This window comes from Orussus abietinus, unplaced genomic scaffold (assembly GCF_000612105.2).
Source record: "Orussus abietinus isolate OABI.00-Male unplaced genomic scaffold, Oabi_2.0 scaffold292, whole genome shotgun sequence".
Taxonomy (NCBI): Eukaryota; Metazoa; Arthropoda; class Insecta; order Hymenoptera; family Orussidae; genus Orussus; species Orussus abietinus.
In genome coordinates, this window is record NW_019394441.1 from 1 (window position 1) to 72,089 (window position 72,089).

Genomic DNA, 72,089 nt, shown 5'->3' on the forward strand with positions numbered 1-72,089 from the left:
TATAAAAAAATGAAATATCGGGAGTTTCAGGACCTACCTTAGGGTCTCCATATTCACATTTTAAAGTATGAAACGATTTGGGACACCCAGTTCGTACAAATGTTTTATGAACGATTGAACTTTCGAATGCCACTTTCACATCCCCTTAAGTCATCCTGGGCAGCTGAACGAAACAGAGCTTCCTGGACATGTTGGTGAAAGATGTTGAAGTAAGTTATAGGATTTTTTTATATCAGAGAGATGTGTTGGGAGATTGCTCACGAGCATGGTCGCGGCTTCTTGTAATTACCACCTATTACCATCCAGTACAAAACCCAATTGCGCGATTTAGCTCTCCATCAGCTCTCCCAACTGATCTCTGTGAGCATCAGAAATATTTTTTGTGTCCCTATATATGCGGCAAAATTATTTCTTTTATGGCTTGATGTTCATGGATGAAATGGCAAGACATGTGCCATCGGCACTTCCATGTTCTCGGAATTGAAAGAACCATTTCATTGAAGTGTCCCACCAGCTTGCAATTTACGGCCACCGCTGATGCGGATCGTTATCGGATTCAATATTTCTAGAAGAAGTGCATATATTAATGGAAATGATCGTTCATTTCCTGGTAGCTGAATGTAGTCGTTACACGCGAACTTCTTTTTAACCTCATGCTTCCAATTATCGCATCGAAGTGCAACTATCTGGTCCCATGAGTTCTTGTATTCGTTGATTTCGCCGATTTTCTTGGTTTAATGCATCCCACCACCCGTTAAGAGGATATGAAAGGCGCTAGGAATTTTCAATTTTAATATTTTATATATATTGAATGACTCTTTCATTTCTGCCCATTGCATCTATGAGCAACCATCATCTTTGCCCATTGCGTCTATGAGCAACCATCATCTCTGCCCATTGCGGGTGTAAGCAACCATCATCTTTGCCCATTGCGTCTATGAGCAACCATCATCTCTGCCCATTGCGTGTATGAGCAACCATCATATCTGCCCGTTGCGTGTATGAGCAACCATCATCTTTGCCCATTGCGTCTATGAGCAACTATCATCTCTGCCCACTACGCGTATGGCAACCATCATATCTGCCCATTGCATGTATGAGCAACCATCATCTCTGCCCATTGCGCGTATGAGCAACCATCATCTTTGCCCATTGCGTCTATGAGCAACCCTATCTTCCCATCATTCGTGGTCACACCCCGACACACAAATGTCGGTAACAGTTTTAGCTGATGCATCAGTTAGAAGGATCATTTCTCCCAACCTCGATTCAATGCCCACGCCTTTACACACCTCAAAGTTAGCACCGCTCATGCGTCGATTTAATCCACGTCTTCGCCATTCCGCAAATTTCCCATTTTATAACTGCGGCCTGCAATGCAGATGCACTTTTTCTTTTTCGGGTGGGAGTTTCATGCAGTCGCACACTGCAGAAGTACGCTCTTCCATATAATCGAGTCACGTGACTGTGGTTTAATGCAACTAGGGATAGGTGCAGGGTGCATTAAAACGAGCCAGCCTAAGCCCTGACCTAGGTTAAAAGGTGAACTAGCACGCGATGGAATTAACTCCGCAGGCCGGCATGAGACGCGGCAGCTGCCGCTTTCCCACGTGAGCCCACGCGTTCCCACGTGGGGTGTCTTCGTGTGTGTGTGGTGTCCCACAACCGGGCACGCATTGCGTGCTACGGAAATTGGAAAACCAGCGGGATTTTCCCGTTTAGTGCCCCTCCTCGTTTGCGGTGCACAAAGTGCACGGTTTTTCTAGCGAATCGGCGTACCGCTTTGCGGTTTACGGGAAAACTCCCGAAAGGCCAGCATTTTTTATCCCTCGGAGAATTAACTGTCAGCCCTTTTGCGGGGGTGGTGTAAAGTTAAACGGCATACATTTGCGCTGGGGCCCACACTTTGCGATTCTCTGTGCTAGTTTTATTGCTGGTGGGAATTGTTCCGGGGCTTTTCTTTTTTTCTTAGCGGGGAATTGCGAACGTTCGGAATGGCTAAGTGAGAAATGGGAAATGAAAAACGGCTGATTTTCGGTGGCCATGAATTTTTATTTTGTCATGTCGAAGGCTTTATGGGGAACTCTAGGAGGAAACTTGGATGAATTTTATTTTTGTTTACTTATGCTACTTGTCAGTAGAATCGACGAACCCTGTTAAAAAATGTAGTTTTAGAATATACTTTGAAATTAAATATCTAATGTATTATATATTCGATGAGAAGCTTTAATAGTTTTCACGGTTTTAAAAATATATTGAGGAAGTTTAAAAAATAAAAGGAAAACGTGGAAACTTTATATGAAAGTTCAGCACTCGCCCGTGAAGTTTCGAGCGCAGCAACTTTGTTGAAAAAAAAAGAAAACAGTGAAAAACTTTGATAATAATTAAATTCGAGTTTAACTATGTTATTCGGGCTTGAAAATGCGACCTTGCGGAAAAGTTCATCATTTTTCGCCCTGCTTTGTGAATTTTTAAACGTAATCCTGCGCGGCGACCACGTCGGGAGTAATGAGAGCTCGTGTTGTTCTAAAAAATTCATGAATCGGGTTACCGAAGTAGCAAAGTTTGGCGTGGCAACTCATTTCGAAATTTTGAGTTTGCCATTTTATACTGCTGGGGTTCCTGGTCTTACCAACAAGTTTTTTTTGTTATAAGTCAAGTCACACAATTAACCATTTTAGTGCCGAATGACAATATATCGTCATTTTACAAGCCCTTAACACTAAAAGGGTTAAGTAGACATTCGCCTGAAAGAAAGTGTTTCACCTCAGTACAAATCGTGCAATTAGGCTAGATGTATACTTGCTCCTCCCTAGATTCCCTTAGAACTGATACTTTCCAAAAGTCGGAGGGCAACAATTGCTGTTGAGAACATCCCTAGTCTGACTTTTGGCAGGGGTGAGTTCCATGCACCTATCGCCCCTCAATTGCAGCCGGTAATTGTATCCGAAGGCGATTTACTCGCCTTAGGCCTTGCACCCAACAAGGTGAGCTAATTTAAGACTGGTGACTAAGCCACTCGACACATTCCGGGGTACGGTGCATTACAATGCAGCTGCAACAGCGACAGGGCCTCGGCCCTCCTGGGTCCCTATTTCCCCCAGTTCTCCCTCTCTCTCGACTTTAATAATCCGGGATAAAGCCCTCTGAAAACAAGCCCACAATGGAACCGCTCGACTCCGCGAATGCGCCAACTCCGGCGCTCAATGCGCCATCATGGTCCCTGCTAACGACGGCCTTGCGTCGCTCTAAAAAGCTCAAAACGTTACCAACACCTGAGTTGAGCTCTCGAGTCGATAACATATGACGAAGGGGAACATTTTTCATCATCTAACTTGGTGTGATGATCGATCCTATGCATTGAATCGGTCCAACAGATCTTGGTGCTGATCTGAGTCGTCTGGTCTGATAGTAATTGGTTTGCTTTGGTTTTGCATTGGTTTGCTTTGGAGTTTAAATACTATTTCATGCCTGGTAGCACCTGCTAATATCAAAAATTGTAAAAACGAAGCCAATGTACTTTGGAGAAAGTGATGATGATCTGGTGTGATTGATTCCTTCTCACAAGTTTGATTGAACATGTTCTGGACCGAAGTTGGACCCTTTCATCGATTGTAAAACTGGTTGAGGTGCTTTGATTTTAGAATATCGTTTCTATGTTTAACAACAGTGTCTAAGGATAGCTAATATTAATATTTCCCATAACGTTCTACATCTAGTCCAAGAACAAGAACGTTTTGGGCTGGTTGAAGGGTGTCATGAGCGACATTAATAACTGAGGCCAAGTAGCTCGGAAATAAATAGACAAATAGAACTCTATTCCGAAAATGTCAATTATGACGCAGAGAATTGTGGCCTCATTAGATAGTCTGCTAAGTTCAGAATATATCTGACATTTGAGTATCACTCGGGATGCAAATCGATGAGGTGGAGCCGAACTTCTCCTCGCCTGGAAATTTCAAAACTCCGTCTCCAAGAATATTAACGTCCTAATTGAAATTATCCAACCTTCACCTCGGTAATATCCATTCTCCAGGATTTCAGAAAATTAGAGAAGTGGTGGGTCAACAATGATTACAACTGCTAATTTCCATACATTTATTATACAAACGATGAAGCACCTAGTTGGGGTACACAGTGTCCAGCCATTACAGTTCTATTATCATCCATCAACGGGAAAAACGCAGCAGGATGATGGTAGCAGTGCCAGAACAATGACTCAGAGCAGTCTCTCTACAATTACCCGCGTTCGCGATCATCTCGCAAACCTCTCCCTCGGACAGAAATATTTCCGCGAGGTGATTCTCCCCGAAGATGCACGCATTTAACGCGGCATTATCTCGGCCTCCTCTCCGCAGCAGCACTTAAGCATAATTTTGGGGAAATTAGGCTAAAATCCATTTTCCCGGCAATTATCGGGGGGAGTCTCCCGTGATCCGAGAGAGTGCGAGATGTAGGTACGATTAATCGTAGTTACCGCCAGGGGAGGCTTATAACGACTATTTGCAGCACCTCTCAGGTGCACTTCCGGGCACCGGCTCCTCCTGTCTTTCCCAACCCATTTCTCCGAGCCCCTTTCTCTCTGGACAGACAATAGACTCGCCAAGTAAGCCGCCTCCCGTGTTCCGGGAAGCGTGCTGAAGATGCCGCGGCATGGGGACGCCTCTTGCGTTATATCTGGCGATTATATCGAGAGATGCTGATAGCGAGAAAATGAAAGCCCGGCGTCAGCACCAGACACCCTGTCCTTCTACCCCAGGGCGTCGCACCAGCTCCTACCGTCCTGTACCATTTGGTACCACCTCTAGCCCTCGTTTCCTCCTCGCCTCTTCACGCGCTGACGAACAATGTCGAGAGCCAGAGCCCCGAAGAGTTGCCCTGTCGACCGATTCCTGAAAGCCCTACCATCAGGGTGCTCGGTAAAATCGGAGGGAGATGGAATTCAAGGCGTATATTACGAATAAAGAGCTGATGGTGCCTATCTAGGACTTGGCTACAACATTCTTGTCTGAAGTCCCCAGCCGTAGCCAAGATGGGTCCTAGGCAGGACTTGCATAGAAAATAATGTTTACCGGTCAACGTCAAGCGAAGACCTAGCTAGGATTGCAGTTGAAAGATGTAATTATGCATCCAACACAATTAGGCTGGAGTTCTCCTTTGAGCCAACTTAGGCTCTCCTTGGGTTATACGCAGAAAGGGTGGCTTGCGAATGTCAGCCCTGCATTGATAGATTAGAATACTAGCTGCGTTCCACATAGTGCCCTTGCAGAATTTCTTTACATGGGTCATTTTGTTCTTCCTAACACGAACTACAGACCAAAGTATCTGTCTCATCAATCTTTCAATCCATTATAGTCTAAATCAATCCAGGGAAACTATCCAAAACCTCCCACAGGCCTTTCTACCAATTTCAGTTGATCATCTCTATTTAGGACACCTCTATTTAGGACTGTGAAAGAGAGGTTCAGTTTTGAACGAGACCTTTGAGAGAGCGAATCGTATAGCCAAAGTAAAGTGGTGCATCAAATTAAATTAGAGTGCAACATATCACTGAACATCCCACCTTCATTTACCAATCGGAATCACACCGAAAAGGGTTCCCGGTGTGATGATACACCCAGGAAGTCACCGCTTAAAGCCGCGTCGATACACCTGTTCTCATAAGGTCACCGAAGTTAGGGGACGTTGGGTGGTGGTCGCTCCTTGGATGGGTGACCATCGCGTAGTGTTGGCGAAAAAGAAATGGTGCTTGGCCCTTTGTAAATACGGCCGGATCCAAACAACACACAACATCCACACGGGAGTCCTGATGGTCGTCCATTGAAGGGTCCTCTTCCACGCGATCTGTCTCGACCGACATAAGAAACGACAATGTCGTCGTCAAGCGTTAAGTGTAACCGAGTTATTCCCGGGTTGTCGTTTGCCTGACGTCGTCTCGAGGCTTTCCAGGTTATTGTTTTACATCCGTTCAGGGACGTCAAAGGTAACGGCCATGTCGTAGACTACCTTCCAGGTTCTCCTCCTGAGCACCCACTCTAACTCCCGTCGCTCCGTTGGGCTTGCTTGCAGATTGCTGACGTTTTGCTACCTCGCCGCCCTGAATTGCTGGCTGTTGCTGTGTCCTGCCACCCTGTCACACGACTGGCAGATGGGCTCCGTACCTCTGGTGGCGTCCCTCGCTGACACCAGGAACCTGGCGACCTGCCTCTTCTTCGGCGGCTGCCTTGTACTCACCTACAAGGCGTTCACAGACTTCGAGGTGAGTCACGAATGGATACATGTTCATTTTATCTTAGTGATACATGTTCATATTAAATGTATTGGGTTGGCTGGAAAATGATTATAAAGTTGCAAAGTCACACATATCTGAGGTGCATGCAACGTTTCGATTAAAAAAAAAATTAATATTAATCATAAACTGAGAATCTGGGGTCACACACCTACGAGCTGCACGCAACGTTTCGATTTAGAAAATTAATATTAATAGTAAACTGAAAATCTGGGGTAATTAATACTCACCCGGTTTATCAGGAAAGTAGGGATTTAATTTTCAGTCACAATCTGCCACCCTCGTTCGTTCCATACATTTTTCTCCGATATTTATTAGCAACAGTTAACGAATTAAATTATCCCTCCCCCATACCCAAGTAGCACAATCATTTCTAAATATTTTCTTCAACCTAGCTAGCTCAGTTAATATTATACAAATATTATGAAAATAACATTCTCAGATAAATATGTCAAATGTCTGCTAAACATTTACAGGATGTACGGTATTCGTTAAATATATATAAAATATAAGACGAATACTTTGTGCTACTAGGGTGAGAGCATACAGTCGTAAATCCATTCGGATTTGCCGGAGGGTGGAAGTTTTATTTAATTTACCTCCCTCCACGTAAGTGAATCATTTTGGAATCGGAAGGGGTAATGTAATGATAATAGCAAATATTTTCATTCCATTCGCCTCTCTTTACTTGTTCGGCGGGATTCATTCTTCCATCTACGTCTGTTCTCCCTCGAAACGATTAATGGGAGAGCACGAAGTGGTCTCTTCCGGAAATAGTTCTCATGATAGCCGTAAACCCCATGGATTTAGTGTGGGAGTGCAAACGTGATTTCATTTCACCCTCCCTCGGCTCCTCTGTTTCTCCCTACATAAGTGTAAATCCATGTAGAAGCATTGCGAACTTCTCTCAGGGGTACTGACTCTTTTACGTCTGTCTGCGGTACCGAAAAACTGTATTTTGTCGGTTAGGTTAGGTTAGGTTGGGTTAGGTTGGATTAGGTTTGCGCCTAAAATTAGATAAACGCTCATTGTGAGCTGAATATCCATAATATTTGCATGGGAATAATTGTATTTTGTCGGTTAGGTTAGGTTAGGTTGGGTTAGGTTGGATTAGGTTTGCGCCTGAAATTAGATAGACGCTCATTGTGAATATCAATATCTATTCTGAATATCAATAATATTTGCATGGGAATAATTAAAAACAGGGAGAAGGAAGTCAGAACAATTGAAAATTGTAAAAAGTTCTGAAAGGATTGACAATTGTTACTAAAAGAGCGCCCTAATGTTTATCATTTCTACGAACAATATTAGTGTTAGATAGATCTGAAGATTGTTGTTGTGTCTGTGGCTTGATTTTTGGATTATTATACCTTTATCTTCATTTTTCTATCAAAATTGCACTTATTTCATATGTTATATCCATTGCTCGACTGAGGGCATTGTTACACAATATAGTTACACAGTATAAATTACGGTTTAGCAAGGGTATATCGGATTATATTGCTAAATGGGATTCTTAGCGATGTTTATGTAATAATTATAGAAGTCTGTCGGATAATACATTTCTCCTTGGATGTTTGATCGCATGGACGATTATCAGGAGAGTACCGAGCGATGTCTCTTCTCGAAATAGTGCTCGTGACAGTCGTAAACCCGCCCCGATTTACCGAGAGGGTGCTAACTTGATTCCATCCCTCACAGCTCGTGCAGGGATGTGCACGGGTGTAAATTCCTGTACACACGTAAACACATACACTCACATGCATACATGTGTACACATCCATTCGTGTCCGAGCATCTTGTCGACCCCCTACAGTCCATACACCGCAATTGCATCTCTAGTTGCCGGAATTACCCCTAAAGGTTGCAAAACTCCATCGATCCATCGGGATGATAAGGATAGTTCTAGGAGGAATTAACTAATCAGAGATTTCATTAACTAGGAAATGCAGGGTATGTGTAGCCGAAGATATTTCATCCGAGCATCTTGTGCGTCAATTGCAGTCCATGCACCGCAATTGCAACTCTGGTTGCTGGAATTACTCCTAAAGGTTGCAAACCTGCGGCATCGATACGTCAGGATGACATGGGCTTAAGACCTTCATTAAACAGATATTAATTAACCTCTGATAATGGGATATTTCCAGTGCATTATGCATTCTTCCATGGCAAGCACAATTGTCGGTTCCTGTACTCCTGAATCTCCGCAGCGCCACTTCCTCGCGGAAACCCGGAGTACTACTTTGACTTCCTTCAACGCCTGGGGCGATTCTGGCAGCTTTAAAAAAGTTCCCGAACGAGCTCGTCTCGGCACAGCTTCCGATCCTTGGTCCATGGCCATCCTCGGGCAGGCACTCTTAGTTAGTGCTCTTCAGGTTCCTTGAGGTGCCTCTTATCTGTGCGGACATTGGCCAAGGGACGACTTCTTGTCCTAGAACGACCGACTTTACGCGACAACCCTCGCCACCCTCGTTTCCTTTGACGGAAGACGCTTCCGCCATGTTCCCTCTTTCGTCCCGAAAAGAGTTAAATGATCGATAACAAGGGATCATACCTCCGCAGAAGGCTGACATGGATACCTAAAATGATTCTTCAGTTTTCTCCGATTGGTCGACTTTCGAAAAATCCCTTTTCAGCAAGCATCTATGTTACAAAACGAACAAACCGCCCAAATTTCACGCTTCTATGTCCAGCGATTTGGGCTGGACTATGATGAGTTAATCAGTGAGTGTTGTGTGGTGTGTGGGGTGCGTGGGTGTATTTCGCTTTTATGTATACATTATATGATATATAACATCCTCCCATCACTTCATCAAATTCCCCGAGGCCTAGTGTCGAAGGAGGGTTAAATTGAGCCCTACAGCAAGTACTTTGGTAGACTCCCAGCAGGCCTAATTACGCATGGGATATTTCATCGGGATTCGGGAGCCCAAGTCCATTGTCTTGTATCGGGTCAGGGGTCATCGTGCAAGGAGCACTGAGGGATGTCCCGAGGATATCCGAGCCTATTCAATCGGAGATTCCCGGTATCAGGACACTATTCTGGTCCCACGACTGCAATAGTCGGTCGCGTTATGCATGGTAAGGCTCCGTAACTATAACCCCATAACCCCATAACCCGGGATGGAACCGCTTAACGGCGTCGCTAGGGCCGAAGGGTAATGATCCAAACCATGGCACGTCGTAACCGTATCACGGCTCCCCCGGAAATGCAGGACTTTCCAGCGAGCTCCTCGACCTGGTCCTCCGGGTTGATACCTAGGACACCTACCCTAATCCCATCCTGGACGTCATTGCGCCTTCCCGAGCTATTGTTAGCCCTGCTCCGAAAGATGGAATACGAGCGGCATTAAGGTGGGCACATGCTGGGAATGAAAGTCCTTCAAGTCCTGCTTGGACCCGATTCCCACTTCTTCATCTTCCACGGGAAGGAGGCTCAAGTGCTCCCCACGTCCCGGCTGTATCGCTCTTCCTAATGCCCGGAAGATTTCATACTCGGGAGAAATTCTGTCTGGTGTGGTCGTTTTTTCACTCTTAGCTGCTTGAAAGCCACGCCAGACCTGGGACGGAGGTTTTAGGTTAGTGGCACGGTGCATTTGGGTTTAAATCTTTTAACAGTCGGTGTGAAGTGCACATCGGTGGACATGGATTCCTTCACTTCTTGGGATTTATTCCCTGGCTGCATTATGTCTAAGTCTATCAGTGTACATCGAATGGATGAATATCCTTTCTGTTCTTTTTAAAGCTTATTAATCTGTAATGATGTATTCGTTGTCTGATGATGGTTTGCATTAGGCAGAAGAGAAGTTAGGCGCTATTACCTTAATATCATGAAATATTGCCAGCCCATTACACATTATCGCGTAATTACAAACACCCTGGCATATTTCAGGAACATCGCGGACAACAAATAAGAACCCTGGAATTTATTCGTTAATTTAATTTCCGCAGTAGATGGAATCGCTGCACTGCGGTTTCCTCGATCCGAATCTGCTTCCGGTTGGCAGAGACGTTAAATGCATAAACGCGAGCGGATAATTAGAGAAATCGAGGAAGTGTGGTCGATAGGGAGGATCTCGAGATAGGAAAGGAGAGATGGAAGGCTCCCGTAAAAGCACCGGCTTATTTTTAGTAATGCATTACACGTAATGGCATGAAGTATCGATACCCATCGGGCGCTGATGCTGCCGAGTGTGCGGGATTACGGGATACTTCCGATAATTGGGTGCCAACTTGTTCTCTCTCGTGACATTCGTGATCGACGTATTTCCGAAATCCTATTTCACGTACTCAATCCCTTCTCGACTGCTCTCTTCCCCTCACTCTGGATCTCTTCCCGAAGGATTAGACTTCTTCGATAATCCCCAGCGCAAGTGTGTAAGGGAAGCTGCGCTGACGGGGATTCGGGTGCAACTTCGCCACGTCTATTCGAGTATTTGCCATGCAATCGGTATGGATATTTAGTACGTAAAGCCGATTTGCGTTTGATCAGGACATTTGGCACTTTCCCAGTGCGCCCAGACATATTACACTTAAGGTCCTTGGCGGGTACAAATCTGACAAGGGCCTGCTCAGCTTCCTTGATGTTGGTGCTATGAGATATTGATCAGCTCCTAAATGGTATATGATAGATGGTGAACCTAGATTCGTCTTGCTCTTTTCATGTAAAAGAGATTAATTGTAATTTGTAGTCGATGATATCTACCAAGTCATCTATTCAACTACATCTACTTAACACTGCAACTATCAGCGGATTTTTTTGTTGGTGCGGTGGGCCATCTGAAACTGGTCATTTTGGTTAGATTTGATTAGATTTGAAGGGCCTGCTCAGCTTCGTTGATATTGGTGCTGTGAGATATTGATCAGCTCCTAAATGGAGTATGATTCGTCTTGCTCTTTTCATCTGAAAGAGATTAATAGTAATTTGTAGTCGATGATATCTACCAAGTCATCTATTCAACTACATCTACTTAACACTGCAACTATCAGCGGATTTTTTTGTTGGTGTGGTGGGCCATCTGAAACTGGTCATTTTGATTAGGTTTGGTAGTTCCAGTGTTAAACATAATTATTTATTATTATTTATATTCAGTTGTACCCTAACAGCGATGTTAAGGTTGGTGGGAAAAATTGCAATTTCCTGAGAGAATCGCTCTCCCGATTGCAGGGAATACTTTCCACTCTGAATTAAATGGTCAGAAAGAAAATATTTGTTCCCCCGATTGGAATGACGGATTGTTTAACCGCGTGTTTTAATTTCTCCCCGAAGAATATGCGTTTCCGCGTTTCCTATCGGAGGAAATAATTCCGCTAACGAGCCGAAAACCTCTGGGATTAAAATCGTACAGACGGAGCATTTCGAAGGGCTTTGAAATTGAAAAACTTCGCCGGAGATTTCATTTCCAAGCCGCGGGGAACACGAAGGGAAATTATTCACCACGTATTGGAGAAACGAATGGACTATTAATCGATAGATCTTTAACCCTTATCACTCCAACCAGCAGTAATACTGCCAATTTCTACTCTTCTAATATTCTTGGAGTGATAAGGGTTAACCTGATTCCTCCAAAGGGGCATTTCCGAAATCCATGGGGTTTTTGTTACTCTAACACATTGCATGTCCATCGGAAAAAGACGCCATTCCCATGAAATGCAAAGGAAGATAATTATTCCGCTGATGAACTGGAAATATTTCGGATTGATATGGGAACGATGAAGTCTCGGATGCGCAAATTGAAATGCAAGGAATTCACTTTGATCTCTGCATTTTTTTTTAACCTGACTACACTGATGTCAAAGAGAACGATTTTGAACATCAATTGATAGAAATACGTACAGGACGTAATTATTAAAGGCTAGTTAAAACTCTTGAAATTCCTTTCGGCAGCGCATTGAAGTCTCCCGAAATAAAATCTGCCTTTTAATAGATTTTCCCTAGGTGACCAATTAATCCCAATTTAGCAGTATAACGTTTAGAGTTCGTTAGCAAAAGTTAGGTTCAAATATGTTGATAATGTTGATTTGGTAAATTTCCGTAAGATGGAATTATTGAATACTTTCAGAATGATCGCAGAAATGGTCCTAAATTGGTGTCAGGGTAGTCTCAGTTTGAGGTATTCTGTAATGCATTAGGGTCATCGGGGATCAGCACGAAATGGCATTCCGAATCCGAGATCCACAACACCCTCGGGATTTAGTTAGTAATTAGAACAAAGCAGCAAGTGTAGTCCGAGGAGATTCTAGCGTCTTCAGGAATGCAGAGCAATGTGTTCACGGGGCCGAAATTTGCGAGCAATAATCCTGCAACTGGCGAGCATTGTCACTTAAACATACGAGCTTGCTCGAGGACCACGATAAAGATATACGTGTACATTGGCACGCGAGATTGGCGATGGTGTAACGAAACATTTACTGTACACACGCAGAGAAGGTATGCCACCTTATTATCCTGATTCAGACCAGTGGCTGTGCCAGGTTGTACGGCCAAAGTCGAGCGATTCATGGCTTGGAGAAATTCCATTCATCAGGAGAATCCTGCTGGGGTGCGGAATGCACCCTAACGCATCTGAAGTGCAGGCATGCATATAACCTGGGAATTAATTACAAGGGAACGACCATCAATCAAAGATCCATAAGAAATGGCTTGATGTGTACTCAGCTGCTTCCAAGATTTGATTTATGTTCTATGGACTGCTATGGACAAAGCAGCTAGACTTTGTTGGACAACTCCCTTGTGTTGGACACTTGACTCGTAAATACAGTGGTTGGTTCACTTTAAAGAGGTAATGCCCAACACTTTTGGCAAGCCTCCCCAGCAGCAACTCTTGGACCACAATCTAAAACCGCCAATGACAATTTGGTATGCTCCTAAATGTGCGTAAGAAGTGCAATGCCACGGCTCTTAACACCAGGAATGACGTCGAGCCTTGCACCAGAGTCCCAGGCAAGCAATGTCCACAAATTGTGGATTCGAGGCCGGCAACGACGTCGGAAATGTGGCAACGAATTAGGACGGGCTCTTCCGGAATTCCAATTGCATCGCGATTCCAGGGGCCAAGTGCAGTCCGGGGCATTCCGACGTCTTCCATGGCGTCTACCTATGGTGTTGCACCTGCACGCGCTATTTCGGCAATATGCCGACAACATGCGAGCATCATACTGGAAACATGCTGGCCACACACGTGAATGGCCCGGACCCACAATGGAGCCATACAACACATATCCACAACAAATGCCCATGCACATGCCCCACGTGTGCAAGGTATGCGGAAGCCACTCGTGCGTCATTAGTAGGCCTTATTATCCTGATTCGGGTTGGCGCTAATGCCAGCTTGTACCGCCAGCGATGTATCTCGCTGCGGAAACTCGCCAGATTCGAAACGCACAATCGATGGGGATATTCTGGTGAATGTAGGGTGCGTAGGGTGCCTGGGTACACACACACACCACCAGCCCACCTGCGAATACCCTGTGATGAGCCCTTGTTATGGGAAACGGGCTTTTGCGAAAAACCACCAGTTCCCCCTAGTAGGCGCAAGATGAGGCCCATTGTTGTATCGAATCATCGCAAAAGGAGATCCGTTCTATCGTGATGGTAACTTGAAGCGCACTCGGGGAGGGTATTGTCTTCGTCACTGTGTCCTCTACATACGAATCGGATCGCATTGAAAGGGTCCATCAGAATGGCGTGGGTTATATTTGTCAGTTGGTTAAGTGTTGATCTTGTATGGACTGTTAGCGATGCATTGTGCGGCAAAAACTTGTTGGGTTCGAAGTGGACAACTGATTTGGATTATGATGGATGTGATGTTGTGTTGGGTGCTAGTAAACCCGCGGAAATAATTCTGAAATAGAACCTAACGATGTCTGATGATCAATGAGTGTCGGATCAGCGAATTACAGTGGTCTGTTAGGCAATGAACTTATTAGAGATACAATACTTCAGCACGTAATTACGAAGGTCCTAAGGAAGAACATGACGCTCGTGAAATTTCATCTTCATCAGGACCAGGATCACATTTTTTTTTGTGCGAAGGGAAGTTTCACGAGTTTTGCGTTCTTCCTTGCGCGTCAGCGTTTCAAATGATTCGGTACATCCAGTTTGGGGAGAAGTTGCATTAATATTTTGAGGTTTCATTTATTTGGAATGACCCTTTCATATCGCCTCAAATTCTTGGCTACCTCTTGCGTCAAGTCGCGACACCCACTCGTGACGTGAGTTTGGCAAAGTGCCAATAGAAACTTGGTGGTCATGGGCGAAACAAGCTGACAGTGTGACATGTTTGGGACACGATGCCATGCTTTCACCCGTCAAAAACGACGGCAAAGTGGAAGAAACTTGGCGCCAGGTCATGTCATCTCGACGCGACATCCGGATCATTTGATGCCGCCCAGTCAGGTGTAAAGCACGTCAATACAAAGTCCCGTGTCAGTATGTTCTAGTTTGACGCCTTTCAGGGCACACCCTGATACGTATAAAGTTTCAGTTCCCATCAATATTAATACCTTTAACATTAACAATCAACCTCCCATTGCAAAAATGACCCCTCATTGTATTTTTCAATTATTTGAACTTCGGCTCGAATGTTGCTCGTAATTTTTTATACACTCTCTTTCATGACAATGTCAAGTATGTTACAAAGGCCTTTATAAGGTGTCAATTAACAAATGGCTGGGGAGAGGGTGCAGAAAATTGCAGAATATCTGCCCTCGCGGTGTACATAGGGTTGTTCTAAGTACCAGGGAAAATAGGTAGACTCAGGGGTGATGTACCCCAGAAATAAACAACCCGGTACAACGATGCACATCACCGAGGTGTAAGTTATAAGACTTTCTTCTCGGGAGAGCTCCTAGGGCGGGAATTTTGAATTTCGACACCGACGGAACAATTAACTCTAATGAAAGCGGTGGTAGTGCCATCTAGTGGGCCCGGGGGGAGCCGCGAACTGTGCCTCGCAGAACATGGGCTCGCATTCGGCGCTGGTGAGAGTCGGCCGTGCTTAGCTACGTGTATTCTATTAAAATATGCAAATATCCCGGGGTACACGGCGTCGTTTTCGTCCTTGTCCTCTCATATCGCGGCCCCATTGAAATACAACGCACGGACTGGACACGAACTACTGACCCGAAACGTATCTGTTCCGCGTGCGTCCCTAGGTCGTTGGGCAGCGCCGCCGCCAGAGTGCGCCCCTGTAGCCCTCGTGTTAGCCATGATAAAGGGCTGTAATTCAGACGCACAAAAGCGCGTCCACTTGGTACCACGGAATTCTAATTACAAGCGCACGCAACCCATAACCTTGTTCTGTCGGCGTTAAAACGAACTGCTCCGCAAATGCTGGCGGGGATGTTTGAACTGCGAAACGCGCCAGTCGATTTTCTAAGCGAGGATTTGGGGTATCTGTGAAATGCCGAATGCGTAACAGCGTTGGTGGCTGATAAGGATGCAATGCATTGGTCGATTTTCTAAGCGTGGCTTTGGATGGACGGGGAATCTGTGAAACACCAAATGCGTAGCAGTGTCAGTAGATGATCAGAATGCAATTGTGATACACGTGACTGATAATATGGTCACCGAATGGATATCGAAGACAGAAAAATTGGTTGATGAGGCCGAGAACTGATGTGTTCGTTTTTGTCTTTTCAGCAACAAAGGCATCCGCCCTTAGTCCTTGGTTGGATGTTCCTGGTGCTGCCGTTCCTTCCCGCGTCCAATCTTTTCGTGACGGTGGGATTCGTTGTAGCTGAGAGAGTCCTCTACATCCCCAGGTGAAAACTTTACCTTTAAAATTACCTTACCTTTAAAATTAAAATTAACTCCTCTTCCTAACAAGGTGATGTGAAAGTGTCTAATTATTTATAACATTTTTCTCCGAACTGGGTGTACCTAATAGTTTCAAAATTTACCACTTGGATATAGGAGTCCAACATTTCGGAAATAGCATTATTGTCGAAAATTAAGACTGGAGATTGTTTGATCTGACAGATTTAAGCTGATGAGTCAGAAGAACGCTTAGACCGACGCCGATGAAATTTTTCGACGCCTTCCGCATCGCCTTAAGTATCCTCCAGCAGTTTTCAAGTAATTGTTCAGATTTCCATTACCAAGTCTTCTCGAGTGCGTCTCTAAACATCGCAAGGAATCGCAGAAGCTCTCCTCTCCTTATCCTCGATGGAGACTGCAGCGAGCGGGAAACTAATTACCTTCGAAAGTTTAATGCACTGCCTTCTCTCCCGCATTATTGGTTGTTTTAAGCAGGCCGCTTTCGGAAGGCCGGGAATTCAATTTAAAATAACGAGCTTTGCCACTTTGTTCTGCGGAGTTTGAAGCGTTCACCACTCCGTATCCCTAAGGGTTGACATTGGGTTTAAAGCTCGGAGTTGGCATCGTCAAAGGCTCGGGAGGGTGCCCTACCCTGGGACAGCTTCTTTACGAAACACCCACACATCTGCCATTTCTGTGTATACGGAACTGTTTGCAGCGTTGGTTGGACCCTGCTGGTGGTTTACGGGGCTCAGGTGACCTGGACTGCGGTTCCACGGCGGAGAAGCTTGATCACCACCGGTGTGGTCACTCTCCTGATCCTGGGATGCTGCCGAACCGTCCTGCGCAATCGGGATTGGACGTCCCGAGAAACGTTATTGAGGTGAGCCACGTCGACACCCACACCCACCCTAACTCCACACACAACACCTCGGGACTAGGACGCCGGAATACCCATCCTAACTCCACACACAACACCTCAGAACCAGGACGCTAGAACGAACTACGGTGACCGAACGACCACGTATCGAAAAAGTGAGGGAACAGGTGTATGGCGTGACGGTCGTGTGTTACGACCTGGGCAAAGAGAAAATCCGATGAGCCAAGGAGCTGAAGAACCGGAGTCGGGGTCCGTGAGCTGAGAAGTGATTGTTTTGTTGTGTCCGGAGCTGGACGCAAGTGGCTTCTTCTTTATTGCTACGGACTAAAAAGTGGATCAACCTGAGATTATTCTCCGGTTGTTCCCGGGACTACGAAGGTTCTTCCGGGGAGACCTGGAAAAGAACTTGATGAGATTCTTCTAAGGGGAGATTCGATGCATCCCCTGGTGGAAGAGGATACGACGATTCCCGGATATTCTTTGTGCAGGGTGGAATTTATTATTGAGGGGTAATTTCATCTGTCGGGTTCTATTGCTGTTCAATGCGTCATCGAGGTATGTCGTGATCCAGAGTCGAACACTTTTACCTCGTGCAAGCCCATAAATGGAGTAGAATGCGAGAATGTTTGTTTGTAGGGAGTAGTATAGTCCGATGATGCTATCGGATCAGATGATGAACCGAATGATCAAAAGATCAGAAGATGAAACTTGTAGGCAGGTTGCAGCTCGGGTGTTACAAAGCGAAGCCGATATCTCGATAACTCTGGAATTTTCCGACAAATTTTCCTCGTTGCCGCTGCACCAGACGTAACTTCAAGACCCATTAACAATCCTCGCAGTTTGGGTACTTTTCGTTCATTTTCAGCCGGGATGCTGCGGTTGGTCTCTCCGGAACTTTGGCTGGTGTGTGCCCAGGTCCCAACCCTATCCTCTTGAACAAGTAGAAGTTGGCAGTCGACCAGAGACGTAGATTCATCCGTGCATATCCCGTGTATGTGTGTAACTTGCAGTTAGTGTTAGCCGAGTCACGTAGCGATTGGTCTGCCGGGACAAAACGTAACTAAGGCAGAGACGAGATGACGAGGTGGTCCCTTCGAGGTCTAAGGTGGATCCGTTTTGACCCCGGGGGTTCTCTCGTTTCAGAGCGGGCCTGAGTTCGCTGCCACACAATGCCAAGATGCACTACAACTTCGCCAACTTCCTCAGAGATACCTCCCAGCCAAACCGGGCGGTCCTCCATTACCAGCTTGCCCTTTGGTGAGTAGTATCCCATTACTAGTCCTCGGTGACTTTGGAACAATTAAGCCAGCGTTAATTTTAGTGTCGATCGAAGGATCGAACCCTGACCCCTTCGCCCTAATTCCCATTAAGTTGAGTGGGCACCCAGACGTTACTTCGCGTTGATACGTCCAGGAATTATACATAACGGCGAGATGCCATCAGTCCAAGCTGGTGGAGGTCAACATTTCAGCGCTTGAAGTATCAGTTTGGGAAATAAGTTCCCGCCGTTTTCGACGTAACATAACGCTATTAAAACGGCGCGAACTTATTCCTCGACCTAAGAGATGTGGAGTTTAGTCGCCTTTCAGATTAAATCGTTACCTCCGCTCGTGGATAATGAGTCTAGCAATGAATCAGTTTTGGGAACAACGGCCCATCAGCAATCGATCCACCGCTGATGTGTGGCGTGGTGCGGCATTTCAGAGGGTCCAAACCCGCGTGGAAAAAAGTGGGCAGCAGTGCCAATCGAGGGTAAAAAATTTGAAAGCCATTTGCCGGTCGTATATACGCGATCGGTTCAGTGGGCCGGATCTTCGGATGCGACAGAGAATCAGCAGCCCTCTTCTTCCAACCCACAACGGTCGAGCGTCCTACGCGGTGGAGGTTCCACCGGCAACAAAGTAATTATTTACGATCCTTTGAAAGCACACCGAGGGCGCACGCGTATTGCATACAGGTTTTCAATTTTTCCAGTCAAAAGCACGCGGCCATATTGCCGATATATGGAGGCCCCGCAGCTTTCTGCAGCTTTCTGCACCCTCCGTGGTCTTCATGCCCATGGCTACCCATTTTTATTTCCGCTGTGCCCAGACTTGAATGGGGGGCACCCTGGAAAGCCGATTTCGATCCCGATTGTTGAATCCCGCAGAAAAGGGGTAACTTATACCCGGACGGCTCGAAAAGTCCTGGACTCCGAAATATTAATCCAGTTTGTCTTCATAACCGCGACTGCTCTCTCGTTCCTGTCCATTATGTCGACTGGGTGCGCTGCCGCTTTACTGCTCATTCCATGATAACTACCCCTTGTATATATTTATAGGCGTCATTTATTCAGGGCATTCTGCGTACCTAGATGGATTATATAAGGTATTATCGCGAAGCGCGTAATTAGGGATTAAATGCCACTTCGCAGTCTATCGACCCCGAGCAGAGGTACCGCACATGTGTGTGGTTCGTTTGTTTTTATGAAGAATCTTGAGAATGTCTCAAAAGGAATTAAAAGAAGAGGAATTCATACTTCATCAGGGCCTTATTCGAAGCATCCACGTTCACGGTGGAGGGCTTGAATGGATTCTATCCACCCAGTCGGTGGGGGGTTTCATAAATTCTCTTTGACGCCACTTTCATATCACCTTAAGACAAGTTAATTCACACCCGCTGCGAGTTTACCGGTAATGGGTGGTATTAAATGCGGAATCTGAAATTGTTCCGAGGGTGCGAGTATAGGGTGGAGGGAGGAGAAGGTGGGGAGGAAGAAAGAAGACACGAGGTGGTTCCGAGCATGCATTTCCCCTCGGCGCATTTACGGGGAATGGATTCCGTTTGAAGTCCTGTTCGACTCTTTACTTCCCTCTCGTGCCTTCGTTCTAAGAGCCGCCTAAACGAGCTTAACTATTTTTCCTAGGGCACCTTTGCCCACGGACTCGCTCAGGGCATTCAGTAACTTCGACCCTGGAGAGACGTTATCCGCGGTTCTCCAAAGACGCGACATTTTTTTTTTTTCTTTCCCTACGGCAATCGCCCTGCGAAAGGGTTGTGGTATCAAATCGGATTGTCGCGTCTAAAAAAAGGATCCTGCGCGATGTAAAGGTGTAAAGGAACTTAAGTGAAAGGTGGCTGCTGTAGAAAAGGGCCAGAAGGGTTGCAGGGAGAAATAAAAGTGGATATTTAGATGTTCAGAAATAGATGGTCTCATTTTATTTCACGTTTATTTCATATTAATTGTTTCGTTCTGATATTATCGTTTTGATCGTTTTGATATTAATTCGTTTCAGACTTTACTACTTGAATGTGGAGGTTATGAAGAAAGTACCGACGCTCTGAAATTTAAATTTCTTAAAAGTTTGCTCATAGACATTTCATAAATTTTATATTAAATTTGACATTTCATGGGTGAGATCTTATAGACTCCATACTCGTGTACTAAAGTGCGAAACAATTCGGTATTAAAAATTCAAAATAATTGTTGAACCCATCCTGACGAAAAGTGTAATAAGTATTTTAACTTTTTGGACTCTTTCGTATCACCTTAAGGTGATAAAGAGACGAGTTAACAATCCATGAACGAGGGTGTAGAAAAATTGAGGAATATTTCGGGGAATTAACAGCGATCCTATAATCCTTGGGAAATAAAAGCGAAGCAATCAATAGGTATTTGTGTGACGGTACTCGATCGTTCATTACCACGAGTGCCATTACCCGGGTGGACAAATATACGGATCAATTAAACGCCGATGAATTCTTAATATTTACGTCCTCCGCGTAATCATTCACAGCGGATTATAAAACCCCGAATGGCCATACGGGGGTAGGAAATGAAATGGCAGAGCAGACATTTCCTTCCCGACAATACGGCGATTCGGGCGGGGGTGCGTTTTATCGATATTTGCGCAAGCGCCAAAAGCCAGGAATAATTATTTCGTCGAAGGGGGCGGCAGGGTAAGCGTTAACTCGTTCGTTATATTTAATCCATTATATCCGTAGTGCGAGGAAGAATTAATTCGACCGTACTGCAGAGCGCTTGCAGTCGCACTAAAACGCAGGATCCAATTAAATAATTCAAGTACGAGCGCGCAGCCCCCGATTTGGCTGGTGGGTATGGTTAGGGGTGAAACGGCCCTGGAGTAAAACGGGCCTGCGAGTTGCCACCCTTATACGCACCCGGCGCATTCCAATCCGCAATGAGGCATTCGTCTGCCTCCAAATCCTTGCGTGATTATGCACGCGTGAAATCGAGGGCATGGGCTGAAAAACAGGGAATTATATGCCTGGTCGCTGCTGGGACCTCAGAAAGTGGGTAGCGGTGATCATGAGTTCATTTGGATGACGTATTGGGTGATGGTGACTAGTGTTGTGTGGTAGCTGGTGTTGGGATGATGCCTAGTTTTGCGGTGGTGACTGATTTTGGGATGGTGGGTGGTTTTGAGGTAATGGTGACTGATTTTGAGGTAATGGGTGGTTTTGAGGTGATGGTGGCTGGTTTTCGGGTGATGGTGACTAGTGTTGTGTGGTAGCTGGTGTTGGGATGATGGCTAGTTTTGCGGTGGTAACTGATTTTGAGGTAATGGGTGGTTTTGAGGTGATGGTGGTTGATTTTGGGGTGGTGGCTGGTGTTAGGATGATGGCTGGCTTTGGGGGCATGGTGTCTGGTGACTGATTTTGGGATGGTGGGTGGTTTTGAAGAAATAGTGACTGATTTTGAGGTAATGGCTGGTTTTGGGGTGATGGTGACTAGTGTTGGAGTGGTGGGTGGTGTTGAGATGATGGCTAGTTTCAGGGTGGTGGCTGATTTTGAGACGGTTGGTGGTTTTGAGGTGACGGTGGCTGGTATTGGGATGGTGGCTGGTTTTGGCGTAGTGGCTGATTTTGGGATGGCGGATGGACTCTGACCAGCGACGAATCGTTCCACCGGGGAGAAAATTCAGCGTTTTCGGAAAATCGGCGGCCTCGTTTGGCACTCCGCCTCGACTAATGGACGATGGGGGAGGAAAAGCGGGTGAAAATGAAGGCGTTGTCTCGTGGTGAGAGCTCTGGACGATCGAACACCTCGTTTTCGAATCCACAAAGGCAACGCCGAACGCAATTGACTGATTCATGAATACTCCCCTTTGTCTCGTCGTCTCGTCGGATCGACGTTTTCCTACGAACGAGTGTATCTACGTCTGCACCAAAGCGTATGCACGGATACAGATGTAGCTGCATATGCATTGATGCAGCTGTACGTGCATCGATGCATCTGCATCAGCACCATACATGTTTCCGAATCGAATCAGTGCTTCTGCGACGAGAAGGGGGGCGACGATGAAAATGTCCGATTTTTTGCGAAAGAGGGAACCCATTACCGGTGAAACGATCCAGACTATCAAATCTTCGATTTGGAAAAACGGAAATGTCGGAGGTTTTTCACTTCAGATTCATTTCTTTGCAGAATTTCGTGTCCCTTAATATTTAGAACTGATCGGAAGAACTTCTTCGCGCAATATTCGAAACTTCACCTACCCTATATTTCGCGCGGACTTTTATGAACTTCCCCGCACTGCATCTCAGGTAGAGCCGATGCATTGTAAGTACGATATTGCAATATAGTGCTCAGGTAGCAGTAGAACGTAATATCAAGCATAACGGGGAAAGGGAAGGGCAGCTTCCATTCCGAGAACGATCGGACGAGAAGGCGATATCATTGAACCCTTGCATACAGAGACCGGGCCTTTGCACATTTGCATCCCTTCCGGAAGGACTGCTTCTGACGAGCGTTGTTTCTGGGTCACTTCCGGTCTGCAGCTCGGAACAATGGGTGCGTTTCTACCGACAGAAGCTTCCTACAGGCAAATGCCTGTTTCGCAAAATCAAACTACAGCATTTTTGCGACCTAATTGCATGGGAACGGTCCTTATTGTGTGGTAAGTGCATCTCTTCCGAAAGAGCTGCTGGATCGTTTCTGGGTCATTTCTGATCTAAAATCCAGAATGATGGGTTCACTTCTGCCAATAGTAGATTCCAAAAGAGAGAGTAGAGAAGCGGCCGCCTTAAAGTGGTCTGCCAAACTTCGTAATCCGGTGCAGCCACCCACCTCATGGACGGGTTGGTGAAAAGTGGGCGGAGGGGAGTAGAAGCGAGTGGAAGCGGGGTAGGTCCCTGGTAAACCAACAAAACTGCATTAATTAACTCGGAACGCTGCGCTAAGGGGCGAGACCCAAGAGGTGCTTGTTCACCACTGCGAATGTACTTCGTCTTCCCCTAAAGTAGCCGCATGCACGGCCATTGTGGAGCCCTGCAGTTGGGGGGTGCACTTGGTCCCACGAATGTGTTCCTGGTTCCTCCGAGGGCACTCTGGTCCCTTCGATAGATTCCGTGTTGTATTTTCAGCTACGCTTTGGTCCAATGACTTCCATCATTAGTTGGGTGACGCATGCTTGAGACCCTTCATCTACCACCAAATCTTCTGCAGAGTGTTTTGTGTGGTATCAGGTAGACGATCAAGTTCCCGACCTTTAAATTACATTACGCTACTTTAAAATCGTTTGGAACTTGTTCCTCCACCTAATCCATTACTCGGACTCCGAGAATGAACGTTGGGTAGCCGTAAACGTATAGATCAGCACGATGACGGGTAATTGTGTGGCACCGCCATACACTTGGAGTGTCGCCACAGGATATCGTCGGGTCTCCCAGGGTCCCCAAAACGTATCGGGGTTCCGACACCAAAATGGAGTGCTCAATGAACGCCGGCGACCCAGCCACAGCAGCAACCCACACAGCGATAGATCTCCTCCACCTTCGGGTGGGACCCCATCTAATTCCCCGAAGGATTTCTTTCCTGCGGCTGGCTCAAACCCGCGTCCGTCAAGGATGAATATTTCAAGGCCAATTTACGATCGGGATCCGAATTCGCTAGCGACTTCGCCGATCGACTCCCATCCTGGCAGCCAGACTGGTCGGATTCGGGCGGGAACAAACGACGGAAATTGCCAGTTAGTCAAAGGTTCAATTTTTCAGAGGCAATAGGGGGTGCACGTCAGCCTAGGAAATGAGATCTACAAGTGAGGCAGGACCGGGGAGTACCGATGAAATGCAATTTTCAGCCGTTGCACCTACTACCAACGCAGTCGTCGAGGCGGCAGCTGCAGCTGCAGCAATTTTTTTTTTAACCCGCCCTGGCGACGTGTTTGCCCGGCTGATTGCATTTTCACGGACAAATATTGCGATATTATGACAAAGCTGATTGGCAGGAGCTGTCTCGGCGCCACTCCACCGGCCCAAGCGTTCTGATTGCACCTGCGTTAATTGCATCTGTGCGGATAATGCGTTTAACTCCCTGAATATCGCGAAAGGCCGTTCGGCTGGAACTAACTGCGTTATTGGCCTTCGTCGGGCCCATCGCGCACATCTCAAGCGTCCATAGCTCTTTTTAAGGTGGTATGAAAGTGCGATGTATACCTACGTACCAAAAAGCCAACATGTTTATACTACTTTTCTCCAGAGTGGATGCACCGAATTATCTGAAACTTTAACACGTGATTGTGGAGGCTCTAGGGAAATGCGCGCTGCTATTGAAATTTGATTTTTCAAGAAAAATCTTGCGTTTAATTTCTCTAACGCTTTTCTTCAGCGGAATTACTTGGTCTCAGGGATACAGGTTATGTAACTTTGATCCGCGACTTTCCGAGTTTATTACAACATTCGACATTACACCGGGTAGAGCGGAATTGCGGCAATAACTTTTACACGTGTCGTTGTTCGTCTTCCTTTATGTTTTTTGCCCTCCTTCGTACTTGAAGACGTATTAAGGGAAAAGACAGAGAGCCGTAAAGGAAAGCTCAATGGATAAAAAGTGAGGAGGAGCTTCGTCTTCAGGAGGGAAGTCTCCGTTTGCTTTTCGTTTCCTCCTCGGCTAGTTGCACTCTTTCTCCAATTGCACCGGAGAACTCGTTTCCACGTTTCTAGGGTTTTTTAGAGGACCCTTTTCAACGAAACCTTCGAGTGACCCTGCATTTCCGTTGCATCTATCATCGAGCTGCCTCGAGCGCTCGGCTTTTCTTCTTCCCCGGAACGATAAATAAAGAGAAACAAGACATGATGAGTTAAATCGTACTCAGAGGGAATAAGGACATTATGCAGGGCACTAAGTATGGTATAAAAATATTTCTAAGACAATCCATACCACGCAAACGTCTTTTTTCTTCAGACGCAATTTCTGGAACCGTCTGAAGACTTGTTCAAATTTGATTAGAAACATTAATTACATTTTTCAAATGATGTCTTCTTGATGAGGTCTTCTATTGTTGTGTTCTCATACGTCAGGTTAGTCAAATTGTAACTTTTGAAGCCTTCATTTTTTAAAATTCAAATTTTAGTTACAGAGCTTTGTTGATGCAGAGCCCATCTCGTCTGAGATGATGTCTTCTATTGTTGTGTTCTTCTACGTTAGGTTAGCCAAATCTTAATTTTTTTAATAAAACCTTGTCGATGAAGAGTCCATCTCGTCACGGGATCTGATTCTTCATTTCGCTTTTCCTTCGGATATTATTTTTCGAGCCGCATTAAGACTTGTTCAAATTTGATAAGAAGCAGCGTTTCGAGATGCCGGGAGTCTTCTCGTGTATTTACTTAGGAGATTTATGCTCCTTGGCTGACGTTGCAATCTCGCAAGCGTAATAGCGAGGTTACGAGAGCTCGTAACTCGTCGATTTCAAAGCTCGTGAGAAGGTTCAACTTGAATTCCGATTGGGAAATTCAATAGTGATGCGGAACGAGGAATTCAATGGGGAACTTTGCCCAGGATGACAACTTTCCAGGGATCTAAAATTGATAGACAATCGGAGCCTGGAAATGGAACTACACCAATTCTCAGTAGAACTACAAACTCCCATAACAAGTTACAAAATAATTCCAAGTTAATATACATATCGGCTCTATCTACAAATTTTAAGGAAAATGAAAAGCAATTTAATTGTTCTCTACTCCTCTTCAACAATGTCTCGTCGAGGAATTTTGGGTATTGACCACCTCCTATAAAAATGATATTTGACAAATATAGTTGGATAAAAAATGGTTAAAAACATTCAATTAATCAACCGAAGTGATATGGGTGCTGTCCACCTTCTATAAAGAAACGAAATTTCCGGGATATGATTTTAAAAGAATAACGTAAAAAGTCGCGCTTTGCTATGAACGGTTCGCGAGCCCTAACCTCACTTTTCAAAAATTCCGCCAGCGACGCACGTTTCCTTTTTCCCAGCAAGCTCCCAAGTAATCGAGCCTGAAAGCGGTAGATTTTGCAAAACGTCGGTAGATGAAGGACAGGCAAGGCAGATTGGTCATGAATATCAGAGCGGATCATAACTGGTAATAACAACCACGGGGTGGGGGTTTGCGGTTCTTGAAGAGCGGTCGCGGTAAGCCTAGATAAGATAACCTATCAAAATTTACGCGTCCCGATATACGTTATATTTACGATAATGCATTATTTGATTGCACTTTTACGACGACGCGCTCCTGCCTATTATTCCTCGGGCTGGGAGCATAAAACTGCAGAGCGTATACGCAGACGCACCGGCGGAGCCGGCTGGATAGTAGCAGTAAATCAACCGAGAGGAAATCCTTCGAATACGCTCCTCAACAATAAAAAACCTAAGGGCAATCGTCCTACTAGATGATCAGCGAGGAGGATGCGCCGTCATCCGCGTTGCTATCAATCGCGACCTGTGGGCATTGATAGGACAAACGTGGGATGGATCAGCGTGTATGTACAGCCTGGGACTTGGGATTTGGGCTGTTGAACGTTTAGAGTACTGTATGGTTGTTCTAACTAGTGATACTGGTATCCTACCATGGTTCTCTTCACTACTTTTCCATGATTAAGAACCTTTGATACGAGAAACGTGGGATGGATCAGCGTGTATGTGCAGCCTGGGACTTGGGATTTGGGTGGTTGAACGTTTAGAGTACTGTACGGTTGTTCTATCTGGTAATACTGGTACTACTGGTACTACTATCACTACTGGAACTACAATGGCTATCAATCGCGACCTGTGGGCATTGATAGGACAAACGTGGGATGGATCAGCGTGTATGTACAGCCTGGGACTTGGGACTTGGGACTGGGACGGTTGATTGTTTGGTGTACAGTTGTTCTATCTAGTAACCGCGGTATCCTACTATGGTACTACTTCTCCACAATAAGAACATCAGGGGAATGGTCCTACTAGATGATCAACTCAGAAGATGAGAGGTCATCCGCGTTGCTACCAATCGCGACCTGTGGGCACTGATACGACAAACGTGGGATGGATCAGCTTGTCTGTGCAGCCTGGGGCTTGGGATTTGGACGGTTGGACATTTAGAGTACTGCACGGTTGTTCTATCTGGTAATACTGGTACTACTATCACTACTGGCACTACAATGGCTACCAATCGCGATCTGTGGGCACTGATACGACAGATGTAGGATGGATCAGCTTGTACCCTGGTGGACCTGAGTGCCTTCATTGCGAATATGGTGCCGTCCATGCATGATGTGAAGGCAGTCATGAAGTCATGTCCGTAATTGCACAGCCTGGGACTTGGGACTTGGACGGTCGAATCTTTGGAGTAGGCACAGAGTTGTATGGAGACTTTTTCTCTTCCAGCCTCTTGATTGATGATCCTAGAGGAAGTTCCAGCTCTGTACGTGTACAGGGGTGCGTTGGTGGTTCAATTAATTTCCCAGGGCGTTCTTTGGATCCGAGTGGGACGTTCTACGTTCCGAATTCTCGTCGTACTTCCACGGAGTCGTTTTGTGATAAGTATCGGGTGGAATTGGCGCGAGTTGTCCAGCTCCAATCGCTCGGCGTTCGTTAGAACCGAGGTGGCTCGTTTTTTGTCGGGGAATTTTCATTAATTTCCCTAAGCGCGTTCTCGCAGGGGCTCGGTGGCATGTCGGATCGATTATTTAGGGAAAAAAGCGCGAGGAGGTGCCAGGGGAGAAAAAACATGTCCGCCGCGGGGTGGGCGGACAATTTATCCGCTAACGCTTCCGATCCCTGGACAATGGTCAGTTGTGGCCGGGGCTGGGTTTTAGGGGCGGCATTGCGGCCTTTGTAGTTGGCTAACCTGCCTCGTCATTGTACGCCGGATACAGTGATATTTATTTGAAACGCTTCGGCATAGGAAGTCGGTACGTTAGTTTCCGATTGTGCCGACTGACGGCCCCTACCGCCCACCACCCACCGCCACCCACCACCCACCCCTAGCTTTACGCCCTCATAAGCCGCCACCGACGCAAGGCTATAAACCTGGCCTACCGAAAATTACGGTTCTGTCTGCCACAAGAACCAACCCCATACTGCAACCCCTTTCATCCCCTGCTTCGCCCTCTGTTTACTTCCCGTTTCGGCCACGGTGGGGCGCAACTATCGGCCGGGATGAAAGTTCCATACTTTTTATGAAAACGGGCTGCTCTTTATGAACAGGGGAAACTTCTCCCCAAACTTCGTATTTTACAATTTGCGGATATTTCTCTCTTAGCGTAAGAATCCCCGTTTTTTACACCTTTCCCGTTTTCTATTATCAACAATTTTTCCCTTATTGTTGTACTATGTTCAGAAGTACAACAGGGTGGATTATGTTAACTGAGCTTTTAAATAACGTGGATAAATTTTTGTCTCTTTATTTCCCGGCATCTCAGCCCCTTTAAAAGTACGGATATAAATCAACCCCCAGTTCTCGAGGGATGAAGTGGCACTTCGTCGTGACTAAAAATTGTATAATGTAAGCGATTGCAGTTTAAATCATACTAATAGCTTGACATTACTCAAATAATACAGTTAAGACCAGTTCTTCATCCCCCAATTGCGCCCCATTTTCTCGGGGATCATTTTGGGAATATGCAAGTTTATGAATACGGAATTTTTCTTTCGCTGGGTACCATTTTTTAAATATGCTGCACTTAATCTTCACCTTTTATAAATGAAACGGGTTATTTATTATCCAATAAAGAGACACTTCAGGCCCTCGAAGGGGATGCTCTCCAGGGTGGCTTGCTTGACGTGTAAATATCGAGTTTCCCTCTCTTCGGGGAAGCCGCGATGTCTCGTTAAATCTTCTCCCTTTCTGTCAGGAAAATGGACGAGGATCCTTCTTTCCTACGATTTCCTCGGGGCTGATTGTTGCGATAATTTCAGGTTTTCTCGTTTCTCTTCTTCCCCCAGCTGGATCTTCCTATAGATTTCCTGGGGATGATTTCCCTGACAGCTCGGAACGTCCGGAACAAGAAAGCACTGCATTTCGTGCTTTCCGGACAGTAAAGTGGAGCTTCAACAGTGTCAGTTTTAATAAAGTTCTCCCTCGCAGATCGACGGTCTGAAAATAACCCCCGGAAATTAGTTTCAGACATCAAAGTCTTGTCTGAAACTAATTTCTGTTATCAATGTGTCAGGACAATTCTTAGATGATCACGAGTCATTTGTCAGAATTTCGAAAAATCTTTTCTTTGTACTTCTGGACTTCCAACCTCATCCTTTGTGTCGCAAATCTTTTGCGCTACAAATTATTAATAATCGAATTCCGGGATAAATATCAAGTCTCATCATACAGTGCCCTGCTCCTACAAGTGCCCCATAACGACGGGGGCGATTCGGGGCAAGGCTGCTGCGTCCAACTTTATACATTTACTCCCTCAATATTCTAAACGTTGATATTGTATATGTACGACTAACCCGCCTAGTTGAACTGTTAAAGATTAATCACGTTAGGAATGATTAATAATCGAATTACTCCTCATACAGCGCCCTGGTCCTACAAGACGTGCCCCATAATGGCGGCGGGGGCGATTCAGGGCAAGGCTGCTGCAGGCGCTTCCAAACTGCGCCGTCTGCGCGGCCCTGCAGCCCAGGGAAGTTTAAATAAGTTTCGAAACTGCGGGCTGATTGATTTACTTTTAACTCGAGTCGCGAGTTTTCAGCGGGTCGTGCGCCGCATCGAGAAAGTCCCAAGGGACGCATCTACGGAGACAACCCCAAAAGACAGGTTCCATCCCTGCCGTGGACGTCGAATATTCCCTTCAACGCGAAAAGTATTGCGCAAAGTTTGCAAGAGCTAAACGCCAGGATGGGCAAAGAGCTGATGCCATTTCGGGTCTGACTCGAAAGGGAACGATATAAGTCTTTTGTTTTTGAGTTTGGATTGGATTAGGTTGGATTAGGTTGGCTTAGGTTGGTTTAGGTTGGCTTAGGTTGGCTTAGGTTGGCTTAGGTTGGCTTAGGTTGGCTTAGGTTGGCTTAGGTTGGCTTAGGTTGGCTTAGGTTGGATTAGGTTGGGTCATATAAGGTATGACAGGTACCCGGGAAGTTTTGGGCACGATCGGATAATAGCGGACATTAATGCCCTTCCATTAAACACCGGTGGTACCATATTCATACAGGAGGCATTCCTTTTCCTCGTACGCTTCAGGTAATCAGTTGAGTAATTTTGCTTTCTCTGTACCCTTTCTTTAATTATATCTCTCCGATCCCTCTCCCCCAGCTCTCTTCCCGACCACCCTGAGGAGATATGCAGATCACTTTCCACGACCTGTACTTCCCTTAGGGGTGCATTTCGCCCTAATTGATCCCGTAAGGGTGCCTTTTAAACAACTCCGATTTCACGGACCGACGACCATCCCTTTCTCCATGTTCTCCTCGCCCACGCAATGCTCGATATTTCCTGGACGCTTTTCAAGAAACTTCTCCGAAAGTACGAGGGAAAAGGGACGTTTCACGGCAATTGTTTAGAGATACTCGAGAACCAGCGAGATTGAGTTCAGTCTTTCGAGTACTTCCACTTTTGTACCGAGGACATGTCGATGGGGCACCCAGATAGTGGACAATAAAAACTCCATGCCAAGGAAAACAGATCCATTTACATGTATTGACTTTGTTGCAAGTATTGAAAATCTAGATAAACCTTTTTAAGTCATGGAGTATTTTATTTTAATGCTTCTTCATGAAGATGAAGAGCCCTTTCTAAAGGACCAGGGAGGTTCTAGAAGTCTACTTTTGGCAGTGTAGCTCGGCAAACAAACGCTAGGGGAATCTGCGGCTCGGTTCTTCATCTAGGAATCTCCTAGATGAAGATCCTTTTCTAAAGGACCACGGAGGTTTTAGGATCAACTCAAGTTCATATCAAGTTATGGCGTACCTTTAACGAATAGGGGACAGAAATGGCTCTAGGTCAGCGAACGAGCGCTAGGCGAATCTGTGGCTTCGTTCTTCATCTAGGAATCTCCTGGGGGTAGTCTGGGGGAGGCGAGGGGTTGCAGATATTGATGGAAAAGAGGATTCCTCGATGAATGCCGCGCGAGGGAGAAGTCGCATTCCGGAAAATGCTTCGACGAGTCTCGTCGCCCGTTTCCCCCACGGAAACGTCGGACCATTGTCGTAATGGTCCGTGACCGTACGTACCGATTTCGAAGGGATCTCGGAAATATCGCATCTTGCGGATGGTCTCGCCAAAGGAAAAGCGAGGCTAGGGGGAGTGGGCGATTCGGGGGGGTCTTAAGGAGCCCTCGAGATGATGAAAATCCTGCCGCAGGGGTGCCGGCTAAGAGCTGCCTCGTTTTGGCCCGATTTTCCGAAAACGCCCCGGCGATTACCCCAAATGACACCCCATTTTCCTCCCACTTTTACGACCTACGACCTCCTGGAGTTGGCTAAATGCCGGAGTGCCTCGGTACAATGTCACGACTTTTTACTCGCGTTCTTAAGGTGGTACGAAAGTGTGATACATACGTATCAAAAAGTGAAAATGTTGATGAAACTTTTCTCCAAACTGGAGGCACTGAATCATCTGACACTCTAACACGTGATTATGGAGGCTCTAGTAGAAGAGAAAAGGTGAAACAAAGCGGAAGGAAAATAGTTTCCTCCTCGCCTACCCGGGAAACAGTTCTGCAGGTGGAGGGAAATTATCAGAAATAAGAGGAGAAGGAAAAAAAAGGGGAAGAAATAAAAGCATCCGAGAACTCGAAGGAAGTCGGGGGTCTTCCAGGGATGTATATAGTCCTCGGCAGGAGACGGGGTCGGCAAGATAAGATCCTGGAAACAAAGGTTATCGCGGAGTCCTCCAAAGGAAAGAAGCCAGGGAGGAAAGTCGAAGGAAAGGGGTGGAAGGAGAGGACGTCCGAAGGAAGAGGTCCTGGTATCTCGAAATCGATAATCACTGGCTTGGCCGCCATTCCACGGAAATAGTATCGCCTCTAAAGGGGCATTAGGAGAAGATAAAGGACATGGGGAAGAGGGAGACAGAAACTAGGCTCGGTCACATGTGTTCGATTTAATAAAAAAAAAAAATAAATAAAGATTTGGACCTGGGGCCGGGGTTCAAATGAAATCTCATGCGACCTTTAAGGTGAAATGAAACGTCGAGAGATTTCATCGACGTCGGTAAAAGAGATCCTTCTAAATACCTACGTTGCCGACGTTTGAATTAATATCGTCAGCACGACGTGTAATTCTCGGAAATCCAGCTACAAAATTCCAGGAATCGGAAAATAAGTCAGCGGCGTTTAAAATGCTCAGTTGTATCGCCATTTTGAAAAATGATCACCGTTTTCCGAATTTTACTCAGCAAACAATACATCGATATCCATGTTGAACGACAGCACGACATGTAATTCCCGGAAATCCAGCTGCAAAATTCCAGGAATCGGAAAATAAGTCAGCGGCGTTTAAAATGTTCAGTTGCATCGCCATTTTCAAGAATGATCATCGTTTTTAGGATTCTAATCAACGAAGGTCCTTCAAAAGTTCCTAAATCAAATTGAAGGAACGAGATTTCCAATCAATTTCTTACGATTCGAATTCCACCTTTACAGCGATATCCGGAGAATTTTGAATCCGCGTGTAGGTTCTGTGCTTGGAGTTTCCATTTCGAAGGAAGAACCATGCTCGGAGGAAAATCGATTGCGTCCCCAGGGCGCCACAAATTCCAGTTGTCCTTTAATTGCTAAGGTAGATCTGGGAACGCCGAAGCAGGGATGCAAGGCTCCATTATGTAGAGTACAATCCGAGGGTGGTTTATATTCTGTAAGATGAACTACCGGTGTCCATAGGGTCCCGTTTTAATATTCCACTCGTTTCCCTTCGGAGTTTTCCCTCCCCTTGGAAAATATTCCGGTTTAATGCCGGTGAAGTAGGGACCTACGGATGACCCGAGGGTGACCACCCTTATTGGTTCTTCCGCATACCCCTCTAGGTGCTTTTGTATGCCCGGGGGTCGTATCCAGTGACATCCGGATGTCACCTCGGAATCTGCTCTTCTAGGGTCCTGAGTTAGCACTTTTACGTCCTGGAAATACTAAATAACTCCCTGTATGAACATCCATTTTCTTCCTTTATGATGTTTTCCCCCAGTATAAGTAACGTCAAAGAGGTTTATGAAACTTTTCATCGAACTGAGTGTGTCCAAGCGTTTCAAACTTGAAAATATGAACATGGAAGCTATAAAGAAGGTATTGACACTCATGAACTTGCACTTTTACCCCCTGGAAATACTAAATAACTCCCTGTATGAACATCCAATTTCTTCCTCTATAATGTTCTCTCCCAGGTATGTGCGAAAGTGACGTCAAAGAGTTGTTTTATGAAACTTTTCATCGAACTGAGTGTACCGAAGCGTTTCAAACTTGAAAATATGAACATTGAAGCTATAAGGAAAGTTTTGACACTCATGAACACGCACTTTTACGCCCTGGAAATACTAAATAACTCCCTGTATGAACATCCAATTTCTTCCTTTATGATGTTTTCCCCCAGGTATGTGCGAAAGCGACGTCAAAGAGTTGTTTTATGAAACTTTTCATCGAACTGAGTGTACCGAAGCGTTTCAAACTTGAAAATATGAACATGGAAGCTATAAGGAAGGTCTTGACACTCATGAACTTGCACTATTACGTCCTGGAAATACTGAATGAATTTCAGAATTTGAGAGTTTCATGAAATTGAATGTAAAGAATTAAGTGAAGCTACGCTGAAGAAGTTGTGCAGATATCGCCCGTAGTTTCTGTGTTAAAGGTGCGTGCTTTATTGCGTGGAGTGGATCCCTGGAGCGGTTTACATTCCGCAAGGCGGGACGTGGGCGTTTTTGGGGTGCGTTTTAATATTCCGCTCGAATCCCTCCGGAGTTTTTCGCTCCCTCTGGAAAATCCCCTGCTCTATGGTCACCACCCTTTTGAAAGTCCGAGGATATTTGTATGCCGGCCGGTCGCCTTACGTGACATTTGGGTGTCACCCTTAAATTTTCTCGAACCCTTATCGAGTCCTCGTACGAGATTTGCATCCTTAGGATCCGCCATTTTTTATGATCCCTATGATCTCTCCTCGGTTATCAGACATGTAGAGCTATCCAATTGCTCTAAAATTAAGAGTTCCCATTAACTCAAACAGCCTATTTCTATCATGTAAAAAAATTGAGAATAATTGACATTTGGGTGTCATCCTTAAATTTTCTCGTACGAGATTTGCATCCTTAGGATCCGCCATTTTTTATGATCCCTATGATTTCTTCTCGCTTATCAGACATCCAGAGCTACTTTAAATTAAGAGTTGCAATTAAATGAAAAAACAGCCTATCTCTATCATGTGAGAAAATGTGGAAAAGTTTACATTTGGGTGACATCCTTAAATTTTCTCGTACAAGATTTGCATCCTTAGGATCCGCCATTTTTTAATTGGGCAAAGTGATCCGCAGTAGCCCTAGTAGCGCAGAATAATTTCTGCAATGTATATGCTACGTTACTCGTTTTATAATAATGTTTTATAGCTGCGTAGGAAATGGTAATGTAAAACTTACTTACATGTTACATATATGTTATACATTTTATGCAACGGTTATATTGTTGTTACGTATCCGTGTTTTGTGGGATATGACCACGTAAGACAAATCTTTCAGCTATTTCATTTACCATTAGTATTGTAAGAATAGCTTGATGTTTGGAAATTAAGGTATTTGTTAGATATATCAAAGATGTAACAAAGATTTGACAAAGATATAACAAAGATATAACAAAGATTTAACAAAGATATAATGCCATCTGCCGGACTGCCGCCTAAGTACTGGCAAAGATGTCCACCCTTACAGCATTATAAGTGCTCATAAGCAGCTACCACATCTTCTACAGGGACATTTACGGGTCCTCGAGGAAGTCCTACAGGACCTCGTTAGAGACCCCATGGGTGGGTCGTCGCCCATGGGTATGAAATAATTCTCCCTCAAATAATCACCGTACAGAGGGCTTGGGGTGGGACAGGGAAAGAGGGTGGAAAGTGGAAGGCAAAGAGAGGCATAGAAGTGTTCCAGAATATCCCAAAGCGGGATAATGGATCGGAATTATCCCCGGGCCGAATCCATTAGCCTTTGATAGCTTTTAGCATTTGCCGTGGAATCGAATTTCCGGCTGGACCGACGCAAAGCTCTCGGGGAATACTTTTCGGCACCTTTGCCCCAAAATGGCGGAGGAAGAAGAAATAATCATTTCTCTTCGCCGTGACGTCGCACCTGATGATGTGACGTTATCGGGGGATATCGATTTTTCAAAATTCGTTTCGAACTCCTGGACTTCCGGCATCGACGGGGCGGTTTTCAAAATCGTTGCGGAAAATATTACTCGACGCTATGTGTTTGAACAATGGGAGATGAAAATCCTTTTAGATGAAAACAGGACCGAAAGCTCTGAGCTTCTACTGGCTTCGAGCAAAGCTTCAATTTATTGTAATATCGTTTGGGACTTGAAAGGGATTCTGGTAATATGTTCTGCACATTCGATGTTGGAAGACGTGGAGGAGCCTTCCTTTTGTTAAAGTCGTTTCTATGAATTTAATCAAAATTGCCTGTGGAAAGATAATATCCCTGTATGTCGCTCTAAACGTACAAAACGTTGCTACATATGTATGTATTAAGGGTTTTGTTACAAATTACGTGGATAATTGTAATTCGAAGCTGTTATCATTTAATGCAAGGTATGGAACACAAGAAATGAATTTTGTTACAGATTGCGTATAAATTGAAAATCAAACATATGTACATATAAAGTTGTTATTGCCATACAATGCAACATATCGAACACAAGAAATGAGTTTTGTTGCAAATTGCATATAAATTAAAAGTCAAACATATGTATAATAGCGGATATGAATGCCTCCCCTGCAGATACGGCATCGCTTGTGCAGGATGGAAGGGCATTGATGTCTCCCAGTGTACGTATAAAGCTATTATCTTCACATAAGACACAAGAAATGAATTTTGTTAGAAATTGCACAAAAATTGAAAATCAAACATATGTACAATGGCGGACATGAATGCCTCCTCTGCAGATACGGCATCGCCTGTGCAGGATGGGAGGGCATTGATGTCTCCCAGTGTACAATGGCGGACATAAATGCCTCCCCTGCAGATACGGCATCGCCTGTGCAGGATGGGAGGGCATTGATGTCTCCCGGTGTACGTATAAAGCTATCATCATCACATAATACAAGGTATGGAACACAAGAAATGAATTTTGTTACAAATTGCGTAAAAATTGAAAATCACACATATGTACATATAAAGTTGTATCGTCGTACAATGCAAGGTATCGAAGACAAGAAATGAGTTTCGTTAGAAATTGGGTAGAAATTGAAAATCGAAAGAGCAGACGTTGCGAAGAGACGCTCAGAATCAACTCAAGGTATAATTCCTGCGGAAGCTCCAATGGATCGGGTGCTCTAATGGCATCGAGATGTTTGACAGACCGTGTAATCCAGATGGATTTGTAGTTCCGTTTCCAGGATAATTTCGTAATACGGCGAACACGATACATCCGGTTGCAGAGGAAGCACTGGTGCATGCTCAGATTAATTCCGCTTAGAAAGAAGCTCATCACGTTGCTAATTGCAGATCCCGGGTGTGCATTCCCGTTATTAAAGGGAAGACGCCCCGGAAGTGAAACAGTAATTAATTAGTAATTAATGAGCCCCGAAACCAGGGCTTCACGGAATACCGACGCCGAGATGAGTAATTACTAACATAGCCGGAAAAATTCAATTACGATTGTTACATGTTCGTCGTTTTTTACTGCCAGTCCCTTGTTGTCATTAAACTTGGCAGCGATCGTTGCAACTCTATTCTTTTACATATATACATAAATATCACTTACGTTAATGCAAAATCGTAATTTCCAAGAATATTTCTAGAGTATATTGTAAATTGGTAAAGTACATCTGATAATCATTGAAACTGTAACGCACGTAAAGAGACATTTAAATAATTTCATAGAGAATGAAAAACGAAGGGGGTGAATTATAAAGAGACTTACGTAAAGACAATAAGAGCTCATATGGTAAAAATAATTGTTTTCTGTAGACTAAGAAATTTGAGGATGATTTAAATAATTTTTAATTTCAATGGTGATTTGAAGTGTCTTAACATTTTTCTTCATTTTTTCATTTTCAGGCTCTGGCCCTCTTATGCGAGCGCCCACAACAATTTGGGAACACTGACTGCTGGGGATCAGGCTGAGAAGCATTTTCTCGCAGCAATTCATGCCCAACCGGGACATGTAAATGCGCACTACAACCTCGGTCAATTGTACAGGTAAATGCACTTTTCAACACCCTGCATGTTATTAAAATGCCCCGCTAGATTGTAAAAACCTCAACATAAATATAAATTTTACGACAATTAAGAACACTCTGGTAGTCGATAAACTCGCATTTGAGCGGGATAAAGGCAAAAGAAGTGTTGTATGCGCTTCTATGCCAGCTGTCAATATAAAAACCACACAGCTGTCAATATAAAAAACCAACGTCGGCAACGGAAGCATTTTGAAAAGTCTTCTTTACCGACGTCGATCAAGTTCCTCGACGTGTTTCACTTCACCTTAAGCATTGGATGAACAGTTTATGTGGGAATGAAAAAAGTGTCCATACCAAAAAGCACTAGATACTTCCCCTAGAAACCCTGGCGTGAAGCCCCTTTCGAATTGACATCTCTCGGGGAAACCGAGGTCCTGGGAAATGGCAGCGAAATGCGAAAGCTCCCTCCGGAGCTTTCATCGGTCGAAACCCACCTCGGAGGTTTCAATCGAGGCGCTCCCCTCGAGCGATTTTCAAACTCCCATAAAATTCGAAAGCTTGTTCGTCGGAACGTTAAGCTTTTATCGTCCGGAGGAAGTCGTGACGTCACTTGGTGCCGACGAATCGGAGGGAAGAACTGCCCGTAAAGTGGGCCGATAATAAACAATAAAAGTGGGATTTGTCGTAAAGGGCCAAACATTACCGAGCCCCTAGCTGGTTTGCCTCCAATTACGCGATTGTACCGACCACACAGTCGATTACCTTGAATTACGTACCCCTCGTAATTCAAGGGGACACCTAGACGAGATTGCGCTCCAATTTACGGGGATTTACGAGGATAATTGTGCAGGGCACTTTTTAATATCCATCGACTGGCCAATTTTTACGTACCTCTTTATGTGGAATGGCGTATTCTTCTGCGTTTTCCCACATTATTGCAAATGGCCGACCATTGTACACACGTATTCCGCAGGGTGCAGTTAATATGCAGATTTATATCATCAATATCTCATTTATATTCGAGATTTCTCTCTTTTACGGTAATCTAACACCCATCGATGCGCAATTGCCAATTAAACGAAGTCTGTGCAAGGTTTTACTTCGGTGTAAACGAAATTGCCGTGAAATTTGCACGGCTGAGATTTCCTGTTACGAGCTTTTCAATATCCATCGATCGATTCAGTTTTACGTACCTCTTTACCGATCGTAAGCCGGAAATGGTATTTTATTACGTGTCTCTTGCAGCTTGCGGTAAAAGCGGGCGTAACGGCGAGATTTGCGTTATCGACAGATTTATTCCTGATATCCTTTCCTTCCGAATGTATAACACCCATTACGGGAATTAGTATGTATGCAAATGTACGAAATACACCCAAAAGTATAATATCAATCGCGCGAATTAGCATGTGTGGAGATGTACGAAATACACCCAAAAGTATAACACCCATCTTGGGAATTAGCATGTATGAAGAAGTGTGAAATACACCCAAAAGTATAACACCCATCACGGGAATTAGCATGCATGAAGAAGTACGAAATACACCCGAAACTATTACACCCATCTCGGGAATTAGCATGTGTGGAGATGTACGAAACACACCCAAAAGTATAACACCTATCTTGGGAATTAGCATGTTTGAAGAAGTACGAAATACACCCAAATGTATAACACACATCACAGGAATTAGCATGTATCAAGAAATACGAAATACACTCAAAACACATCTCGGAAATTAATACGTATGAAGAAGTACGTGACCCTTATCTTTAATGTACTAATACACAGAACCAACGAAATCAGTAATACCTGAGATACTTTCCTCGCCAGGTTAATTGTTAAACGAAACAAAATAATTAGTGGCCTTACATGAAATATCATACATTTTCCAGGAAGACGAACAGGACCGAGGAGTGCATCAGGATGTTGCAGAAGTGCGTGTCCCTGGACCCCGCCTACACACCTGCTTATCTTGTCTTGGCAAGATTAGCAAAGGGTCCAGCTGCAGGTGCACTTCTGAGACACGTCGTGAGACTGCAGCCAAAAAGTCCGGACCACATCGCGGAGTATGCGTCTTGGCTCCATGGGAATGGTAATGCACATCAGATGTTAAATAGTATCTACGTACTTTTGTGTGTGTACATGAGACATGAATTATGAATTCATTTACTAAAGTACCCTGCCAAAAACGTTTAAATTGGCATTTTTGTATACCGGTACAATTTACCCAACTCTATGTTGTGTGTATCTTGTGTGTATCTTGTGCGTTCTTGTGTGTTTTTGTTGTCATATCGCTGGCTGTTGCAGCTCATGCCTCGATGCACCCAACAATTTACCCAACTCTATGTTGTGTGTATCTTGTGCGTTCTTATGTATATCTTGGGTGTATCTTGTGTGTATCTTGGGTGTATCTTATGCGTTCTTGTGTGTTTTTATTTTCATATGGTCGCTGGCTGTTGCAGCTCATGCCTCGATGCACCCCACTCGGTTCATATACACACAGTGTAAAATCGTTGCTGTTTAAGGAAAGTGGCTTCCCTCCCTGAAGTACTACCTGAAGGGCATGGAAGCATCTCCATCTCACAGGGCGTCTCTTCTAGGCACGGCAAAGATCCTGAGATCGAGAGGCCAGTGGCCCAGAGTGCATCAGCTGATCACGAGGTAACCCCAAGATGCATCTTGGCTCCCAATTATCGATTTTCCGATACCGATATCAGGCTTATCAGGTAATTAACTCTGGTAAGGTTCATCGGAGAGTGGTCAAACACTGGAGCGATGCAACTCGAAAGTTTCCTCCTGAAGGTGATTTTTCGGGACACCTTCTCTAGAAGGGTCAATCTTCTTACTGAGCCTCTTCAGCCTTTTTGGTCAGGAAAAAATTGTACAATAATGGGAAAAAAAATTGTTCATCATGAAACTTAAGTGCCTCGCCATTGCCAATGCCTCTTTGGTCTCTTTTGGCAAGAAAAAATTGTACAATAATAGGAAAAAAAATTGATCATCATGAAACTTAAGTACCTCGCCATTACCAATGTCTCTTTGGTCTCTTTTGGTAGGAAAAAATTCTACAAAAATAGGATAAAAAATTGTTCATCATGAAACTTAAGTACCTTGCCATTGCCAATGTCATCGACGTATCACCTAGTAAATGCACTGATAAAAATGAAGATGATCAGTGCAAGTGGGCCAAAGTGCATCAGCTGATCAAGATGCACCTTGGCTCCGAATGATCGATTTTGATATGATTTTAAAATGATGATTAAACAAATCTGCAACTGCGCTAACTGAACCTGAAATCAATGAACTGTAATCGAGTGAATTAAACTTTTATTTAAACCCGCCGAAACGTAGAGCAATAACGAGGTTTTATTTAAATCAACCGGCTTAACTTCAATTAAATGGTTTAATTGCTGACCTGCAACATCATCGATCGCTTATTTTCAATTAAAATTGAGGTGGAGCTCTGTGCGGTTCTGCTAGGTTAAACTGCATCTCATTAATGTTAAATACGTTTATTTAATTCAGAGGGGTTGGTTAATTGTAGCTAATGAATTAAAAATTAGCCAGCCACGGTTTTCCTGTATATACATTCGACTATTATCAATGACATATAAGTACTCATCTATGGGGTCGTATAAATAAATTTAACGCACATTTATAATGATGAGCACTGAGTATATTTCATAATTTCGCTGAACGCTAAATTTGGCACGATGATTTGCGCTGTTTTTGCAACTGGCTTGCAGAGTTAGGTGGACATNCGCGAATTTTAAATATGCATTATTTGACAGATATGGCATAACATAACTAAATAAGTGTCTATGAAACATGAACACTAAATTTGGCACGACGATTTGTGCTGTTTTTGCAGCTGGCTTGTGGAGCTAGGTGGACGTAGGGCGGCGAGTGGGTGGGTGGGTGGTGGGTGGGGCGGGTAGTGCGCGAAATTTAAATATGCATCGTTTGACAGATGTGGCGCAACATCCAGATTTTAAATGCAAATATAAATCTCCCCGCAGACTGGCGAAACGGGGGACCGATGGGTATATGGGAGGACACGGGGATGAAAGTGGGTGGTGGGTGGTGGGTGGTGGGTGGCGGCCGGGGGTGACAGGGCTATCCACGCATCGAAACCATCCCCGATGTAAAATTATCGCGGCAACTTCACCCCGGGAGTATCGACCTATCGATGCGTCGATATTTCACCGCGATACTTCGCTATCGAGATGTTTCCCCAAAATGGATTTCGGAAATCTGCCCCAAAAAGCGGGATATAGGTCGATGGGTATATCAGTAGCTTTTTAGGATGTTTATGGGTTTCCTGTGGCATTATCATTCAGCTACACTGATGTAAATAGGAATAAGTAATTACCCGAGGCCAAGTAAATGCTTCTGTACATCACACTTCCATCATTCACACACCACACACATCAACACATCAACACACAATTTTCTACTGATAAGGAAAGCATCTCAAGGACTGATCTATGTACTAACTGGATGGCTGATATTCTAGAAATAGGTTTTGCAATTTTCTCGGTCATTGGGGAAATTTCCAGGGCAGGTTATCACGACGTTTAATGGTGTCGCGCGATGAGAAAAAAAAAGAAAGAAACATAAAGGGACGCTGAGCGCCGGCGATAAGGAGAGACGGGAGCCCTTCGGATGAGGTTATGTACCGCGTTTATGAACGCCCCCGTAAATTCGTTATCACCGCCGCTAGGTGGCGACACGTCCGTCGGGGGGACATGATTTTTCATGCGGATTCCCCCGTTTACGTCGGCGAGGTTTCCATTCGGATTTAATAACGACCGAGCGGAGGGAAAACGTCAAAGCGCTTTTTTGAAAAATTCCTCGCCCCTGGGCGTCGTCCTCTGGGAAATATTTTCCAAAACTCGAGCCGTCGATGATAATCCGTGGGGGATAACGCGATAATGTCGTCGGCGTTGTGTTACACCCTTATCGGCGTGATAAATCGCGCGATTTATGCCGCGTTTCCTATTTTTTTCCCGGCCGTGCGCTAGAGAGAGAGGCGACGATACGGCCCCCAGTGAGTAAGAGAGAGAAGGGAATACTTTGACTGAATGAAATAGTAAAAGGACGCGTGACATCGCGGATCGCCGTTTGACAATAATGACGCCGATTTCCGACATTTGCATATCTTCAATTCGCTGCAAAATGGGATATTTGTATCGCTGAATGTTGATAAGACACTTATGATTTTGGAGTAAAGAAGAAAATCGCGAAATTCAGGGGGTTTTCCTATTTTTCCCGGCCGCTGCGCTGCTGGCCGTGCGCTAGAGAGAGAGGCGACGATACGGCCCCCAGTGAGTAAGAGAGAGAAGGGAATACTTTGACTGAATGAAAAGTAAAAGGGAAAATCGTCTCTCGCGTTTTGACAATAATCCTATCTCCGACATTTACCAATATATGATGGCTCCAAATCGCGATTTTTATACCGGTAAACATTAATAATAGATACACATTTCGGTAGAATTCCAAATTCACGAAAATATTGCAATACATATTTTTTCCGATTTTCCCGTTTTTTCCTTTTTTACTTTCCAAATTTATAAATATTGGAAACCAGGATATTACGGTATGAGGATTAGCAATTATTATCGCTCGACTAATTTTCGAGAACTGATGGTAATTGCTGAATTTAACGGAATATGCAGGTCTGGAAAGCTTAAATAATAATTTAATCACACAATCATATTTAAAAAAATATATTTAGTTGCTTCGCTTTACAGGAGATGATTAGAAATTATTTATCTTCGGTTGGATCTTTTTTATGTATTGAAAATAATCAATATGGCTGTATATAGTACAAATATAATTAATATCAGTGGGTTTAATTGAGTAGATTTTTTATTAAAACCTCCGTTATTGAAAGATTTGTTAGTAAAAGAAAGTCAACAAACGCCGGGGCGCGAGTCGGTTCTGAGTTTTACATTTAATTTGAATTTCAGGGATAAGTGATGCACGCCCGAGTTTAAATTCGATTTAAAATTCAGTTTTAATTTCGGCTCCGTTCTTTTGCCACCGTGCGCCCCTTGAATATACATTTTATCTCGCCTTTATGCCATTTGAATATCGATGACGAGTCGCGTCATTTCGCGGACGGCGTTAGTATGACATTTTATTTTTAAAGCGTAAAAATACTCGTTTATCTAAAATTTATATTTATAGGAAAATGTCACATCACCTTAAGGCTCTCATGTTTCCCTGTGTAAGTGACGTGGATTTTAGAAACAAAGAGCAGTGTAAAATATTTCGTAGGAAAATTAAAGCCTTAAGGTGATATGCCCTTTTCATACCCCCTTAAGGCTATTATTTTTCCCTGTGTGACGTGGAGTTTAGAAACAAAGAGCAGTATAAAATAATTTGCAGGAAAGTAAGAGCCTTAATGTAAAATAATTCATAGGAAAATAAAAGCCTTAAGGTGATATGACCTTTTCATACCCTCTTAAGGCTCTTATTTTTCCCTGTGTGACGTGGAGTTTAGAAACAAAGAGCTGTGTAAAATAATTTGTAGGAAAATAAGAGCCTTAAAGTAAAATAATTCATAGGAAAATAAAAGCCTTAAGGTGATATGACACTTTCACATCCCCTTAAGGCTCTCATTTTTCCCTTCGTAAGGACATGGATTCTAGAAACAAAGAGCGGTGCAAGATATTTTAGAAACAAAGAGTAAAATATTGATCAAATTGAAAAGGTTCATATCTAGATGGCGTTATCTATCAGGAGGGATCCTTTGGATATTCGGGCGCGATAAAGCGCGGGCAAATCGCGAAACGGCGATAGTCGCGATCCAAGGGAAATGGAGATGGGCTCACGGTCAGCTTGATTCACGTTCGATTACGCTTTGTGCTATCGGGCCGGTAACGATTCGACGTGGTAACTGTATTCCCGTACCTGTAACGGCCTTGATAACGATCGGGATTATCTGACTGGCTGAATGCAATAGGTCTACCGCAACGCGGCCCGATACGACGACGATGCAAATGGAAAATGCATGCCGCGGCCTCAAAGGGAGACGCGACCGGCATTACGAGACCAGACCGAAGAAAAAACCAAAGTCACTTGACATGCAAATCCGAAGGGCAGCTCTTCTCCTCTTTTTCCAATTTAATCCCGCCGCCTCCGGTGGGCGCTTTTCGGGGATCAGGGCCTTGAATTCCGATGGATTTGCGCCAGAAATGAGGGAAATGTTCCCGGAGCATTTCCTCGCCTCATACTTTGCCCTTTGTCTTCAGTTTGACCTAACTTCGGATACGTCATTGTTGCGACTGCATGATTAGGAAGACACGGAGTGAAGGTTGGACTTTGAGAACTAGACGTTTAGATGTTAGGTTCATGGGCAATGATCAACGGGATGAGGCATTTTGTTGTCATTCCTTATGATAGACATTTGGATGTTGGGTTCATCGGCAATGATCATCGGGATGAGGCATTTTGTTGTCATTCCTTATGATAGACATTTGGATGTTGGGTTCATCGGCAATGATCAACGGGATGAGGCATTTTGTTGTCATTCCTGATGATAGATGTTTAGATGTTAGGTTCATGGGCAATGATCAACGGGATGAGGCATTTTGTTGTCATTGCTGATGATAGACAGAAACACCTAACACCTTCACAGTAGGTTCCTGGAGGAAGGGAACAACCAGCTGATGCGACGATGATGGATGCAATGGCGAAGGTACACAGTCATTTGTTTTAACTGCGAGTAAAAAGTTCAGGAAGCACCTGTCAAGATCCTTCATACTCAGCCAGCACATTTGGAGGCACTTATCCCCTAAAAAGTGTCTCTCTCCGTCCTGTTCATAGGGACACTTCGTAGCACCTTTCTAGACAGAAATTCAGAGTTTACGAAACCACCGACCGAGAAAACCTTTACATGAACTTTAGATACATATGTGCTGCAACTGGAGACAGTAAGAAACGTAGCAAAGTTTGGACGTTAGGAGCCAGAAGTCCAGAAAACAGTCCAATGGACAATGACCAACAGGATACGGCACCGCGTAGTCCGCCCTGTCGTGGTACCGCGCAATCCTCCACCCTGGAGGATCCAGGAGGAAGGGAACGACCGAGTAACGCGTGGATGATGAATGTAATGGCGAAGTTACACAACCGCTTGTCCAAATTGCGAGTTGAAGGCCCGGAGTCTCCGCGCCTCCACCTCTGTCCGACTGCACCCTGTCCCACCCTTTGGCGCCGGTTCCCACGAATCCTCCCCCGTCCTCCGCGAGTCCTTACCAAGCCTAACATAACCCAACCTAACCCAACGTAACCTAACCTAATCCAACCTAACCCATCCCCACCCACTTTCGCCTAGCCCGTCCTACTCTCGCTTGCTCTCTGCGGTCTGCTCCGGGCATGGCTGATCGTAGCCCGTCCTACTCGGCGCAATTCTCAACTGAAACTTTTTATCCACAGCCAACTTTCCTCCCCACTGAGTTCCTTTCTTTTCTTCTCCAGGTGGCATTTGATGCTAAGGGCGAGAAGGGGTGGCCGGATATACCGAGGTGATCTCTACATACGAGCTTGGCAGCTCCAGAGCGAGTCCAGGCGCAGGGCTCATCAGCATCAAGGGAACCTTTGTCTGTCGGTAAGCTTCGCACCCCTTCGCATTGTTGTACCTTAAAAAGAGTTAGCTTTTCCCCAGCTTTGCTATCTCCAGAAGCTAGAGAGGACACCATGTGTAGTGCAATTGTTAGGTTGAGGAATAAGACGCTTTATGATCATCAGCATCAAGGAAACCTTTGTCTGTCGGTAAGCTTCGCACCCCTTCGCATTGTTGTACCTTAAAAAGAGTTAGCTTTTCCCCAGCTTTGCTATCTCCAGAAGCTAGAGGGTATCTTATGGTTTGGGATCCTGGAGGTGGTTCTTTACGTCACCGGTTGCCCAGCTTCAGTACTTTTGTTTGAACACCATGTGTAGTGCAATTGTTAGGTTGACGAATAAGACTCTTTATGATCATCCCATGTCTGTCGGTAAGCTTCGCACCCCTTCGCATTGTTGTACCTTAAAAAGAGTTAGCTTTTCCCCAGCTTTGCTATCTCCAGAAGCTAGAAAGTATCTTATGGTTTGGGATCTTGGAGGTGGTTCTTTACGTTGTCGGTTGCCCAGTACTTTTGTTTGAACACCATCAGCAGTGCAATTGTTAGGTTGACGAATAAGACGCTTTATGATCATCCCATATGCATATATCAGCTACAAGATAATTGCAATGACTGATCACATCTAATGTTAGGTACAAGTCAATGAAATCCCACCCAACAACAATTCTCGGCAGAATAACCAAGGCGAGTGAAATTTTGACGCTATGCGTCGCAAATTGTATTCCCAACTTCGATGATGAACTTTACCGACAAAAATGCAAATCTTACTGGTAATTTATACCGCTGGAAGGTACAAGTGTAAGATGTCAAGTTTCCACCGCCTTTACTTTTTCACTTTATTACAGTTATTGGATTTTGGAAGCTGGGAGAAGTTCATGTATATTCAGGGAGGAGGAAATGTCTAGCTCGCTTTGGTGGAAATTCAACATAGTCAAAAATTCAGTTTGTAGAGACGGGAGAGTAGTCAGGAAAGATACGTCACGTGACACCCGGCATTCGAGAGTCGCCGGAAAAATTTCAACTCTTACTCGGGAAATGTTGACTTGACACTCGACTTACTCCACGGGGTCGGATATATCTAGCAATGCGAGATATCGAACTTTAGACAGCTCGAAAGTGCAGGACAAATTTAGGAACTTGCTACATTTCTGCTCCCTGCCTATTCTACTTTCGCCATGCCTTACAAGCAGAAAAGAGTTTAACGAAAGAGGTTAGATTCGGTAAATGAAACACTTCTTCTTTACCGTCATTAGTAATTAATACTAATTTACCTTCATCTTTGTGTTTCAATATTGACAACATTTACGTTAGTTTAATTACTATTAATACTGATCTTTGTGTGTTAATACTGAGACAATTTCCGCAAACGTTTCTAGAGGAATAATTTAGTTGTGGCTAAACGTCACAGATGGCGACGTTGGTCCTAAACAGTCGTAAGAATACTGAATTCCCAGGATTTCGGCAGTTTTACATCGATCTCTTCGTCATTACTTAACTGAAAAAGAATTTAACGAAAGAGGTCAGTTTCGGTAACTAAAACACTTCTTCTTTTACCGTCAATAGTAATTAATACTAATTTACCTTCATCTTTGCGTTTCAATATGGACATAATTAGCGTCAGTTTAATTCCTACAGTCCATTACTATTAATACTAATCCTTGTACGTTAGTACTGAGACAATTTGCGCCAACGTTTCTAGAGGAAAAATTTAGTTCTAGCTAAACGTCACAGATGGCGACGTTGGTCCTAAACAGTCGTAAGAACATTGAAATCCCGGGATTTACTGTTTTACATCGATCTCTTCGTCATTGCTTAATTGAAATGACGGAGATATGGAACTCTTCTGGGATGATCATCATTCCCACAAAATTCCCGTTTAGATTTGACTTTTCATTCGGAGCTTCCACGGTTCCCTAACAAGCCACTTCCTGGCGCCTTCTCTGTCCAACCTTGCATCTTCCTCGGCCATGAAATCCAAGTACCGAGAAGGAAGACGTTCCTGCTTTGGGGGGGATTAATTAAGATTCTTCGGTTACGTTGTGTCGGCATAATTCTAATTAAAGGAATTTCTCTCGTCCTGCCTGGTCCCGCTCCACTTCCGGTCCTCGTGGGGCTCTTAGTTCCCTTTCCTCGACTTAAGGTCCTCCGCTCGTTAAGAGTCCGCTCGTAAAAACTTATGCAATTCGGAGCAGAGCTGCCACCTAGTCTCCCCGATAATTATCGCGTATATGCCGTGCTTACGTCGAGGAAGAACCAGGACCTCGGAAGTTTAGGGGGCCCTCGGAAGGGAAGAACTTCCGGGGACCAGGCCAACTCGACTTCCGGCTTTCGCGACCTGGCGGCGCGTGCTCGCAGACTTGTCTCCAAGGCTTTATGTCGAGGGCTCAACTTCCTGAACGAGATGTGGACCCGGAAGTGCCCTCCATTCAATTATTTCCTACGATTAAGCTGCTTTTCCCCCCGTTTCGAGAGCTTTTTTAACCCCACTGATGCGTCCTTCAAGGACTTCCAACACTCTTCGAGGTAGCGGGATTGGGTTATTTCCAGTGATGGTGTTTCTTCAACGTTTAGCAACACTCGAAATGAATTCTTGGATATGTAGGGATCTTTGAAATGCATTCTTGGACATGTAGGGATCTTTGAAATGAATTTTTGGACATATAAGGATCTTTGAAGTGTATTTTCGGACATGTAAGGATATTGGAAATGCATTCTTGGACATGTAGGGATCTTTGAAATGCATCTTTGGTCATGTAAGGATCTTTTAAATGCATTTTCGGACATGCAGGGATCTTTGAAATGAATTTTTGGACATGTAGGGATCTTTGAAATGCATTTTTGAACATGTAAAGATCTTTGAAATGCATTTTTGGACATTTGGGTATATTCGAAATGGATTTTTCGTGTTAACGTTTTACAAATTTCCGCCCAGATATTAACCAAGTATTTCATAAAGAATGAAATTTCACGTGTGTCGGAACCTTACTTATACTTTCCAAATCGACGTAGTAAAGTTCAAAGCGATTCGGCACGCCCAGTTCATGGAAAAGCTTCACGAAGGAATAAGCTTTTGGACGCCCTTAAACACCATAAAATAAAAAAAATTCCTCATTCATGATATTAACATGAAACTGTCTAAATTGGCTGTTTCAGGAGGCAGGATGTACATCGCCACGCGTGGCGAGCGTCTCGGTGCAATTGGAGCAAGACAGCAACAAATCGGAGCAATTGGAGCGAGCCCCTCGGTGCAGCGTCCGCACCTGTCGGCAGACAAGAAAGGGGAAGGCCCGTGTAACTGCACCTGCATTGCTGGTCCAGAACCTCCTGGAGACCCTCTAGTTCTGAGGGATCACCAGGCTAATCAGGATCCCCTCGGAACTGGTAATCAGCTGATGCGCGGTACTCGGCCAGCTCGGAAGAAATGAGAGATATAAGCCGAAGTGGTGGGAGAGCACGTGCATATTTTTGCCTGTCTCGTGGATTTTTGTACGCTAATTGGGTTAAGCTGTCATAAGGGACGCTCGTTTACTCGGTCGAATTTACCAGACTATCTCGAGGACTCTAGCTCACTGGACGAGAGGTTCATATTAGAGATTGCTGTGAAGGAAGTGGCTGTAACAGAGTATTTGCAATGTTTGCGTACATCGGGGATCAAGATTGATGCTTGTTGGGCGGGGCTTCATTAGGGACGCCTATTTTGCTGATCGGTAGGCGTGGCTTGCTTCCCGACACCACTCCCGATGATCGTTGGGCGTGGCTTGCGGTGCCCGGACATGATACGTAACTGATAGCGAATATTTTTGGCATAAACGCTGAGCTCGTGATTGGCAATTTGTTAAAAACTCATTGGATGTGTGGTGAGTCATCGGTTGAAAAAAGATGACAGTGTTAATGACCAGCGAATTAACAGTGCTTGACGAAAGATGGAAAAGCCTTCAAGGTGATTTGTTCTAAATGCATTTTTAATAAGTCTGTTTTAATATTTGGTGATTTTAATAGTTCCCATTGGTCAGTGGGCGTGGCGTCGCTTTGTCTAGACCCGCCCAATGCATGCATCAGTCGTGAATCACCCTGTATAAGGTGTGGATTTCGGGCCTATTTCAAGAGTGCTTGCCGAAAGATGGAAAAGCCTTAAAGATAATTTGTTCTAAATGCATTTTTAATAAATCTGTTTTAATATTTGGTGATTTTAATAGTTCCCAGTGGTCAGTGGGCGTGGCGTCGCTTTGTCTAGACCCGCCCAATGCATGCATCAGTCGTGAATCACTCTGTATAAGGTGTCGATTTCGGGCCTATTTTAAGAGTGCATTTGTAATATGCATTCCGACGAAACTTTTCTATTCACATTATATCTCAAAATGAAACTCTCGGAGCTAGAGATAGAAATAAGAATTTGGGTCCTAGAGCTCTTTTGACTTCTTCGCGAAGTATGGGTCTTTTTCATTAACACTATGGCTATTGTACGGTATCATGGTACTGTATATATTTTCAATTACACGTCATACGATGCAATTTAGCATGAGTGCATCGTCGCGTTGTGGTTTCTTCGATGTCGCTGAATTTTCAATTTCGGACATGCCAGTCAACGTGTTAAGGAAAATTACCTACACGGAGAAAAAAAAAAAGGGTAATTGAACCAAAGAAATTTTCTATTAATTCAAAGAATCATCGTTTAACTCAAACTCGAATAAATTGAATGCAAGGACAAATTTGCAAGAATTAATTTATTCGGAATTATGACAATTTATTTATGTCAAATTATTCTTCGAATTAACGAAATATTTCTTTGGTTAAATGGATTTTTTTTTTCTCAGTGTACATGTCCTTCCCTCGTTTTCACGCCTCTTGATAAGCAACTGATAAGCAAATTGACGATATCTCGTGATAAGACTATTCCATTGTCATTTTGCCGAGAGTATAGAGAAAGTCGAGAGGTTATCGACAATTGATTAATAAAATTCTAAGGAAGGGATCGTCGTCTACAAAATTGCAATATCAGTTGACAAAAAATTGATACTATTTCTTTTTTAGTTTTTTTGTGGTTTCGTATTTAATTTCAGGTGTGTTTATTCTAAATTATACACAAAACGCGTATATTAATTTGACTGAAAAATTACTAATTAGTGGCGATGCTCTTCAATAATGAATTTAAATTTTAATTGGTACCAAAAAGCGGATGGAAATGAAAACGGAGGAATTTTGGAAATACTTGAGCGAAGGAATATGAAAGAGCACGCAGTGATTAGTATTATTAATATTTGGTGGACGGATTAAGACGGTATCACCTAAATGCGAGAGAGAATGATTATGAATGGAATTGTGCGCAAAGTTTACGCACCGGTTAAGGGCTAATCGATCAATAATTAAATAACTTTAATAAGAACAAGATCTTTCTGTATATATTCCTGATAACATGTAGGCGTTACATACTCTTCGGAAATCGATAGTTAAGATAGTAAGAGAGAGAGACATTTTTCTTACATAGACAGGGTCGACCTAACTTAAAAGTGTTTCATATTTTCAACAAAATTCATTCTCAACAATCTTATTGGAACTTAGAAAATTTCTCTTAGTTTTTCAAAATCATTTCTACGCTTTCGAAGCCTAACAATCGCGATTTAACTCAAATTGCAACAAAGTTTGAGTACTTTTGCAAAGATGCGAGGGACTTAATTAGATACATGCATCCAAATTTCTCTTAAAAAATTATATTGACCCTGTTTTGATAAGTTCAACATTATTTCTACATTTTCAAAATCTACCAATCTCGAGTTAACTCAAATTTCAACGAAATTTGAATACTTTTGCAAAGGTGCAAGATATTTAATTAGATCCACGCATCCAAATTTCTCTTAAAAAATTATATTTACCCTGTTTTGATATGTTCAAAATTATGTCTACATTTTCAAAGTCTATCAATCTCGAGTTAACTCAAATTGCAACAAAATTTGAGCACTTTTGCAAAAATTCGAAGGATTTAATTAGATACATGCATCCAAATTTCTCTAAAAAAATTGTATTCACCCTGTTTTGATAAGTTCAACATTATTCCTACATTTTCAAAAGCAACCAATTTCGAGTTAACTCAAATTGCAACAAAAATTGAGTACTTTTGCAAAGATGCGATCCTGCCATGGTCGACAAGGCCCAAGAGGCGTCGTTATCGACATCTTCCGGGATTAAAATCCTGACACAATAATTGTTAAGTTAACAACCTCCATTTGATATCACAGCTAAGTAGATTCTATGCTTTGCGATCCTAATCCGTACCATTTACAAATATTTGCATAGAAATTGGAGTACTTTTGCCAAGGTGCGATCCTGTCGCGAGGCGTCGTCGCAGCCACCCTACGGATAAATAAACATAAAACAATATATATTCCCTAAGCAAACAAATTATGTTTTATATTACTCTCGACTATAATGGGCGAAACATGTTAAAAGAAGAACTGAAAATAAATCGGCTGCATGTGAAGGAATGTTAATAAATCCAATCCCGAAGACGGATGGGGAAGAGTCCTTTCTGGCCATTTGTTTAAATCTGTTCCATTTCCGCAATTGTTTTTTAATGGGATGAGAAAACCTAGTCAATTACAGTAAAAGCGGGAAAATCGCTTAGATCTCACAATAATCCCCAGTTTCGAGGACGAACTGAAGCGCTCTTGTTAGGGCAGGTCCAGGACTTGCCTCCACCATGTCCATTCTTCGTCCTGACAAAAGGAGCGGTGTCCTTTGTTCGTCAAGTTCGTCGCCCTTCGCCATCCTGCTTCTATTTCGAAGGTTTAATCACTTTCTAAGTGTTATCTTCACCCCCGTCCCCGTAATTGTAAAAAAGATAGTCAAGCAGAGAGGAGAATGAATTTCCGGGGGAATTGTAACACTCTCTTTGATAAGAATGATTACAGAGTGGGTTTTAAACGCGTACAAAGGGCGATCTTTTTAGTGCACTCGAAATAACCTAAACACCTATTTTTCCATTCTTTTTCCCGAGACACAATGAATGTGGAAAAGATATACGAGCCGTTCTTTTTTGAAAGTGGTATACCCTTCTGCAGTTGCAACGTTTCCTACATTAGGTTGCAGATTAATCTGCATCAGAGGATATCAGATTAATTGCAAACCACAGATTTAATTAGTAGCTGGCCCCATTTATTGTTATGTACACTATTGACGGGGAATTTCAGCAACCCTTCTGCAATTGTAATGATTTCTAAATCAAATTACAGATTAATCTGCACCAGAAGATATCAGATTAATTGCTAACCACAGATTGAATTGGTAGCTGGCTCCATTTATTGGTAGGTACACTATTGACGGGCAATTTCAGCAACCCTTCTGCAGTTGCAACGATTTCTAAATCAGATTACAGAATTATTCTGCGGAGGATGTCGAGGTTGCATCTAAAGAATTGGCCCCATTTATTGTTAGGTACACTATTGACGTGGAATTTCAGCAACCCTTCTGCAGTTGCAACGATTTCTAAATCAGATTGCAGAATTAATCTGCGGAGGATGTCGAGGTTGCATCCAAAGAAATTGCCCCATTTGTTGTTAGGTACACTATTGACGGGGAATTTCAGCAACCCTTCTGCAGTTGTCACGATTTCTAAATCATGTTGCAGATTAATCTGCACCAGAAAATGACAGATTAATTGCGAACCCAGGAATTTAATTGGTAGCTGGCCCCATTTATTGCTCGGTACACTTTTGACGGGGAATTTCAGCAACCCTTCTGCAGTTGCACCGATTTCTAAATCAGATTGCAGATTAATCTGCAGAGGATGTCGAGGTTGCATCCAGAGAAATGGCGACGCGACTCGCGGCGGACGTCGATCTGTAAATATATTTTTCCTATCGATCGACGATCCCGCGAAAGTGCGTCGGATCGATCGCGATCGACGTCGAGATGTATTTTTATTCGTAGATACGACGCAATCGATCGAAGATCGCACTGCTCAAGGGATCGATATTTCTCGGATCAGGGATCAGAGATCCCTCGAGCGGATTTCTCGCGCGTACATATATCGTGCCAATTTACGGTGAAGCTGGCCAAAGTACTATTTCTAATGGGGATTATTTTAAAATACCATTCCCGGTGGTACTTTGCCCAGCCTGGGAACACGTAGCGAATGTATCGACGTATGAAATCGCTATGAAATGTTTCTAGAATTTGGATAATCTCCAAAAGAAGAGGAGGATCAAAAAGACGCACTTCGACTGGCCTAATGAGCGAACAATCACAATTTCTCTCTGTCTCTCCAATTTGTTATAATTAAATTAATTAATTTTTTCGGCTTGGTGACGGTGTTGGTTTTCGTTACAACTACCAAATAAAAAAAATTCCAACTAAGTACCAAATTCAGTTGTATTGGGAAAATATCTTAAACAAACGTCTGCAACTTCACCCCAATTGTTCAACTTGGTTACAACACGTTTGTTGCAATTAGCGCATTTATTTATTTCTATGTGGATGTTCTACTTCGTTGCTACAAAGTTCAAACAATTACACTGAACAATGCAGGTAGATAAAAAATTCCGCTATTGAAAGGAATTAAACCGAAGAATTGAAGCAATCAACTTCAATTGTTCTTCCACATAAATTCATTTATTGTTCAAATTGAGTGTTTAGAAGTTGCAAACAATAATTTGAATTATTCCTATCTGGATGTTCAACTTCGCTGCAACAAACGAAATTGGAAGTTGGAAACAATAATTTGAAATACTTATGTACAAGGCGTTAGATTTATTTATTTACAGTATCACTGGAATGCTCGCTCTAATTAAATTAAATACGAAGATTATTCCCGCAGTCTGTACATGTATAAAAATGTCCGACTTGGGAAACAATTGCACGCAATTAGTGCAACCAGAGTAAACTCCTGATCGTATAACGTTCGAAGTACATGAAAATTGAGGGCGTAGAGGAAATGATCTATGTAGATCTTTTCAAGGAAGAAAAAAAATTATAAAAAATATTAACAATGAAATGAAAATGGAAAACTCGCGAATTATACATACCACGTATGGTAAGCCGCAATTCGATTAGCTCTAGACATTACGATCTATAGACCAGTTTGTACATTTAATTACGACACGTTATAATGCGCATACTCATTGTGAATACAACAATTAATACTATTACGGATTACCATAATAAAGTGTATGTTTATATATACATATACGTCATGTTTGTAGATACATTTAGCTCATTGCGCTTCTTTATTCCGGTTTCGTTGTCGAATATTCTTGTGTGATCGTAAAGTGTAATTATTTCGTTAATTGTGTGCTGAAATTCATTTAGAAAAATCGAGATCGAACAATGGTATTTGGCAACGGAGGATAAAATTGCGCTAAACCCCATTTCTATGAACTTCCTATTGATGGGTTTAAAAATTATTCACTGTGTTCATGTTCAGTGTGAAATTAATTTCACGGCGGAATGGAATTAATTTTACTGCGGAATGAAATTAATTTCACAGCGAAATGGAATTAAATTCACAACGAAATTAAATTAATTTTACTGCGGAATGAAATTAATTTCACAGCGAAATGGAATTAAATTCACAGCGAAANCATGGGATCCGCAAAAGATCCGCTATCACTTAGTTGCCAACCCAATACTATTTCATGGGATCCGCAGAAAATCCGCATTCACTTAGTTGCTAACACAATACTATTTCATGAGATTCGCAGATCACTCTCTGCGGAAACGATCATTGAGGTTTTGCAGTGAAATTAATTTCACAGCGAAATGAAATTAACTCCACACGTAAATGAAATTAATTTCCCGGCGAAATGAAATTAATTTCACAACGAAATGAAATGAAATTCAGTTTGTATTTATTAGGAGATAACCAATGATCGATACGCAGCCGCCATCTTGAAATCTCGACTGAAGCGTCTTCAGTTCCTCTCTTAAAAGAATTCTTCAGAGACTCTTTTCTCGAAAAGGCGGCCTTAAAGAAAGGCCGGGGTTGTTGGTCTATTTAAAAAGTGGCACTTCCGGTGCGAAGTGCACCGAAGGTCCTGCCGGAAGAGACCGGGTCGCATTATGCAGCCTTGACTACGTACATCCGGTGATGCACTTTCGGGGAATAAGGGGAATAATGGAGCGCCGCCGCAATGCAGAATTTCGGTACGGTAAGTATCGTGTAATTTTAAGGGTAATTGCCGCGGTTTAGAGCCTCACAATTGAAACAGCCCTTCTCTCCTCCGACAAGGGCGTGAATTTTCCACTTCTACACAATGGCGGAGTTGGAATTTTCATTTTCCTTTTTCTGCGACCCTCATACCCGAGGGAAGTGCGCAGTGGCGCTTTCTTGCGCCGATGCTCGAGTGCGCATGCGCAACGAGTGGACATAACCTAAAATGTGCCGCACTTAAACCATTTTACACCTCGAAATACATTATAATCGATGATTGATTGATACATTATATCGAATGATAAATATTAATTAGTTTATATTATGAGGGTATTATTATTATTCAATATGGTGCAGTATCATGACCAAGCTTCATGATTATGATAAATATTAATTAGTTCATATTATGAGGGTATTATTATTATTCAATATGGTGCAGTATCATGACCAAGCTTCATGATTATGATAAATATTAATTAGTTCATATTATGAGGGTATTATTATTATTCAATATGGTGCAGTATCATGACCAAGCTTCATGATTATGATAAATATTAATTAGTTCATATTATGAAGGCATTATTATTATTCAATATGCTGCAATATCATGACCAAGCTTCATGATTATGATAAATATTAATTAGTTCATATTACGAGGGCATTATTATTATTAAATATACTGCATTACCATGGCCAAGCTTTATGGTTATTAGAAATATTAATTTATTTATATTATGAGGGCATTATTATTATTCAATATGCTGCAGTATCATGACCTCGATGCAACTGAGAAGATCAATTATCGGTTCCATTAGATGTGCGAACTAATGCGAGGATATGTCTGAGAGGGACAAGGAAGGGAGGTTGACAGCTGTCATGGCCGGTCACGCTGTCAAAGTCCTGACAGTTTCGGATTGCTCTCCCACCGGAACTAGCGCGACAATCTCGAATGGGAGGTGTAATAGTATACATCAAACACCTCGTATTATCCTAATGTATATCCGATCCCATCATACATATCTGACAGGATCGTGGGGATATATCATAATGGAGTACGCATCATTCTACGTGAATTGAATATGGATTGTAAATCTAGCGGGCAAATAATATAATCACGTAAACGGTACAATGAGTGGGATTTTCATGGCGATACGTTATCACCATAAGATAGTATAAAGAGATATAAAACTGTATTCAAATTTCAGGGGCTCAAGATCGATTTTAAGGTTAAGTGTACCCCCTCTCAAATTAATTGCCTCGATTAAAAAACAATTTTTTTAAGGGTATTGTATAGAACTGTAAGTACAATAAGTGGGATTTTCATGGCGATATGTTATCAGCACGAGATAGTATAAAGAGATATAAAACTATGTATTCAAATTTCAGGGGTTCAAGATCGATTTTAAGGTTAAGTAAAACCCCCCTGGAATTAGTTGCTTTGAATAAAAAAATGTTTTTTTTACTTTAAGGGTATTGGATAGAACTATATGGACAACAAGTGGGATTTTCATGGAGATACGTTATCACCACGAGACAGTATAAAGAGATACAACACTGTGTATTTAAATCTTCCCCATTTCAGGGGTTCAAGATTTTTAGGTTAAAAGTTTCATAAACGAGACCTCTTCGACGCCACTTTCACATCCCCTTAATATGATGCTATGTCGTTTTGTTTGTTGTCCTAGGGGTAGTTCTTTTAATCCACTGGTTATTATTGCCTAGGATTATTTTTAACAGCATAGGTTAGCTTTATTTTTTTTTATTTAACAACTTTTTCACGAGACCCGTCCTGATCGCCGTTTGAGGTTAGGTCGACCGAGTTGGTCCGTTGTCGCGGGCTTCGCGTGATCTAGATCGGCCATCTTCGAGACGAGGGTCGTCACGACGCCCTCTTAATAACCCTCCTAGAAGAACCCTCCTCTCGAGGGTGACTTCTCTCGGACGAGCGATCTAAAGAGCTATCGAGGCTCTGGAGATTAATTTCCCACCGGAAGTCACGATCCTCGGCTCCCCTCGGCGTTCCGCAGCGGAACCGCATCCTCCTGTTTCTTTTCGCGACGTGAAATTAGGGAGGCTTGGGGGAATCCTATAATTGTACTTAGAATATAAGTACATCTTCCGAAGCAATGGAGAGGTTATGTGTCACGAAAAGTACGTAAAGTAATGGGAAAGAATTCCCAATCATAAATGGAAATTTTACTCGCTGCAATTCTAGTCGTAATTATGACTTTTTCATGTTGCAACAAATTCATTTGTTGCTTTTGCAACCTTGTTTCTGAATCTGACTTTTTCGTGTTGCAACAAATTCGTCTGTTGCTTTTGCAACCTTGTTTCTGAATCCGACTTTTTGATGTTGCAACAAATTTATTTGTTGTTCTAGCAAGCTTATTTTCTGAATCCGACTTTTTATGTTGCAACAAATTCATTTGTTGTTTCGGTAAGCTTGTTTCTGAATCCGGCTTTTTGATGTTGCAACAAATTCATTTGTTGTTTCGGTAAGCTTGTTTCTGAATCCGACTTTTTGATGTTGCAACAAATTCATTTGTTGCTTTCTAAAATACCTCAAATGAATGCTAATTACAGCATAATTGTTTTGTTACCCTCCCTCTATCCGCGTTATTTTCCATGACATGTATACCAGCTTTCAGTGTCACCATGGACGTCAAACAATTTTATTTCTTTTTTTTTTAAATTTACATTTCTACGGCACATAAAACCCAGCATTAGAATATATATGGAATAAAAATGTGCATGCGTTGAAAAGATAAACAAAAAAAAAAAAAGAAACAAGAACTTTTACGACCGCATCGCCATATCGAGCAATATTCCCTCGATGGCTCGTGTACCAAATTCAGCCGAAGTAATAAAAAAGCAGTAAAGAACCCGCAACAATAAAAAGCCCCTCCTATTCTCTCTATGATATACATCAAATCTCTTTTAAAAACCAAAATACCGATAAAACAGACAGTAATTTCTTATCGTTCCGATATCGCGATCTGTATTTTTATTGTCTGCGAACAATGAAGCACGGATTGTATTTTTTTTATCACTGGTTTGCATATTCTTCGATACCACGAAGTAGTATAAGGACAATGTAGCATAAAACACCATAGATTGAAATCTTCCCAATTTTAGGGGTTCATGAGATCCGCAAAAAATCCGCATTCACTTAGTTGCCAAGCCAATACTATTTCATGAAATCCGCATTCACTTAGATGCTAATATAATACTATTTCATGGGATCCGCAAAAGATCCGCTATCACTTAGTTGCCAACCCAATACTATTTCATGGGATCCGCAGAAAATCCGCATTCACTTAGTTGCTAACATAATACTATTTCATGAGATCCGCAAAAAAATCTGCAATCACTTAGTTACCAACCCAATACTATTTCATGAGAGTCTGGGATCACTTTCTGTGGAATCGATCATTGAGGTTTTGTATTCTTACATTAGATTGGCAACTAAATGATTGCGGATTTTGTCGATAGATGCTATGAGACAATCCGCAATCACTTAGTTGCCAACCCAATACTATTTCATGGGATCCGCAGAAAATCCGCATTCACTTAGATGCTAACATAATACTATTTCATGAGATCCGCAAAAGATTCGCTATCACTTATTTGCCGACCCAATACTATTTCATGACATCCGCAAAAAAATCTGCAATCACTTAGTTACCAACCCAATACTATTTCATGAGATTCTGGGATCACTGTCTGCGGAAACGATCATTGACGTTTATCTCCTTACATTAAATTGTCATCTAAATGATTGCGGACTTTCTCAACGGATACTATAAAAAAATCCGCAATCACTGTTACCAACCCAATACTATTTCATGTTCGATACCAAGCGAAGGGTACATGACATCCGAGGAACATCGCGAATGCCGGGAAGGCCAATATGGCGAAAGAAAATCTAAAAAAAAAGGGGAATTACATCGAGGAAGTCACCGAGTCGAGATGTGAACAGAAGGGGGACGTATCGGTTGTACAAATATTGCACGTATTCGATGCACGTAGCGACATCGCGGTAATAAAAGCGGGTAATAACTCCGGCATAACCCGGCGCATGCGCAGGAGGAAACTACGGTATCCCTTATGGGACGTTGTATGGGCACCTAATGGGGTGTAACCAGAGTCATGGTCGGATGTAAAAGTGCGGACAGTGCAGGTCCAGTGCAGCCGCCGCACCATGCGCGTGTACGCAGGTTGCGATTTCGTATCAGCGCCCTTTAATGGTAACCACGGTCGGCTCAACGTCACGGTATTAATTACGGCCTCCGCGTAATTACTGCATCCGTGCCCCTTTGTTTCAGATTTAATTTAAACAAGCCCGCGACACCGGGAACAATTTAACCGCGCTGGATGGGGAAACCGAGTGCCATAATCAATAGGGTAAACTGTAAAGTGGTATAAGGAGACATAACCTCAATGGTCGGTTACATGAAAGATAACCTCTGGAATTATGAATAGTTCCATGTAAGTACCTTTGGTATTCATGAAAGTGTGTGCAGTTCCATGTAAATACCTTTAGTATTCGTGAAACTATGAACAGTTTCATGTAAGCACCTTTGGTATTTGTGAGACTATGAATAGTTTCATGTACATACCTTTGGCATTCATGAAACTATGAATGGTTTCATGTAAACATCTTTGGTATTCTTGAAACTGTTAACCATGAGTTTCATGAAATGGTTTCATACAAATACCAAAGGTGTTCTAGGTTTCATATAAATGGCAAAGATATTCTAGGTTTCATATACATACCAAAGGTATTTACATGAAATGTTCAGTTTCTTAGAGTTTATGTGTACATTTTTCGTTTCGTGTTCTGTTTCTTAGAGTTTATGTTACATTTTTTATTTCATGTTCCGTTTCTTAGAGTTTGTTACATTTTTTTTTTATTGTTTACCAGCAATAAAAGCAGTCACATTGCCTTACCCTTCATGATTTCCTGACACTTTCCCCCAAAATATGAGCTCTTTAACCCTTTGAGGACGGAGCTCTTTTGACATATGGGCGAAATTCAGTAAAACGTACAGGCAATATTGGACCAAACGTCGGACGCATATATGCGGCGGTAGTCCGCAAAGGGTTAAGAAAAGTTCATTTCTCCACTATCTTATCCGTGATAAAAGCCGAGTCTGCCCATTCACTGACCTAGACTACTGCTCTCTTTCTCCTGGGAGTAGAGAGGGTCGTATAACCCAGAAGAAAGCCGCTGTAAAATAAATATTATCGTCATTTGTCGAGGCTGGAGTTTATCACGAGGAGGCGAGCCTATCAAGGGAGGTTACATGACGAGGAAAGTCTAGATGAAGCTGTACCATCTCTCTCTCTCTCTTGGTGGACATCCGAGCGAATATCCTCTCATCGTCTTGTTCACGCCTCCTCGTAATTAAACTTCCTGCCTCTGGGACTTATTCCCGTCTAAGCCTGAGTGGAAAACCAGGAAGTCCCTCTTCTCCCTCCGGGAAGACCTGGGAAGGTTTTAGATCTCTGTTAAGGTCATTCTATATATGAAACGACAAAATATATATGAAACTTTTCTTCAAATTCGGCGCACAAAGTTTCGTTTGAAACTTCATCAAGAGATTGTGGAGGCCTTAAGGAAAAACAATTGATATTTATGAAACTTTTCGTCAAATTGGGAGTACTAAGTTTCATTTGAAACTTCATCACGAGATTGTGAAGGCTCTAAGGAAAAACAATTGATATTTATGAAACTTTTCTTCAAATTGAGTGTACCAAATTTCATTTGAAACTTCAACAGGAGATTGTGAAGGCTCTAAGGAAAAACAATTGATATTTATGTAACTTTTCTTCAAATTGGGAGTACTAAGTTTCATTTGAAACTTCATCATGAGATTATGGAGACCCTAAGGAACTACAATTGATATTTATGAAACATTTCTTCAAATTGGGCGTACCAAGTTTCATTTGAAACTTCATCAGGAGATTGTGGAGGCTCTAAGGAAAAACAATTGATATTTATGACGTACAAGATAAATAAACAAAATTTTGTTTGGAAAAATTAAATTTCAGGAGCATCGTCTGAAACCGACAAATAATTCGCGAGTACCTAGGAATTGTCCTGAAGGATAAAAAATTGAAACTTAATATCAATGGCAATCTTGAAGCATACATTTCTGTGAGCTCTTTTCGAAGTTGCAAGGATGTCGCTTCAAAGGGATAAGATCATATTGAAATTTCATTTCTCGTTCAAAGAGATGCTTTCAATGCATTGATATAGAGACGTGGGGGATACAGTTTCACGGTTTTACATCCTTTCCCCTAGATTTATTAATATTAATGGGCTATTACGAATTGGTACAGACTTTGGTGTTTGCCAGCTGAATGGGTTTTCAAATTCTCAGCAGGCTAAATTCAAGGAGCTTGCGGCTAATTGCCTCAAATATTGTGTCTTAAAGATGCAAATGAATAGGTAAAAAGGGATTTCATGGTGATGATACGTACACGAAGTATCTGTACTCTACAAACTCGACAGAATTTACTAAGAGGCTTTTCTACTTATCTTGGACTACGTAAACATGTTCTTAAAAAGTTAACAAACATTCATCTGTCTATCGTGATTATATTTATTAACGTAATCGCGTATAGATTTTCATAATCGAACATATAAGACACATGTTGGTATCGGTTTTTATGCATAATTAAAAAATGTACACATGTATATTAAACATTTCCTTTTTTTTTATGATTCTAAAGAGACGGGATTTAATGCCTCGTAGGATATTGTTATTTCTTTATTAATAAAAATAAACCAACTTCGTTAAATTTAAAATGAAATAAAATTTCTGTGCAAAATGGGCCTTTTTATTTTTTCAAATTCCGTGTCTGAAAGGGTTAAGGAAGGTCCTGGCCCCCGTGAAATTTCAATATTTTAAACATTTATTTATAGACATTTTAGAATTTCGCAACGAAAGTTCAAATTTCATGTTTCCTTAACCCTTTGAACACGGAGCCATTTCGACATATGGGCGAAATTCGTCTGACCGTGCAGGCAATATTGGACCAAACGTCGGGCGCCTTTAGGCGCTCTTAGTACCCAAGGGTTAAATATACATATGCTTACTGTGCAGAATTTTTGCGGCCGTGTTTACATGTAATACATGCCTGATATATTCCCAAAATTTGAAATGCATCTACAGAATTAATTGCATTCGCAGGAGTGACAGATTTTCAGCTACGGATGTGATTTTTTACTTTTCTCATTAGTCCTCGCCATTTTGCAGGATTTTATAACGATAATGTGTCCGGATCACGCATGAGTCCATTATTAACTCTCCCGTGTCGCGTTTCGTAATTCCGCGCATGATAAATTAATCGGCGGGGGACACGAAAGCTTCAGTGATTCCTCGAGTTGTTTGACATCACGCACGCGATAAAAAATGCAAAATGGCCGGCAATAGTGTCATGGTCCTAGACGGCTATCTCCCGCACGGGAGGACGTTATCGACCCCCGCCGACAAATTATACTTTCATATCAACAAATTCCATCAAATTTCTATAAAAGCCTCCAAATGTCTACGAAATATCGAGACTTAATTGAATTTCATTCCAGGGACGTAAATATTTGAATTTTGAAATTTCAATTCTATATCTTGGAATGGATAAATGAAGTACGATTGGCGCGCACCATTTTCTATCAACAAATTTCTTGAAAACCCTCTAAATTTTTACGAAATCTCGAGATTTAATTGAATTTCATTCCAGGAACGTAAATGTTTGAATTTTGGAATGGCGTATGTTCCATATACGTCTAACATACGTATACCGTACATAGGAGGGGCTGGAGTCCTTGAAGAAGGATCTTGAAGAGGACGCTAAGAACTGTGGACATACGTGATATAGATTTGTATACGTAAAATAGATATCTATCTTCAGTATAGCTAGTGTATATAAATGATAGAGATTTCCTATAGACATATGGATATTCCATGTACGTCTAACATACGTATACCGTACATATCCTTCCTGGAGGAGCTGGAGTCCTTAAACAAGGATCTTGAAGAGGACGCTAAGAACTGTGCACATACGCGATATAGATTTGTATACGTAAAATAGATATCTATCTTCAATATATCTAGTGTATGATGATAGTATGAATGATAGAGATTTCCAATAGATGTATGGATATTCCATGTACGTCTAACATACGTATACCGTACATATCCTTCCGNTATATTATATCATATAACATCATCTAAGACGAATTTCGTGCCGGAACCGATGATTATGGTTTCCGTCAAAGAGGAAGAGAATGTCACGCCCCTCTTTGCTGACAATTGGAGATCTCCTCTGGGACGAAGTGGAGGAACGCCGACGGCGGTGGGCTTCTGATCAAAGGGATCGAACTTCCGAATCGGAAGCTTTCCGTCCCACGGACTTCCCCGGAAGAGGAACGTTGGAACGGAACCATTCCATCACTTATTTACGCCCTAAGGTCAATATTACGATCGCCCGAAGTTCGTCTTTGCTGCACTTCCGGTGCACTCGGCCGCGATCGATTTCCTATTCTCGTTTTATTTCCCTTCTCCCTAGTAGCGTAGAATAATTTATAAATATTTCTTTGTAATCTTTGCCAAATATCTCAACGACAGATTTTTTAATATTTCATNTATTTTTTAAATTTATGAACACGTAATAAAAATACATTTTATACTTCACTACTATTATCGGACACTTCATTTGGTATCAAAAGACACGAGAAATTTTTCTAATATTTTCCTTCCGCTATTTCATTACGGGAGCAAAACGTGCGATTTTGATTTTAAATATTTCCAAAACGTTTATAATGTATTCGGCGGATAATATTTAAAAAATACATGTATTAAAATGAAACGAAACGTTCTGCAAATATTTCAAATGTCTGCTAAATATTAACAAAATGTAGGATATTCGTTAAATATATGGAAAATATAAGAGAAATATTTTGTGCTACTAGGTGTTTCGTCTTTATGCCTCATGGCGGTTTGTACTAATTCGGATTCGGTCTCTTGTCAAATTTGGCTCGATCCGGGCCGGGCAAATTGCAGAAGCGACGTCCTCCTCGGTAACGAGCTCACAAACTCATTACGGGCGACGCGATGTCCTGGCAGGACGAAGGACACGAATGGATCGTCTGGGGTGGATGCTTTGTGATCAAAGGGTTGGAACCGGAACCTTTCAACACGTGGCGATAATGGACTCGGCTTAACGGGCGAAAACCCGAAGGCGATACTTTATTTCTCTTCGCCTGGAACCTTCGAGTCAGGCCGCCATCTTGCTCGAGTTTCCTCCACCTCGAGATTTCCCGTCGACGAATTTCATTGAACCTCACACTTTATCGAAATATGGAACGGGTCATCTTCAAGGGGAAGTTTGAACATTTTCTGTAAGGAAGGTTCAATGAAATTGTGAATAATGTTAACACTTTTAAAGGGTAATAAAGATATATAAGCGTCCTTGGTAACGAGCTCACGATCAACGAATTTCATTGAACTTCATATTTTTCCAAAATATGGAACGGGTAATCTTCAAGGGGAAGTTTGAACATTTTCTGTAAGGAACGTTCATTGAAATTGTGAATAATGTTAACCCTTTAAGAGGTTAACAACGATGTATAGTTGTTTTCATCAAATTTCTCGACGCGTCTCACTTCACCTTAATGTTCCCTAAAACATTTCCCTCTCTTCCTGATTCACTCTGTATGTGCAATTTTAAAAGCGTGTATTTTTGCACGGAACGGAACAAAAACCAGCTTTTTTTACCGTAGGGCTTTTTTCTATTTAATTTTCAAATTTGCATTACCTCCTCCTGACGTTTACACCGGGAAATGAACGCACGAGTCGGGGGATCAATTTGTGCGCGTATCTTGGGTGAAATTATCAGTATTCGATAAAAAATAAAGGTATTATGTGCCAGCCAATGGCGGCAAAGTACCCTGGTCCGGGCGAACAAATTGGTATCGATGCATTCGGTGGTGCACGGTCAGAATTTAATTGCCAATTACAGAACAGCGATGCCAAGAGGTAGAACGATGTCGAGGATGCAGCGAGGGATGATTTGTTTATTCATACTTTTCTCGTAAGGAAAATTATCTGCAGAATATGCCCCACTGTTGCTCGGTTGTTCTATTTAATATCGACGATATTGGTCCTTATCAAAAAATGGTATCTACATACCGAGAGAAATATCGCGTTTTAGGGTGATAGGAAGAAGGGGAACTTAAGAGATGTTTATAAACAAATTTAAAAAAAATTGAAATTTCATGGGGGCCAGGACCTTCCTTATAGTCTTCATATTCATATCGTGAAGTTTGATACGATTTGATTAATATCGACGATATTGGTCCTTATAAAAAAAATGGTATAGAAAGATATATCGCGTTTTAAGGTGATATGAAGAAGGGGAACTTAAGAAATGTTTATAAACAAATTTGAAAAAAATTGAAACTTCATGGAGGCCAGGACCTTCCTTATAGTCTTCATATTCATATCCTGAAGTTTGAAATGATTTGATTAATATCGACGATATTGGTTCTTATCAAAAAATTGTATCGAGAGAAATATCACGTTTTAAGGTAATAGGAAGAAGGGGAACTTAAGAGATGTTTATAAACAAATTTAAAAAAAATTGAAATTTCATGGAGGCCAGGATCTTCCTTATAGTCTTCATATTCACATCGTGAAGTTTGAAACGATTTGTTTTATCCAGTTTGGAGAAAAGTCTCATAAACTCTCCGTATATAAAACGGATTTACTGATGGAAGAAAAATGATTATTATATATAAGGGATGATTTCTCGTAAGTATTAAAACTCGATTAAAAGTTGACAGTATAGAATTGATCTCGCTCGTCCTCTTGCTAGGCGTTGAAAGGCGCAACTAAAACAGTTTTAATCTCATAACAAAGTCCTCAATGAAGATCTTGCTGTTCGTACATTTCGAAGTAGTAACTCAATTTTGTCAGCAGTCACTGGTCCAACTCTGTACACACTACAATTCGCGTTTAATTATTCCACTTGCGACAGACGAGAGGTAGTTAGCTTTCGGTGCCGTAACAAGAGTTCATCAAGACATCTAAATTCGTATTCTCGAGATCACACAAACTTTATTTATTGTTTTTCGCATACAAATCCTATTAGGTCGATAGGTATAGACCCATATACCTAATTTAGACGATTCATTTACGTGTATTCCACTTCATGGGTTGCCTGGGTTACATGAAACGGCGTTTCAACCTAAGACATCTTTCGAAAGGGTCCAAAGAAAATTGTGGGAATTTATGTACATACTTTAGATATTTTTTTCGATGCATGATATATGGTATACGTTTGCTATACCTATAGACCTAATTTAGACGCTTAATTTACGTATATTCCACTTCATGGGTTGCCTGGGTTACATGAAACGGCGTTTCAACGTAAGACATCTTTCAAAAGGGTCCAAAACAAATTGTGGGAATTTATATATATACTTTAGATATTTCTTTAGATGCATAATAGATGGTATACGTTTGCTATACCTATAGACCTAGTTTAGACGAATAATTTACGCATATTCCAACTTCAGCCTGGGTCACGACATGAAACCGCGTTTCAACCTAAGACATCTTTCGAAAGGGTCCAAAGAAAATTGTGGAAAGCTGCGTAGAGCTTTCGGGATTCTTTGCAAGCGTAAGTCGTAAGCAGAAATCGACAGGCATTGTCGTGATAAAACATGGCGACCCGGTGGAATCGGCCGGTCGAAAGGATGGCAAACTCCGTCCACAATGGCCGTTAGTCCGGGATATCCTGGCCCATCCTTACCCGGTAAAATCGGGGCAGCTTCCGCCTGAAAGCGGTGGCGTAGCAGTAAAGTTTGCAGAACATTTTTAAGAGCAAGACCGGCATGTTCCGCGGAAAGTCCTCCCTAGAATGTTAATCCACTGCTGAGATATACATACTCGCATTCATATCGATGGATGATGGACGATATACATTTTCTGTACCTATAGACCTAATTTAGACGATTAATATATGTATATTCCACTTCATGGGTTGCCTGGGTTATATGAAACGGCGTTTCAACCTAAGACATCTTTCAAAGAAAATTGTGGGAATTTATATATATACTTTAGATATTTTTTTCGATGCATGATAGATGGTATACGTTTGCTATACCTATAGACCTAGTTTAGACGATTAATTTACGTATATTCCACTTCATGGGTTGCCTGGGTTACATGAAACGGCGTTTCAACCTAAGACATCTTTCGAAAGGGTCTAAAGAAAATTGTGGGAATTTATATACATATCCTTTAAATTTTTTTTAGGTGGATGATAGACGATATCCATTTGCTATACCTATAGACCTAATTTAGACGATTAATTTGCGTATATTCAACTTCATGGGTTGCCTGGATTACATGAAACCGCGTTTCAACCTAAGTCATCTTTCGAAAGGGTCCAAAGGAAATTGTGGGAATTTATATACATATCCTTTAGATATTTTTTAGGTGGATGATAGACGATATCCATTTGCTATACCTATAGATCTAATTTATACGATTAATATACGTATATCCCACTTCACGGGTAGCCTGGTAGGACGTGAGAACGCAGAAAACGGCATACGTGGGAAGGAAATTAAATCGGATATAGTGAGATATAGTTGTCGTGGAAAATGGCGCGGAAAGTTTCCCTTGAACTCCACGAAGATGCATAAAGTTAGGAAAGGCAAATAACGAGGAGGTAATTTTCTGCGAGGGAATAACGTTGACGGAATTGCATTACGCGAGGCCAAACGACTCGGGCGCAGTCATTGACTGGAATTATAAATGTAAATCGTGAAGTTGATTTTGTTTTCAAAACAAGGGGCGAGACAGAGTTCCTTAACGCAGTTGGCAGTTCTATCTGGGTGTTTGCCCCAAAGTACAATTCCACATCGGTGTGAGCAGTGCTCCTCGGCATGAGTAACGAGGGTCTTAAGAAACTGCAAATTACTGAAGATGGAGCGCGAGAGTTGAGGATGTAGTGCAACAAATTCGCAACTGTGTGCGAGATGCTAAATAGTTTGTTAATAAGTCACTCCGAGAGAAAAAGAGCTGATAAGCTGAATTTCACACCGATAAGATGATACGAAGGGCGCTGAGAAATTTAATCCAGGTCGATATGTTGAAATTCATCTATACCCTTTTTGTTGGTAATGCCGATTTGCATACTGGCGTCTCGTTACCGACATTTATATTTATGTTGAAGTCTTTTACAGTCTACGGTGAGAATTGTACGAACTGAAGCGGTATATATGTCATTCGGTAAGGTATTGATAAAGAGATGACAAGATTGCAACTCGGCAACAAGTGACGTTCGGCCTTAAAGTTCTGATAGCATTTCGGTGATTTCCAACAATTTCCATTGAATTCTACTTGCCATTTCCAGCTGATTTCTATATGATTTCATGCGTTAAAAGCCATGATTTATTGAGGGAATTTCTTTTCGGATTTCCTTCTTTAAGAGCCAATTGTCATTGATTTCATGAGATAGACAACAATGCAACTCGGTAACAAGTGACGTACGGCCTTAAAATTGTGACAGCGGTGATTTCCATTGAATTCTATTTGCCATTTTCCAGCTGATTTCCACACGATTTCATGCGTTAAACTCCATCATTTCATAAGAGAATTCCTCCTCGGATTTCCTTCATTAAAAGCCAATTGCCCTTAATTTCATGAGATAGACAACAATGCAACTGGGTAACAAGTGGCGTTCGGTCTTAAAATTGCGACATCGATGATTTCCAACGATTTCCAATGAATTCTGCTTCAATTTTCCAGCTGATGGCTGAAAAGTAGCCATCAGCAGGCAAGCAGTTCTTGGGGTTCTACTGCAGCTGCAGCGCATGCGTCGAAGATGTCGTCCGTAGGCTACCGCAGGTGCATGAACCTGAAAATCTCACGTATATTCGCGGCCTGAAATCTTGGGCAGCAGTTTCTATTTCACTAACTGGCTATTTGGCCGCTAGTAAATCATAGGAAAATGCGAGAACTAGAGCCGGGGCGCAGCCATCCGAGGATGCAGTTCCTCCGCGCCGTAAATAATGCGACCCTGGGCCCGCGGAGGCCGAATTTCTTGGCTTCCTCGGTTATTTCGGGATTTATGGACGAAGGATTTGACCAGTCTATGCGTCATTCCGAGCATTACCATCTATCAGTTCCGGCCCGTCCGAATGCGTCCCGACGCGTCTCCCTCAAATGGCGCGCAACGGCGCATGCGCCGCTACGTCCACCTCCCTTGCCACAGAGATGCCGAAAAAGATGAATTACTGCAAAAAAATCTCATCCCAAGGCCTGTAGACAAGAACAGAGTAACTGGTAATGTTTGTTTATGCTACGTGGGAACTGGCAGCTAATTAAATCCATTGTTGCGCTTCTGGAAGGATGTCAGGTTATGTTATCAATTTGTTGTGGCGTCTAGGCGGGAAATGCAGTACAGGGATCAGCTTCAGAACGAGACCTCTTTGCCACTTTCACATCACCTTAAGAATTTCTAAACACCTCGGGAAATTAAAGATGCGATTGAGATTCGGTAGGTGCAAACATCCAGGAGCAAACCTTGAAGGGAAGTTGGGTACAGCTGAACGCAGTCGAACAATTTGTTGTGGCGTCAAGGCGGGAAATGCAGTACGAGGATAAGCTTCAGAACGAGACCTCTTTGCCAAGTTCAGTTGAAGTTCACTAGATGCAAAGATCCAGGAGCAAACCTTAAAGGGAAGTTGGGTACAGCTGAACGTAATCGAACAATTTGTTGTTGTGTCAAGAAGGAAAATGCAGTTTGGGGATCAGCGTCATAAACGAGACCTCTTTGCCACTTTGACATCACCTTACAAATGTCTAAAAATTTCGGAAAAATAAAAATTCAGTTGAAGTTCGGTAGATGCAAAGATCCAGGAGCAAACCTTGAAGGGAAGTTGGGTACAGCTGAACGTAATCGAACAATTTGTTGGGGCGTCGAGGCGGGAAATGCATCCAAAGAGTAGGTGCACAGCCGGGAGGGCATACAGGGGAGGCAGTGCACTAATGAGCCGTTAATGGTAAATAAATGGAGCAGCAAGCTCGCCTGCATTGCACCACACCCCGTGGGACGTGACGTCAGCCCTACGTCACCAATGATTAATGAGTGAGCTTTGTCCTCGCAGTGGCCAATTATATGGAACTGGCCCAACCGCGTGCCCATAACCCGAGGACGTACTTGGGGTGCATCTCTCCCTCTCTCTCTGCTGGCCATTTCGCCCCAAGCAAACTCCCACCCACCGAAAAGCCATCCCCATATCGATTCAGGAGCAATTTCGAGCTCGTCATGTCTGAGATTTGCAAACGCACGTTTAGGGCGTATTTATTTGCAATTCTTTTTAAATATTAGTAACAAAAGCTTCATCCCAACACTAACAGAAATAATTTACTATCCTTATGTCGGTAGGTAAAGTCTACTTTTTACAGATTTTTTCCTGCACTTGTGTATGTAACGTGTGTATTATTAATTTATTAGCATAATGATTAACTCATTTATGTCTTTCCCCCCAATAAAAGTAATCCATGCCTCGAATTAATCCCCTTCCCAAAATGGTCCACGACAGTCGGCTTTGACTAAGATTGACCGATGAAGCCTAATCCAATAAAGCCGCGATATTCCCATGGGGTCAATTCTCCCACACAATTGAATCATTTCCAGTGTGATGCATTCCCACTCGGAAAATAAGAGAGAAACATCCCTCGAGTATCCCCGTATCTCATAAAGGATTACTCGAATCCCCTAAGCGTCTCAAAACGGAGGCGAAGCTT

General features: G+C 42.8%; 1 protein-coding gene across 1 annotated transcript; it reads left to right on the forward strand.

The window, feature by feature from the left end:
* Window positions 1-15,965: 15,965 nt before the first annotated feature.
* Window positions 15,966-49,457, forward strand: LOC105702675 (transmembrane and TPR repeat-containing protein 1). The gene is made up of 8 exons (XM_012430407.1): window positions 15,966-16,054; window positions 16,768-16,932; window positions 18,073-18,186; window positions 37,372-37,512; window positions 39,384-39,583; window positions 40,017-40,152; window positions 45,976-46,105; window positions 49,272-49,457. The coding sequence occupies exons 1-8, from the start codon at window positions 15,966-15,968 to the stop codon at window positions 49,455-49,457; spliced, it is 1,161 nt and encodes a 386-aa protein (XP_012285830.1).
* The last annotated feature ends 22,632 nt before the right edge of the window (window positions 49,458-72,089 follow it).

Excerpts from the sequence above, each read along its gene's own strand:
- LOC105702675 (XM_012430407.1), top strand. The coding sequence starts at position 15,966 with ATGTTCCTGGTGCTGCCGTTCCTTCCCGCGTCCAATCTTTTCGTGACG. Across the intron at positions 37,513-39,383 it reads AACCTCGGTCAATTGTACAG|GAAGACGAACAGGACCGAGG; the intron begins GTAAATGCACTT and ends TACATTTTCCAG. Across the intron at positions 40,153-45,975 it reads GTGCATCAGCTGATCACGAG|GTGGCATTTGATGCTAAGGG; the intron begins GTAACCCCAAGA and ends TTTCTTCTCCAG.